At 38.3% G+C, this 72089-nt stretch overlaps 1 protein-coding gene across 1 annotated transcript; it reads left to right on the top strand.

The window, feature by feature from the left end:
- The first annotated feature begins 21534 nt into the window (after positions 1-21534).
- LOC141637055 (uncharacterized) lies at positions 21535-29691 on the top strand. Its single transcript, XM_074446764.1, has 9 exons — positions 21535-22756; positions 22937-23291; positions 23706-24154; positions 24636-24863; positions 25050-25230; positions 26818-26976; positions 27683-27815; positions 29343-29393; positions 29683-29691. Exons 1-9 carry the CDS (start codon positions 21535-21537, stop codon positions 29689-29691), a joined length of 2787 nt encoding a protein of 928 aa, XP_074302865.1.
- Positions 29692-72089: the final 42398 nt, after the last annotated feature.

The following is a 72089-nucleotide window of genomic DNA, read 5'->3' as shown; positions in this document are numbered from 1 at the left end:
ATCTTTCGATCTAGGTCGGGTTAACTAAATTTATGGTCTCCTCGCATGCATTCATTCGACCGGGATAACGCTTAAATTGCCTAATACAATTCCTATCGCAAGGCTAATCTATTTAATACAATTAAAGCATGCTACCACGGCTTCCCTAATCCTAACATACTAAGGGGAATTAGCTATGCATAATTAAAGGGGAAGCAAGAAATAAAAGAAGAACAATAATAAACATTAAATTAAAAGGAGAGAAAAGGGAAGAAAGGATTACTGAATTAAATGATCCGGAAATGAAAGAACAAAAGTAACAGTAGAAAGAGTAGCAGTGTATTCGAACCAGTGAGAAAAGGGAGAGTATAGAGTGTGTGAGAGAGTTTACATCGACATACTGACTCCTTATTTATAAGAAAATAAGGTTTATTAAACCTAATGACGGAATTAAACCTAAAAAGCCCAAATTTCAGTAGCAAAATCCACTCGATCGAGCACTTAAGGCTCTCGATCGAGTGATATTCCTTAGCATTCCTCTCGATCCAGAACTTCTTTCCCTTTAATCACTCGATCGAGTAGAAGTAGCTCTCGATCGAGCAAATGGGCTCTCGATCGAACAGAAGTAGTCCTCGATCGAGCACTTCTCAGCGCGTAATTCCTGCTTCGCGCACCAAACTTCAAACGGCTGCCATTTCTTCGTTACTTAGACAAACAGGGCGTGGTTGGTGGTGTTGGAAAGCTAAAAAGACAAAATTTCATCTCCAATTGGAATCACCTGAATATATATTGTAGAACTCGAGATATGACTCTTACAAGCAGGAACTAGCAAATTGAAGCACTCTCTTGGCTCGCCTAACTTCCTTACTCCAATGCGCATCTCAAAATAGCTTCATTCCCGCTCCAAATTCACTCTTCCTCCAAATGCATGCTAAAAGGATGGTAAAAGGCTTGATTTCACTACTTTTGGGTTCATTCCTGCAAATAAGACAAAACAACCCAAAGTAGCATATTCGGGGCATTTCGTAGCATAAAACCACGATAAAAGCATATAAATACGTGCATAAAATAGACCAATAAGACTATATAAAATGCACGTATCAGGCAAAGTAAGACGAATAAGGAAGCACATGATCTTGAATTGGATTTGATCAAAGATGGTGGAGACTAGAACAAGAAATAGGCGGCTAAATTTTTGGCCAAAAAGCAACTAGTGCTTTTGGTATAATGAATATGACGATGATGATGGTAAAATATATGTGTAGGTTTAGGTTTTAGTCTTAATTCTATTAGGCTAAAGAAATTATGGGTCTAATAAATATAGCGGACAAAAAGAAGGATCTCGCGTAAGATAGGAGACTAGAAATTTTACCATAAAAATCATTAGTATAATAATTAAAAACTTTAGAAAGAATAGAAATATGAATAGATTATATTTAAAATATTTGGAGTATTATAGTCCAAGGGGGGACCAATTGTCATACCAAAGGCGGATGGTGGAGCCATCGCCTATGGACTAAGTGAGGGAGGGTTGGAGGAAGGACCAACCATTAACAACTGCACCTCCACTAATAAATCTTGGATTACTCTTTTCTCCTTTCTCACTTGGCGCCTCTGGCTCAGACGCAACGACTTTGTCTTCTCTGGTGCTAACCCTCCCTTTGACACTAATTGGATCAACCACTCTTCTTTCCTTGCCTCCCAATGGACCGCTGCCCAAACCATCAGCACCTGTACACCCTCCTTCGTCCCCCACAACACGCCAAACCTGACCCCGCCACCTGCCAGCCCCTTGTCCCCTTGCCCTGCTCCTGTCACCCCTTTTTACCCAAACCGTTGGGCCTCTCCCCCGCCTTGTTGGTCTAAGATCAACGTCGATGCGGCTTTCTGTCCTTCCTCCCCCCTTGCCGGTCTTGCGTGTGTTTCTCGTTCCTCTTTAGGTGTTTGGATTTATGGTTGGTCCTCTAGAATTTTATCCCCTAACCCCTTCGTCTCCGAGCTCATTGCGATAAGGAATGGTATTATTTTTGCTGCTTCTAATGTTGGGAATTTCATTATAAGTTCTGATTGTACTCTTGCGGTGAATGCGATCTTGGGTAATTCGGCTCCATGTGGACCTTTTACTAATATCATTTTGGAGTGCAGGGAACTTTTAAAAGTCTCACCTTCAACGACCATTATCTATGAGAAGCGATCAACGAATCATGTGGCGGATGGCATTTCTAAGTTCGCCTTGCATGACTCAAGCTCCAGTGGCGGTACTTTTAGCTGGGATGTTGTCCCCCCTTTTATTTTATCCTTGTATAATTTGGATCTTGCAAACATTTGTACCCCTTTATCCCCGGACCCTCCCCCTTAATTTGTATTGAACTCTCCTGTCTTTGTTTAATATAATTGTCCTCATTTTCCAAAAAAAAAAAAATAACCGCAAGTGTACGGTGTCGTTGTAGCACTTAGGGGTCGAATAACGAGGAGTGAATATGCACTCCTAGCCTATTCTAGTTTAAGAGTTTAGCTAAGCCGGCAATCAATATTTTTATTTATAACTAATCAACTGAACTAATTAAAATAAAGTGCCACTAGACTAGATGTTCAATATGAGCAAGTAATTGTAAAAGAAATAATTCAATAATAAGGAGGGCCTATGACCCGACTTCTCCACCGACAATTGCTCATAACAGTTTAGTTTCCCGTTAAGTGGTCGTTTAGATAGTGATAAGGAGAAAGACAGCTCTTGTAATACCCCGGTATTTTGGTTAATATTTAGTGGTTAGCGGATGTAGCGGTGAAACGAAAAACGATCGCGCTTTTTATTAAGATAATGACGGGTTATAATAGCAATAATTATATTATTATATATCGTTATTATATTAATAGTAGGACTACATTATGTATTATTGTAAATATTATTAATTTAATATGTTTTCATAATTTATTTGCTTGCTTGTTGTGATCTAAACTTATGCACATGTTATGTTTGATGAAATGCGAGGTACTGATTTTCGCAGTACACATTTTACTCATCGCAGTACACAGTTGACAATTATACCCCTACCATTTTTCATCCCATTTTCCCTCCCTAACTTCTCTCTAATTTCACAACATTTTCCCCTAATTCCGTATCACCTTATTTCCGTCTCATGTCGTCGTCGTTGAGGGATGGTGGTCGCCGGTAGGAAGAGACTTTCCTGGCCGTCAAGTCCGCCGGAGTGGGGGTGGTTGGTCAGTCAGAGCCGGTGCGTACAGTGTACTATGTGAATTGTGAAAGTTGAAACCATTACGTACAATACATTGAAAATTTAAGAAAACAAAAAGTCAAACTACATGTCAATGGCGACATCCTATTACACGGCTACACCAATATCCCACCATCTAATAACAATTAACAACAATTAATTTCAGCATAAACCCTAATTAAAAATTTACAAAATTATAAAGGAGTCAATTCGATTAATTGTAATAGATTAGCAAACTAATATATATATATATATAGAAGGGTTCTTCTAAGGCCACTACATCTAATAAGTCCCTAAGTCTTTATAAGGACCTTAGGATGGAAGGGATGGAGGGATGAGATTACATCTCAATGGAGGGCTACAAATCTCCCTCCCTAATCTCCTTCCCTAATTGTGTATAACTCTACCTAATTGTGTACAACTCTTCCACCATTCTAATCTCCCAACTCACTTCCTCATTCACTCATCCTCTCTCATTTCTCACATTCACTCTTTCTCTCTCATTTTCTCCCACCCTCTCTAAACAAAAAAAAAAACCAAGTTCATAAAAAAAAAACCCAAACTAAAACAAAACCAAAAAAAACCACTCCACCTCCACCTCCACCTCCACCTCCACCTCCATCACCCTCACCACCCGACCTCCCTTCTCCCCGGCCCACCACCACCCGACCTCCCTCCCTTCTTCCCGGCCCACCACCACCCGACCTCCCTCCCTTCTTCCCAGCCCCCCCATCCGACCTCCTTTCTTCCCAGCCCCCTCCCCCCTCCCTTCTCGCCAACAACCAGCAACAACAACACCACCACCGACATCAACAACCAGCAACAACAACACCCCCACCAACAATCCTCCTTACCGCCGACATCACCCGACGCCACCACTACCCATGCACAACCCGACAACACACCACCACACGCATCTCCCTCCCTACCACACGCACGCATCACGAGTCCCGCCACCACCTCTTCAGATCTGCCACCACTGACCCTTTACTCCGCCGTCCTTCCTCCTCCGCCGTCCCGCCGTCCTTCCTTCCTCCCCTTTTCCTCTTCCTTTCTCTTTTTTTTTCAGTCATTGTTTTCTTGATTTTCGATTTTGTTTATATTTTGTTGGTTTGTTTTTTTCGGTTTCTCAGATCTCTTCCATTTTGTTGTTGTTTTTTTGTTTTTTTTTTTTTTTTTTTTTCGTGTTTATTGTCAGTGATCTGTTTTTGTATGGGTTTTTGTTGGTTTGTTTATTGTACATTTTTTAAATTTTTCAGATTTACTATATTTGGTTCTTTGGTTTTTGTTATTTTGTTTTTTTTGTTGGTTATTAATATTTTGTTGGTTATTGATGGTTGTTATTTTTTTTTTTTCAGATTTAATATTTGTTATTGTTATTTGATTTTTTGGTCTAAAGTTATACATCTTGTCTATTAAAGTTATACACTGCGTGCATTAGAGTTATACACACGATATTTAAATTTGGTGTTGTTATTTGGTTTTTTTTTTTATTTTAGATTTGGTTTTTTGTGATTGTTATTTGGTTTTTATTATTGTTATTCAAGTTTTTTTATTTGTTTGATTTTATGATTTGTGTTATGTTTTGATTTTATTTTTTTTATTGTTTGATTTTTTTACTATTTACGACTAAAGTTATACATTTTATGACTAAAGTTATACATTTTATGACCAAAGTTATACAAAAAAAGACTAAAGTTATAAAAAAATTGGACTAAAGTTATACAAAAAATTGGACTAAAATTATACAAAAATGAACCAAAGTTATACAAAAATGGACCAGAGTTATACAAAAAATTGGACTAAAGATATACAAAAATGAACCAAAGTTATACAAAAATGAACCAAAGTTATTCAAAAATCGACCAGAGTTATACAAAAATGCACCAAAGTTATACAAAAATTGGACTAAAGTCATACAACAATGGACTAAAGTTATACAAAAATTGGACTAAAGTTATACAAAAATGAACCAAAGTTATACAAAAATGAACCAAAGTTATACAAAAATGGACCAGAGTTATACAAAAATGCACCAGAGTTATACAAAAAATTGGACTAAAGTTATACAAAAAATGAACCAAAGTTATACAAAAATGAACCAAAGTTATACAAAAATGGACCGAGTTATTATACAAAAATGCACAAGAGTTATACAAAAATGCACCAGAGTTATACAAGATTTAGTCCATTTTTGTATAACTTTAGTCCATTTTTGTATAACTTTGGTGCATTTTTGTATAACTCTGGTCCATTTTTGTATAACTTTAGTCCAATTTTTGTATAACTTTAGTCCATTGTTGTATGACTTTAGTCCAATTTTTGTATAACTTTGGTGCATTTTTGTATAACTCTGGTCGATTTTTGAATAACTTTGGTTCATTTTTGTATAACTTTGGTTCATTTTTGTATATCTTTAGTCCAATTTTTTGTATAACTCTGGTCCATTTTTGTATAACTTTGGTCTATTTTTGTATAACTTTAGTCCATATTTGTATAACTTTAGTCCATTTTTGTATAACTTTGGTCCATTCTTGTATAACTTTGGTTCATTTTTGTATAACTTTGGTTCATTTTTGTATAACTCTGGTTCATTTTTGTATAACTTTAGTCCAATTTTTTGTGTAACTTTAGTCCAATTTTTGTATAACTTTAGTCTTTTTTCGTATAACTTTGGTCATAAAATGTATAACTTTAGTCGTAAATAGTAAAAAAATCAAACAATAAATATAAAAAAATATGAAAAAAAAAATAATAACAAAACCAAAAAAACTCATAATAACAAAAACAAAAAACCAAATAACAATAATAAAACCAAAAAACCAACAAACCAACCAAACCCGAAATCTAAAATAAACCAAATAACAAGATTTAAAACCCGAAATCTTAAAAAAAAAGTATAACAAGAAGAGATTTGAGAAAATGAATAAAAAAGGAGAAGTAACAAAATAAAAGAAAATAAAAGACAACAACAAAAAATGAATTGAAAAAACAACTCAAAACATGAAAATAAAGACCAAACGAAAAAAAAAAAAAAAAAAAAAAAAAGTTGGGAGCCGTGCGGTGGCGGCGGTGTGGTGGCGGCGGTGGTGGGCGGTGAGTTGGTGTCGGGTGGGATAGTGGTGGGTGGTGGTGAATGAGGAAGAGAAGAATGAATGATTTATTTGGGTTTTTTGATTTAATTGGATTTTTTGGGTTTTTTGATTTAATTGGATTTTTTGGGTTTTATTTATTTATTTGGGTTTTGGGTTTTTTATTTATTTGGATTTTTTGGGTTTTTATTTTTTGGGGTTTTAGAGAGAAGATGAGTTGTGTGATATATGAGAGAAGTGGATAAGAGGAAAAGAAGTTATAGTGAATTAGTGATTAATTAGAAGGATAAGTGAATGAGGAGAGAATGAGTGATATTAGTACATAAACACACTTTTGGAGGTTGATCTTGGCCATCCATTTCCCTCCATCCAATGGCTCACAATAGGACTTATGAACTTATTATATCTATGGACCTTAGTTGATCCTTCCTCTATATATATATATATATATATATATATATATATATTGTTCTGGGTGTAAATCCAGAGCAGATGTTTGATACCACTCGTAGCTAGTAGAATGATGTCCTTGCTAGAATCCTTCCTGCGGTCTCCTGAAACGATGAACAAACTGAGGGCTCGGCTTTGGCCGAGCGTACTCACTCCGACGCTCAAGTCAGTAAACTTAGAGAGGTAAGTCGTTGTTACTTGGCTAAGAGTGTATCGTAGAGAGATAAGGAAGATATTACCAGATGAATAGTGGTTATTAGGTCAATTTGTGGATCCTTTCCTCAATGAAGGTTGAGGAGTATTTATAGGCATTCACCTTTTGTCACGTAGTGGCCAAGTGGCCAAGTGGCTCATTAGGTGGAAAGACCGTTTTACCCTCGGCCGATGGACCTGAGGAGGCTAGCCGAGGGTCTTGGATATGAGTACGCGGATATGCGTCCCGGCTGGCTAGTTGTCTGGCCGAGACCCAGGTGACAGGCCGATGGATTGTGTCGGCTAGGCTGTCTAAGTCGTTGGCTTTGCTATGGATACCCTTGACCTTGCTCGATATGTTGACTTGGTCAGCGGTGCAGAATATGCCCCATCAATTTGCCCCCAGCGTAGTCTATGCCGTGGCATGGGCTCCGATGTATGTTGAGCGTATATTCTGCGCAAGTATTTTGCAAAAATTTTTGCGTCGGCTTCTTCTGATGCATCGGCTTGATCATTCGTAGGCCTACTATATCCCCCCTCCATATGGATGCGTAAAGGGTATCCGATGTGGGAAAGAATGATGATGCCGTCTGTGGGGAAGTAGACACTAAAAGCTAGTCACATTCATTCCCAAAACAACAAAAACAAAAACACAAGAAAAACCCACCCCAAAAGCTAAGATGTCAAAGCAACAAGTAGTCGTGACCGACGAAACCGAGCTACACCAAGATGATACATTTCACCATTCTGAGTAGTGCAAACCTCCACCGGCGAATAATCCAACCGAATTCGAATGCCGACATTACCGGACACACCGCCGCCCATCAACCAGGTCACCATCATGGGACAGTGGTTGACATAGCGAAATCAAGACACTCCTAGACCTGATTGGGAGTACACCACTCACACAGTACGCCAACACAAGCGCGGCGGCCGTCCCAGAGAACAGGCCCCGAACGTGACTCCAAGAAACTTGAACGGAGCACTGGGAGAAGCAGACCATATCAAGACGCCGGAGGAGCCCAAGGTGGTCGTGGTAAACATAAGTCCATCTCGCACACGGGAGGGGACAGCGTCGCCGCAACACCGACGAGGCACACCCCGGGGGAACCAGCGAAGTCCGACTCATGAGAGTCGGAGAGGAAGTCCAAATCAAAGAAGGAGTCCTTCTCGCTACGAGGAGAGGAGCCGGACGAGAAATGCGAGGAGTCGGTCGCCGCGTGTCATCCGACACGTGGTCAAGCAGCCCCTAAGCGACTATGTCCTAGACATCGCCGTGCCACCCAAGCTGAAGTTGCCGGCGCTCACATACAAAGGAGATAGTGACCCAACCGACCACGCCGAGGCCTTTGAGTCTCACATGTCGGTATGGGAGCAGCCCGATGAAGTCTGGTGCCGGGTCTTCCCAACGACTCTGCATGGGATGGCTCAGAGTTGGTACAAGGGGCTTCCTAACGGCTCGATATATTGCTTCGCCGACCTAAAGGACGCTTTCTTGGCCCAGTACTCTTGTAACAAAAGGAGGGCCGTGGAAACATCGGACCTCCTGACTATCAAACAGGAGGAGGGCGAGTCTCTGCGTGCCTATGTGAAGAGGTTCGACGGCAAAGTCCAAAGAGATTCGGAGATCAACCCCGAATCAAGGCGGCGTTCGCACTAATGAAGGGCCTCCCAAAGGGAAGCTTAAAGGACGAGCTCATCAAGCACGGGGGCCTGGGCCTGGACGCTGCAAGGAAGATGGCCGATCAGGCCATCAAGGTGGAAGATTACCACAAGACCTGGGTAGGCCCCAGCGAGGCCAAGCCCTCAGAGAGGAAAAGCCGCCGGGATGACAGTCCGGATGAGAGACGCCGCGACACTAACAGGTCGCGATCTGATGAGAAACGCCGTGACAAGAACAGGTCACGGCCCGATAGATCTGCCAAGAAGCAGGACTCGACGGGCGCCGGGGAGTTCGGGATGTTTTACCAAAGGCATTACCATGACAAAACCCCTCTCGTCGCATCGGCCGCCCGTGTCTTCGCCCGAGCGGCGAGGGCCGGGTGGAACGGCCTCCCAAGCCAAAAGGAGATGGTGACGCGAACCGATCTGCGAGTACCACGGTTGTGCCGCCACCTCATCGACAACTCGCCGGCACCAAGAATGCCATTGAAGAGCTAATCCGAAAGGGGTGCCTCGACAAGTATGTGGCCAAAGGCCGAAGACCGACGCCCGGCGGCCGGATAAGAAATCCGTTTTTCAACGGATAGGAGTTATCCACGTAGTCATCGGAGGTAACGAGAACGGCGGGTCGGCTCATGGGCACAAAAGGCACTCCGAACGAGCCGTATCGGCCATCAACTTTGTGCCCAACACAATGACCCCCGCCTCCGGATTCCCGATATGACTATTGGAGGGAAGGACTACGAGGGAGTCATCGCCCCTCACAGCGACCCGCTCGTAGTCAACTTGGACATTTCCAACCACCTGGTAAAGAGGTGTCTGATTGACACAGGCGCCTACACGAACATCATGTTTAGGGAGTGCTTTAACAGCCTCGGCCTTAGACTCAAGGATTTGAGCCCCTGCACCCATCCACTGTACAGCTTCTCCGGGGCTGGCCTGGTACCCCTGGGTTCAATCAGACTCCCGGTGATGTTCGGCGAGGGGAATGCGGCCAAGAATGTCTTAGCCGAGTTCGTCGTCATCGACGGCTCATCCGCCTACAACGCCCTGATAGGCCGTGTTACTCTGAGCGATGCCGACGCAGTGATGTCCATCCGGGCCCTGACACTAATGTATGTCTCGGACCGGGGGGAAGCACATAAGCTCGTCTCCAAAGACGAGAAGGACGAGGTGGTCAACATCCAGATATCTGCCAGAGGATGCAACATGCAATCCCTCAAAGTGGCGAAGCAGTCGGAGAAAGGGAAAGGCATCCCCACAGACGGCGCCAATTGTTCCGGGTGTAAATCCAGAGCAGATGTTTGATACCACTCGTAGCTAGTAGAATGATGTCCTTGCTAGAATCCTTCCTGCGGTCTCCTGAAACGATGAACAAACTGAGGGCTCGGCTTTGGCCGAGCGTACTCACTCCGACGCTCAAGTCAGTAAACTTAGAGAGGTAAGTCGTTGTTACTTGGCTAAGAGTGTATCGTAGAGAGATAAGGAAGATATTACCAGATGAATAGTGGTTATTAGGTCAATTTGTGGATCCTTTCCTCAATGAAGGTTGAGGAGTATTTATAGGCATTCACCTTTTGTCACGTAGTGGCCAAGTGGCCAAGTGGCTCATTATGTGGAAAGACCGTTTTACCCTCGGCCGATGGACCTGAGGAGGCTAGCCGAGGGTCTTGGATATGAGTACGCGGATATGCGTCCCGGGCTGCTAGTTGTCCGGCCGAGACCCAGTGACAGCCGATGGATTGTGTCGGCTAGGCTAGGGCTCTAAGTCGTTGGCTTTGCTATGGATACCCTTGACCTTGCTCGATATGTTGACTTGGTCGGCGGTGCGAGAATATGCCCCATCATATATATATATATATATATATATATATATATATATATATATATATATATATATATATATATATATATATATATATATATGTTCTATAATTGAATAATTAATCATAATTGGATAATTGAAGGAGGTTGAACTGTTGAACGAAGGTAAGGATGGAAGCCATGGAACAATAGAGAGAAAAAGAGGGAATGAAGTTTGCTATTTTTTTTGTAAGGGTAATAAATGGAAAGTTTGGTGTAAAAAGTACTGCAATAAGTAAAATTTGTACTGCGAAAATAAATTACGTATTATTATAGTAAGTTACTTAACCCATGTAACCATGTAATCTCCACTTTCCGTCTTTTACCTAAACCATATTAGCCTACCTTCCTCCATCATTGTCAGCCATCCAAGGGAATAGTAATAAAAAAAAAAGAAAAGAGAGCGAGAGATAAAGAAACCACGTAGGTTACAAGATAGCGGCGAGATCGATCTAGCACCTCCACGACGGCCTCAACACAAACTTAGCCGTCTTATTTCCGTCATCATTGTTCTTAACTAATTAAGGTAATTATCCAAGTTGTTTCTTTTAGTTTAGTTTTGGATTTCGAGTCTATTGGAATCGGAATAAGAGTAGTGTTACCGTTTGATCTAGTGATTAATATAGGGCAAACTTAGGTCCGTCTTAGATTACACCAATGGCGTTTTAAGGAGGTTTTTGAGTCGTGTTTCCCTGCTGACTGTACTGCTCTGTTCAGGTGCGGGTTCGACAGTGACTCGTTGAGAACGTACCTCTTTTATCGCCGGAATTAAGGTGTGAAACGAATGCAATGGATTGGGTTGTTGTCTGGTCACCTAGTTATAGCATTTTCTGATCAATTGGTTATCGTTGCGGTGACGACGAATGGATTCCCCTGGTCTGGCCGAGAGTTTGTTGTTGTGAAGGGTTGTTGGTATTGACTGTGAGTAGTCGGGTAAGTGCGGGAAGCGTGGGGGCTGCTGTGTGGGTGGTGTTTAGTGAGGATGTAGGTACGGTATGGCGTTATCGGGTGAGGATGATAAGCATGACGATAGGTTACGAAAGGCTTAACTTCATTGTTGAGGTGAATACGTACGTAGTCATATGACTAGTATGATAGGAATTCTTATATGATTGATAATGGTTTTCATGATTAGTAGTAAGTGGAGAGTTTGATTTTTATTAGTGATTAGTGATGACTTATTAACTTGGGTAATAAGATAGTTAATAATGAGGGATTAATTTATATAGTTATTGAAATTATTAATTAACTATTTTGATTAGGGTAATTGTGTTAAGTAATGAAATAGTTAATTTAGTTATTAATTAATATATGTTATAGTTGTAGGATCCGACTTTGTAGAAGATCGTTACTATTTGGCTTGTGTGTGCGCAGAGTTGTTAAAAGGTAGGGATTCCCTACTCAATCTTGTGTTTAATTGATAATTGTGTTATTGAAAGTTGGGAATCCGCATGGTTATTATTCTATGCGGTTGTGATTAGTATTGCTATTGTTATTGATGTGGGAAAGAGATAAGCAATATTGGCCTTTGGGCTCCGTGAATAATATAAGAGTAATTGCCATTAAGTTAGTCCGAGTATGCCATTAAGCTGGTCCGAGTATGCCATTAAATTGGTCCGTGATTGCCATTAAATTGGTCCGTGATTGCCATTAAGTTGGTTCGTGATTGCCGTTCATCGGTCTGTGTGGTAATGTCGTTAATTAACGGTGCAGATTATAATACTTCTAGACAATTTAAGTTTATTAATTGTGTTTTCTTACTGTTTTGTCTATCCCTACTCAACCATTGGTTGACGGTGTTTTACGTGTCTTGTCAAAAATAAAATGATGCCTGCTTTAATTGATGGCGTCTTGTAATGAACCAATTAATATTTCCGGTTATTTGGGGAGTAGATTATATAGCAGGTTAGATTTGAGAAGTTGTCTTGGATGCTCGAGATAGGATTAGCGCGAGATCACACTATCTTTGAAGTTTAGATTGCCACATTTACATATTGTTACTAATATGAGGCGTATTACTACTATTTTTGTGTTTTTCAGTATTATTTTTTGAATTATTAGAAGATATTAACCTAATTAATCTACTAGATTTAAGATCGTTCCTCCGTTTCCTCTCCATTGCAAGCTTAACGAAGAAGAAACCCTAAATCGCACTCTCTAAATTTAATCGCATTGTCTCTCTTTTGTTCACCGAGTAATGATTCTCTCCCCAATATTTGGTTCATCACAGGTGTTTACGAATACACAGTCAACCACGAGGTTGAGTAGGATAATCAACAATAATAATACGATAACCTGCAATAAAATATAACTAAGAACTCAAGCCAAAGAACGTCACACACGGTACCACCGTATGCCTCAACCACACGCCACAACCAATACAAACAACACAGTCACAATACGAATATTGCTCAGGTCCACGGCCAACCCCACGCCATCGTGCATGGCCGACCAAAACCGCGCAGGTCCACAGCACCCTACGTCACCGTGCCTGGCCGACCAAATAATCTCAATTGTAATGCCCATCCTATTTCAAGATATCAACCAACATCATAGAACTAATAATAATAATAATAATAATAATAATAATAATAATAATAATAATAATAATAATAATAATAATAATAATAATAATAATAATAATAATAATAATAATAATAATAATAATAATAATAATAATAATAATAATAATAATAATAATAATAATAATAATAATAATAATAATAATAAAAATAAAAATAATAATAATAATAATAATAATAATAATAATAATAATAATAATAATAATAATAATAATAATAATAATAATAATAATAATAATAATAATAATAATAATAATAATAATGCTCTATGGAGGATCTTCACCATGTTTTCTTCAATTGCTCTTATTCTCGGCAAGTTTGGGCTGCCGTAGCTCAATGGGTGCATCTCCCCCTGTTTTTCTCCTTGGATACTATTGTTCAAGCTTTTCTTTCTGCGTCCAGGAATGGCAAGCAAAAGGCGTGCTTGATGGCTTCTTTTCACTTCATCTGGAAGGAAAGGAATTCTAGGATTTTTAAGGGGACTAAGTCCTCGTCTGATTCTCTTTGTATGTTATTAAACATGCTGTCTCATTGCGTCTGTATGGCTCTTTTGCCTAGGTTTTTTGTTGGTTATTTTCTTTTTTAAGGGGCCTCCTTGGTCTCCTTTGTAGGAAAGGGTGGCAAAGATCTTGTATGCAACGCTTATTTTGTTGAAATAAAAAGATCTAAAACTTTTCTGCAAAAAAAAAAAATAATAATAATAATAATAATAATAACAATAACAATAACAATAACAATAATAATAATTATGAATTACTAAGTCAATTTTGTATCTGACGTATTTTTATTAATGCATTGATTTTTAATATGTTAAAAAATACATAACAATTTTACATGACATGTGATCTGACATGTGACAAATTGACAAACTGACAAAGATAAAATGGAATCCATTTTACCTTAATATGGACCGAAATTAGTGGGAGTATTAGGAAAATATTATGTTAATTAACTTAGCGGTAAACATAATCATTTTTTGCCTAAACCTAGCCATGCAAACCTAGTGCCTCTTGTGAAGAGCACCTTGCTCATGCATACAAGATCTTTAACAAATCTACCTTTCCTACAAAGTTAACCTTTCCGACCAAAACCGCGCAGGTCCACAGCACCCTACGTCACCGTGCCTGGCGGACCAAATAATCTCAATTGTAATGCCCATCCTATTTCAAGATATCAACCAACAACATAGAACCAACCAATAATAATAATAATAATAATAATAATAATAATAATAATAATAATAATAATAATAATAATAATAATAATAATAATAATAATATGATTATAAGATGCTCAAGACAACAATTGTAATAATATGCTCAAGATGATATAATTATCATATGACAATGCAACCAACAACTTATCTCATGTCAACAATACAATAATAATCCGTCTTATAAACAATACATTAATTACCAATTAAACATAGTTGAGTAGTTAACCTACCCTTAACAAATCTTCTCAGTTCAAGAAATAAATTTAGAAAGCCTCTTCCACAAATCCACCACCTAATCAATCAATTAAATTATATATGATTATAAACTAATCTTATTAATGAATTTAAGATATAAACTACACAAAATAATCCCGAAAACCGTCACAAACACACCCCTATACCACGGCTGACCCGACGGTGGTCAACCCATCGGTCAACGGCTTCCCCCACGGTCATGGTCCAGTCAATGGGTGGTCAAGGTGCGGGTCAAAGGTCAAACATAAATAATTGATGTGAGGCGTTAAAACAACTTACCACAATTAATTAGCGCGAGGTGAAAACTGCGTCTTAAGGTTGTCTCACAAAATTGCTCTCCTCACAAATTATATACTGAGTTTTTGATGTGGAATAAATATGATGGTGAGGCATGAGTTAGGTATATATAGGAATTGATAGGTGGATGCCGAAAGTTCTAGGAAGTAGCATATATTATTAAACTAAAGAAAATATCTAAGTAGCATAGATAACACTCAAACCACATACCACCTCCCACCTTACTCGGTCCAATCCGTGACTACACACGGTCTAACCGTGGTCCTTGCACCCGGTTCTTATTTTTTTTTTTTTCCCTTTTCTTTTTACAACAACAATTATTATTTATTTACATCTTATAAATTATTAATTAAAAACGCAGAGTATTACAATGATTATCATTGTGATTGAGATTATTCTAGTTGATTGATTACTATTGTGGGACCATGTTTGGGAGATGGTTCCAACCCCATGTTCGCCTCTTGTGGCTCCCGTCACAAGGGGGATGTGCACATTAATGATTTGGGTTCGCTCGTTGCAATGAATGGGGATTTGTTGGGAAAGGCTACGGTCCCTCACTGGCGCTGTGGGTTACCTTTTGCGATGGATAACCTGGCAGGGCTACACACTTTGGGGTGTAGTCGGTTACAGATTACTATTGGAGTTTGGAGGATGGTTACTATATTTTTGGTTGGATTGTGTATATGTGATTTCTTATTTTGGTTATGCAGTTGACTAACCCCGTTTATTGTTTTCAAAACTGTGGTGATCCATTCAGAGATGGTGAGCAGTTGGTTTAGCAGGTGATAGGTGTGGATGTAGATCGCGGGTTACGAATGGGATCGAGTCATCATCGTTCTTTTAGATAGCTTCCACTGTCGCTTAAACATTAGTGTCTTTTGGTTGTTTTTTGAGTTGTAACAGTTTTGTTTTAGACATCAGTTTGTATTTTAATTAAACAGTTTTGTACTTTTAATAAATGTTTTTTGATGGTCTATTTGGTATACTTTACCTCGGGCAATCGAGATGGTAGCACCTTGATATATACTACGGTGATCCTTGGTAAGGCATCTTGGTGTATGGAGTTGTTAAACACACCGCCATTGAGAGACCGCAGCCTTGCCACCTAAGCCTCCTCATCGTAACGAACGCACCCAGATCATTAATGTACACATCCCCTAGTGACGGGAGCCATAAGGGGCGAACATGGGGGTGAAGACCAACTTCCCATAATGGCTCCACAATCAATACCAATAATACCAAGTCACCACCATACTATCACATTAAGAAATCACAAGGTAACACATCATCTGTAATCAATCATACAAAAGATTGAGTAGGGAAACCCAACCTTAATTGCAAATTCTACAAGACAACAATCAAGCAAGCTAGAACTGCTCCTCTATGATATTGTCACCTAACAAAGGTAACCCAACAATACTAACCACAAGCATCACTAATTAACCATTTTCCAAAGACCTACTCAATCTAGAGTTTGCAATAAAATTGACTTAAAAAAACGTAGAAATCAAGGACTTACAAATTGATAGAGGTGCGAACTACAAAATCTGAACACCGAAATGATAGATCCTCGCTTGATTGTTGATTAGGGTGAGTAAGGAGTTAATTAGGTTGTAAAAATGATTATGAAATGTTAATGACGTTGGAAACGTTTAATATATACTCCTTAATCATTCTAATCAAAACCACGGAAAATAACCCGTCCGACCGGGTACTTGGTCGAGTACCTGACATACTTGACCGAGTACGTCCCACTCGACCGAGTTCCTCAAGTACTCGGCTGAGTGCACCCAAGTTAGTAGCCTCGCTAAAAACACCCAACGACCCACTCGGTCGAGTACAGCCTATTCGACCGAGTTCACTATGCCCAAAAATTTGTGGTATTACAAGAAGACCTATGTAGGGACCTTTTGATATGCAATTCTATTTCCCAAGAATAGGGAACCATTTTAAACCAGATATTTTCTTCCTACTTTGATTTGCCCTACTTGGAATAGCTTCTGTTCTTGTTTAAAACCAGGATCCTAACACTCATTGCTCCATGAAGCTTAGAATGGTAAACTCTTGGACAATGCACCTACAACAACATTGTCTTTCCCTGATGCATCGAACGAAGCTTGAGAAGGGCAGTGGTGGATGGAGTAACTGGGCTCATAGTTTCAGGCAGGTATCAAGCCATGGTGGTCGAATCATGGTGTGAATTGGTGAGTTGCGGTGGTGGAATCATGGTGGCCGAATAGTGGAAGAAAGAAGATGGAGTGCTGGTGGCATATTTGGGTTCGCGAAACGGAGCAGGGGAAGTTGTGTATGCATGGTGGAATTAATGGTGACCGAGTTCGAGAACCGAAATGGCGGTTGAAGCTTTGATAAATGGTGAGATATCTTGTGATGGAGATGGTTATATATTATGAGGTTTGAATGTTTGGTTATGGAGGAGGATAATTGTGGATAATGATGGTAAATAAGGATGATTTTGGGCATTTGATTGAGAATTTGCCAATTTTCGACATGAACAAGGTGTGCATGTTCAAAATTTTGTTTTGAAAATTTTATAATTTTTATGGTTTAATTTGGAAATCGTAAAAGTTACACAATTATCGATTAAATTGCAAAAATGATAGAAATCGATTTTAATTTATGGGCAAAATTTTCGACATGCACATCTTCTTGGTAAGGTGACAGAATGTACAAAATTCACGGGTTCCAATTTTCCATAAGGGTTATGATTAAATTGATTTTATTTCATAAAATGTATGATTTTAAAGATAATTTTAGCTATAAAGATCAATTTGACCTAATAAATTACCAAATAATTAGTGAGGACTAATTTTTTAGGTTGGACCATATTAGACTAATTGGTTAATCATGAAGATTGTTTTAAGAATGGATTATGGATTTTTAATGGTTAAAAATGGACAATTCCTTAAAACCGAGCTTTGGTAAGCTAGGATAATTTGGCATAACATTCTGATATTTAATTCATTTATTTTATTATTCGTGTTTATGAATGAGTTTTTTTATTTATAGTAATCATGTAATTTTAGCCAGTATGGCCATAGTTAGAAATTGGTATTACCGTTAATGAAAAGGAATATCGATTTGGTTTGTAATTTAATTGCTGATCTCGTATCGCCTGTTATTAATTAATATATCTAATTTTATTTTAAATTAATATAATAGGAATATATATAATTTAATTAAAGTAGTTATTTATTTTTCCCGGCGTTTTTCCTTGAGATGAAGTTTCAACGAGACAGTGAAACTTCGGAAAGGAGTTCCGAAATCCAAAAAATGGAGGCACCTTGGAGGGCGTTCCTATGAAGACTCAAGGGACAACGAGTTGGTTTCCAAAGTGTAATAGTCTAGTTAATTTGATTAGCTAGGTTTATAGGTAGCCGTATTAAGATTTTACAAGGTTTGTTACCCAGCTACGCCCGGGCTACCTTTATTTACCATTTAAATTTTATTTTCTATGAAATCTGTTTCGCTAAATTTGCATTGATTAACACATAAATTTACAATTTATATCTTGAAATTATGATGATATGTAAAATTAATCAACAAATTACGTGACACGTTCACCACTCCCGCTGTCAATATTATTCCTTTCACTACATCCCCGGTTAATACTATTACTTCACTACTTCTTCGGTTACTGTTGTTTGTTTAATTACTCATGCTATTTTTACGGTTAACACGTTAGTTTTGTCAAACTCATATATTTAAATAAATTAATATTTTCTCAAAATCGAATTGTTAATTCATTTTTCATACTCTCTCCGTTGTTCCTAATGGTACTTTCATTCCATGTTTTGTGACTACACTATAATAATATTACTTTCACTTCTCCCGTCGTCATAATTTTTTCTTTTACTATTCCCTTATTTATTATTGTTAATTTCACTACTTTCATTGCTGCTAGTATGACTTTCATTATTCTGGTTGCTATTATTGTTGTTTTTACTACTCACATCATGGGTGGTTACTATCATATCATAGTAGTTGATTATCATCTAGTTGTATTAGAGTTATATATTTAAATAAATCTGAAATATTATATTAGAATATTATTTAAGAGCAATTATTATTATTATTTATTTATTAAATTACTAATCTAATGAATTATGGAATATTATATTTTTTGGAAATCTAGATTGATTTATTTAGATTTTAATAGTTTTCAATATATAAAATACTTATATTATATTATAGTATATTATATTATATTATATTATATTATATTATATTATATTATATTATATTATATTGTATTGTATTCGTGTATGTTAAATAATTAACATTTTTATATTAATTAAGTGGAGCATGTTATTTTAAGAAAAGGCATCATATTATAGCGTTCTCTAAATTTATACTTCAACTAAAACTACATAATATTTACATTGAAGTCCCTTGGCCGGGTTCATCACACAGTGCCATAATTAAAAATTATATAGTATAATTAATTTTTATAGATTTATTTAATTACATTGAAGTCCTTTGGTTTCTGAAATTAATATATAGTATTGATTATCTTAGATGTTTTAAATTTTATGCATTCTTGCCAAATCGTCACAACATATATTTTTATCATTTTATACGAATGTTATCATTCATAGTTGCTACTAATTGTTAAGGCTAATCTCAATTTTAATTAAGGTGAGAGATCTTGTCAAAACATCATCTTTTTATAGTTCACTCAAAAGATTAAAGAACAAATCTCTTTCCGTCAAAATTGAGAAATTAAACAAGGAACTTGTTAAGCCAAAACATTAGTTACATATGGATACCGATAGTAAAATAACATGGTTCATTAATCTTTTTAAAACTTGGAATTGGTACATTTGATACACTCATACCTTATAAACCACATTATTTACATATGATTACCGATAGTAAAATAACATGGTTATGATGCGAAGATTGTTCCAACTAATTATTATTGTTCATTAAAATTATTACCACATCACCAATTCCACTAATCACCACATGCATCACCAGGCTACCTCAAGTCTTCAACCACACCAAGTCGTCTATGGTTAGGAAGTGGCAGACCGATTTACGGGCTTCATCCCGAGAAACCTCAGGACAAAACCATTCGCATTCCAAAAGCTCGTGTCCATGTGACATATTGTCACAGCATCGATGTGGGCGTGGTCATCCAAACTCAAGAGCGGCACAATCTGGATTAGCCTATCGGGTACGTAATGGCAGCTATACACAAAATAGCTTGTGCTAGAAGCCTGCTTGTGGCAAGCGATGGCATATCTTGTAATTAGCTTTGGTTCCCCAGTTACTTCATACATCCCAAGTTTACCGGGTGGAGTTGTTATATGAGTCTTAGAGCCTCGGTTTTCATAGTGGTGGAGACAAACCTAATCATCAATTCTTTTGAATTGACACATTTGCGAAGTTCTCCCTTGATGCCAGAGGTGGTTTGATCACAAATAGGATCACGTTTCCACGATTTTATAGTTTCATGATTTTTCTCCTTCACTTCAAGAATGGACTCATTTTAGTTTTCAAAAAGCAACAACATTGTATTACCTTTCTAAAGGTCATTATTGCCAACATTATAAAATCTGTAGCGAGGAGTACTCAACCAATACCTAAACCAGGGTAAACGCATGGCTTTAAAAGCGTTGCACTTGAAATCGCGGAACAAAACAGTCTTTGAAGGTATGATATGTGTTGTGGGGGAATCAATGACCGAAGACCGACAAGGAATTCAAATCGAAAGATATTCTCTTGTTGAAAGTAAGTTGTTGCCTCATTTCACTAATACGTCAATTCAAGTCGAAAGACATTGAACGTTTAAGTATGCAGTCCTTCCTTACCCAGAAATTTTTCTTTAGCTTTTCCTTATCATCAGTGGGGGATTGTTGGTGTGATGCAAAGTAAAACGAAGAAATTTGGTTTTTGGTTCTTACTCTCTCCTACATAAGTGGGGAGAGTTGTGTACATTGTGTTTATATTACCCTTGGTCCAATGATGGGTAAGAGATTGGACCAAGGAAGCTTTTGTGGTGATTGTTGGGCATGTGGGTTTGGGTCCAAACACACACACGCGCGCCGGCCCGGCCCGGCTCGAGCTCGGGCTCGGGTTTGGGTTTGGGTAGAGCACCTGCGGTGCGGGCCTTGGCCCACTTTTACCTTATCTTTTTGGGCCTGGCTTGTGTGTGTTTTTGGAGTCCTGTAACGGATCTCAGTCAAATAAGATCTCCGTGATTAAGGAGATTTATTTTCCTTTAATCCGTTTGACTAGCAGTCATTAAGGAGATTGATTATCTCCTTTAATTACGTTTTGACCCTACGTTTTTGCCTGTAACAGCTCTATTATCAACTATAAATAGAGCTGTTCTCTCATCAGTTTATACACACAATTTTCACACTCTCTTATCTCTCTCTCAAATGATATTCTGCTTCTGCTTCTGAATTTTTCTGGGTTCGTTTCTGTTTGTTCCAAGGCTCTCATACACGAGTGGTTGTGTACGGGTGTCGCAATGTTAACCTTGGGGAACTACCGGCATGAGACGATTACCACCACGGTCGTGCCGATATAGTTTTCAAGTCAGTGGCCTCCATACCATGGCGCTGCAATTCCGTTTCGATAAGTATATTTCTGTCTCTTGTTTCGTTAAAGTTTCTGTCTGTTTTTCCATTGTTACGAATTATCATTCCAACAATTTGAAAACGATATTCTGATTCGTAAGAATGGCTGTCGTCTCAAACAAAATCCTGTCTGAATTGTTGAAATTGGAACCCTTAGACGGTATGAACTACAAAAGATGGTCTCAGAAATTGCTTATGTATTTTGAACAATTAGAAATCGACTATGTCTTATTTTCTGACCCTCCTGCTGCTGTAACCACTTCTAGTGTAGAGACTACCCCACCTTCGTCTGTTGCTGTCAAATCGAATGAGGAGTCTATTAAGAAACATGATCAGGATAACAAAACTGCTAAGTTTCATCTCCTTACTCATATGTCGAATACCCTCTTTGACTTATTTTCGGTTCATAAATCTTCTAGAACCATATGGGAGTTGTTAAAGAAAAAATATGGGGCTGACGATGCGGGTAAGAAAAAATATGTTGTCGGGCAGTTGCTTGGGTTTCAAATGGTAGATGACAAACCAATTATGGAGCAAGTTCATGTTTATGAGAACTGGTGTGCTGATGTCACTAATGAGGGAATGAAACTAGATGAAATATTTTTGTCTAATGTTTTGCTAGAAAAGTTTCCCCCTTCCTGGAATGAGTATAGGAACCATTTGAAACATAAGAAAAAAGATTTGTCCCTTCAAGAGCTGATAGGCCATATGAGGACTGAAGAAGCCAATTGTCTGAAAGATAAGTTAGTCCAATTGTCTCTTACCACTACCAAAGCCAATCTTGTTGAAACTGGTGGGTCTTCAAGAGATGATAAGTACAAGGGTAAGGGAAAGGCTAAAGCTGGTCAGGGTCAATCCAAGGGTCAGAATGCTAAGAAGTCTGGTCAAGGGAAGTTCACCAAACCTGCCTCCAAGATCCAAAAGTCAAGTCAGAATCTGGTGTGCTATGTTTGTGGGAAAACAGGTCACAAAGCTTACCAGTGTCCTCAAAAGAAAGTTGCTGCTGAAGCTAATGTTGCTGAAAAGGATGATATTATTGCTGCTGTAGTGGTTGAGGCTAATCTGGTTGCAAATGCTAGTGATTGGATTCTGGATACAGGGGCTTCAAGGCATCTTTGTGCTAATAAGGATCTCTTTGCTGAATTCGAAGATGTTGCTGATGGTGAATGTGTCTACATGGGTAACTCTTCCTCTGCTGTGATCACGAGCAAAGGCAATATCTTTCTCAAACTGACCTCAGGGAAAACTCTTGCTCTTAATAATGTTTTATATGTTCCTACTTTGCGTCGAAACCTCGTGTCTAGTGTCTTACTTAACAAAGCTGGTGTGAAACTTGTTTTTGAGGCTGACAAGGTTGTAATGTCGCGCAATGGGGATTTTGTGGGCAAGGGTTATCTCTTTGGGGGTTTATTTGTTTTGAATGTTGATTCTCCTATCATTAATAATAATGCTTCTACTTCTGCTTATATCGTTGAGTCTATTGATGTTTGGCATGGTAGACTAGGTCATGTGAATGTTGATTCGATTAAAAAACTTAGATCTATGTCGCTTATTCCATCGTTAACTACAGAAGTATTTGATAAATGTCCGAGTTGTGTCGAGGCTAAATTTTCTAAAAAACCAAGTAGACCTATTACAACTAGACAAACAAATCTTCTGGAGTTAATTCACACCGACCTAGCCGATTTTAAAAATTCTATGAGCAGAGGTGGAAAACATTATTATGTCACTTTTATTGATGATTTTTCTAGATACACTAAGGTGTACTTACTTAGAAATAAAAGTGAAGCTGAGGACATGTTTTTAAAGTTTAAAACTGAGGTAGAAAATCAGCTTGATAGGAAGATTAAAAGAGTCAGGTCAGATCGAGGTGGTGAGTATGGCTCAAATTATTTAGAAGACCTTTGTGCGAAAAATGGTTTAATTCATGAAAATAGTCCACCTTATTTACCTCAATCAAATGGAGTAGCTGAACGTAAAAACAGAACTTTGAAAGAAATGATGAATCCTATGCTTTTAAGTTCTGGCCTTTCTGATGATATGTGGGGGGAAGCGGTGCTTTCAGCTTGTCACATTCTTAACAGGGTACCTCATAAGAAATTAGACAAGACACCCTACGAGTTATGGAAAGGTTATGCTCCCAACTTAAGTTACCTTAAAGTGTGGGGGTGTTTGGCTAAAGTAGGCTTACCTAGCTTTAGGAGGCCAACCATTGGACCTAAGACTTATGACTGCGTTTTCATTGGTTATGCTCAAAACAGTTCTATTTATAGGTTCATGTCTTTAAGTGACAGGTCTATATCTGAGGCTAGAGATGCTGAGTTTTTTGAGCAGGTATTTCCTTTGAAGAAGAAGACTGTATCTGATGTTCCTGTTGTTCCTGTTGTGCCTGTTAACCCTGTTGACAGTTCTATGCATGCGAGTACTAGTACTTCTGTTGATCATACAGTTGAACCAAGAAGGAGCAAAAGGCCCAGAGTTGAAAAGAACTACGGGAGTGATTTCATCAGAACTGATGCTATCAGACTTCACTTATCTGAAATCGCAGGTGATATTTGTGCTTTTGATGAGCTTGTTTCTGCCTTTTTAATAGAAGATGATCCAAAAACATATGATGAGGCTATGAGATCTATAGATATTGTTTTTTGGAAAGAAGCTATTAAAAATGAACTAGATTCTATTGTTTCTAATCAGACTTGGGAGTTAACTGATTTGCCTAAAGGTAGTGGTGAGGAGGTTTACAGAAAATAAAGATATCGACTATTTTGATACTTACTCACCTGTGACTAAAATTTCCACCATTAGAACTCTTATTGCTTTGGCTGCTATTCATGATCTTGTGGTACATCAGATGGATGTAAAAACTGCTTTTTTGAATGGTGACCTAATTGAAGAGATCTATATGTTGCAACCCGAGGGGTTTGTGGTAAAGGGTCAAGGAAGTAAAGTGTGTAAACTGAGAAAATCACTATATGGTCTTAAACAAGCACCTAAACAATGGTATGAGAAATTTCACAACACTTTGATTGATGATGGCTATATAACTAACAACTCTGATTCGTGTGTTTATTCTAAAATGTTTGGATCAGATTGTGTGATTATATGCTTATATGTTGATGACATGTTAATTCTTGGTAATAATTTATTTGTTGTAAATAAAACCAAACAATTTTTGTCATCACGTTTTGAGATTAAAGACTTAGGAGAAGCTGATGTTATCCTTGGAGTTAGAGCTTTGAAAACCCCAAATGGAATATCCCTTAGTCAATCACATTATGTTGAAAAAGTGTTGAAGAAATTTAACAGTTTTGATGTTACACCTGCTAGAACTCCTTATGATGCTAGTGTATCTTTGTGTAAGAACTTGGGTGATAGTGTCTCACAAGAAGAATATGCTAGAATTATAGGAAGTGTGATGTTCCTCATGAACTGTACTCGACCAGACATTGCTTATGCTGTTAGTAGACTGAGTCGATATACACATAACCCCAGTGCTGAGCATTGAAATGCACTTCGTCGTTTACTTAAATACCTGAAAGGAACAGTTGATTTGTGTTTGCATTATGATAAATTTCCTGCTGTGTTAGAAGGATATTGTGATGCAAATTGGGTTGCAGGTAATGATGAAATTCATTCCACTAGTGGTTATGTGTTCACCTTGGGTGGAGGAGCTATATCGTGGAAGTCTGCAAAACAGACTTGTATAGCTAGCTCTACCATGGAATCTGAGTTCATTGCTCTTGAGTTGGCAGGTCAAGAAGCAGATTGGTTGAGGAACTTACTAGCAGACGTGTCTATGTGGGGGGGGGGGGGGACAGGTTGCGCCAGTCTCCCTACTCTGTGATAGTAAAGCAGCTATCGGTGTTGCTAAGAATAATGTCTACAATGGTAAGAGACGACATATTCGAATCAGGCACGGTGTGGTAAAACAACTTCTGAAAAATGGAGTAATTGCTTTGGACTATGTGAACTCCAAACGTAATCTTGCTGACCCCCTTACTAAGGGGTTAACAAGGAGAGTAGTCCTTGATATGCCGAGGGGAATGGGGCTTAAGTCCTTAAATCAAGTTTGAGTGTGATACTTGATGGACTCTATAGCTCATTCCTATGGCATTTGATATCCATAACCAATTTTGGTGGTGCTTTTGAGACGCACTTGATGGATTGCGTTTTCACGAGGTTGGACTTTTGCCTTAATAGCTCTTATGAGAAGTGCTACTGAGAAGCACTTGAGCTACCTTTGGGGGTGTGATGGTTCAATCACCATCTATGTAAGAATATAAAAAATTCTCACTAGAGCACTCACCTAAACCAGGGTAAACGCATGGCTTTAAAAGCGTTGCACTTGAAATCGCGGAACAAAACAGTCTTTGAAGGTATGATATGTGTTGTGGGGGAATCAATGACCGAAGACCGACAAGGAATTCAAATCGAAAGATATTCTCTTGTTGAAAGTAAGATATTCAAGCCCCATTTCACTAATACGTCAACTCAAGTCGAAAGACATTGAACGTTTAAGTATGCAGTCCTTCCTTACCCAGAAATTTCTCTTTAGCTTTTCCTTATCATCAGTGGGGGATTGTTGGTGTGATGCCAAGTAAAACCAAGAAATTTGGTTTTTGGTTCTTACTCTCTCCCACATCGGTGGGGAGAGTTGTGTACATTGTGTTTATATTACCCTTGGTCCAATGGTGGGTAAGAGATTGGACCAAGGAGGCTTTTGTGGTGATTGTTGGGCCTGTGAGTTTGGGTCCAAACACACACACGCGCGCCGGCCCGACCCGGCTCGAGCTCGGGCTCGGGTTTGGGTTTGGGTAGAGCACCTGCGGTGCGGGCCTTGGCCCACTTTTACCTTATCTTTTTGGGCCTGGCTTGTGTGTGTTTTTGGAGTCCTGTAACGGATCTCAGTCAAATAAGATCTCCGTGATTAAGGAGATTTATTTTCCTTTAATCCGTTTGACTGGCAGTCATTAAGGAGATTCATTATCTCCTTTAATTACGTTTTGACCCTACGTTTTTGCCTGTAACAGCTCTATTATCAACTATAAATAGAGCTGTTCTCTCATCAGTTTATACACACAATTTTGACACTCTCTTATCTCTCTCTCAAATGATAATCTACTTCTGCTTCTGAGTTTTTCTGGGTTCGTTTCTGTTTGTTCCAAGGCTCTCATACACGAGTGGTTGTGTACGGGTGTCGCAGTGTTAACCTTGGTGAACTACCGGCGTGAGACGATTACAACCACGGTCGTGCCGATATAGTTGTCAAGTCAGTGGCCTCCATACCACGACGCTGCAATTCCGTTTCGATAAGTATATTTCTGTCTCTTGTTTCGTTAAAGTTTCTATCTGTTTTTCCATTGTTACGAATTATCATTCCAACAGTTTTATGCCATATTACGAGGTAATACAGTTTTATGCAAAAGTTGATGGAAGCCATACGATATCATTGTATAAAAGTTGTATGTTGCAACCAGTAGTTATTCAAGCAGCCAATAATTCAATTCCTAATTCACCCGGTTTTGGTCCTTCTGTTGATACGAGGTACAAGCCCTCACCAAGCCACTAAGTCATCTAACCAAGGCTTAATCTTAGTATTTTGGGGTCTTTAGATCGAGCAACTTTGTCTAGGGTTTTTAGAGCCAAATCCGAAATATTAAAAAGTTAGCTTAAGGGACAAAATTGTTGCTCAGAAAAGGATGCCCGATTAGAGAGCCTTAGTAATTGTTTTCATCTTTCGTCTTTTGGCCAAGCAAGCTCAAGGAGACTTACTAGAAACCTTTTTAATATATTTATACTTTTGTGGGACTCGGGATATGGCAGATAATAAGTCCAACCTTTCTTAAATAATCCTAGAGCTAGCAAACAAGGAAGGATGTATGTTTTATGTTTTACTCTTTTTCAGTTTGTGTAAGATTCTTGCTATTTTATTTGTACTCTTTTATAAGACAATTTGAATGAAACGCTAAAACCTAATTTCTATATCTCTTGGCTGTATGTTTGAGAAACCCCTCTTTGCTTAATAATGGAGGTCCAAGTACATGTCTTTTGTTGTGTGCTGGGATAGCCTTAAATCTTAAGTTATTGGTTGTGTGCTTTGGTTAAGATATATCATGATTACTTGGTTAGTTCTTACTATCATTTTTACAACAATTAAGTGTATTATTGTTCTGTTATTGTCAGCTAAATCTCAAGTTTTGTGTTTTAGTTCAAATTGGTTATCAGATCTTTAGTTAATGTTCATTGTCAGCTCATTATTTCTGAACTGCAACAAAAACACAAAAAATAACCAAATGAGTAAAGAGAGGCTAGCTGAAATGGAGTACAATATTGAGGACCTGGCTGGAGTGGTTAATGTGATGGTCAGAGCCATCAATGAGTTCGTATGTAGGGCCAAACTCAGTATGATTTGTTCAAGGTAGAGGCAGAGGGAGAGGCAGACCACCACCACCTGGAGGGGAGAACCAACTCAGACACAGATACCATAGCAGAAAGGTTATGTTCAACACAGAGCATGACAAAGATGTAAAGGTAGAGATTTCTGAATTTTATTGTAGCTTAAATCCTAAGGATTTGTTAGATTGGTTTAGGTCCGTTGAGAGAGTCTTTGAGTACAAAGGATACACTAATAAAAAGGATTTTTATATTGCAATTATGAAATTGAAAGGTTATGCTTCACTTTGGTATGAAAACATGAAAAATTAGAGGATTAGAGATGGTAACGAACCTATAAAATCTTGGATTAAACTAAAAAAAAAATAACTTAGGGAGAAGCTTTTGTCTAAGGATTACATACAACACATGTTTATTAAGCTCACTCAACTTAGATAGGAACTAACTGTTGGAGTAAGTGTCCTCCACAATAGTGCGTCTACTTAATAAATCTCATGAGAGGAATATATTTGGGATATATTTAATATTTTATAATCCGTGATCAGCTGATCCCTTAAGGTCACACCTATAACAAAGGAGCGGACCCAGAATTTAACGTATGGGGTAGGAAAAAATAGTTTAGAAATGCTTGTAAAGGGATTCGAACTCGAGGATAGGTGGAAAATCAAAGCCTTTACCATTGAACTACCAAATATTTATTATACATTTTGTGGAATAATATTTACTTATCTACTGTTCAGCAATAATTGGGATAACAAAAATCCGTCTTTTAAACTTGTTTTTTTATGTTTGGGGTAGCGGATGACACATCTTGCTACTAGGTGGGTCCGTGCCTGCCTATAGGATGATGCCCCAATGAAAAAACTAATTATTTGTATATGATACAAATAATTAATACCCTAAATAATATGACTAATGGCTAGTTAAGTGAGTTTTATAAAGGCCAAGTATATTTTTTAGAGTTCTTCGAGAATCAACCTCATCTTTCAAAATTGTTCGAAAAATTTTGTGCGTCTGTTGTTTCGTTTATTGAATTGTACTTCGTATTAGACACTGACAACACATGAATTACTTGAACAAGATTTTTAAAGAGTAGGGGCCCCATTTTATAATTTTGCCAAGGATCTCAAAATGTATAGGATTGGCCCTATAGTCGTTTCTTTGCTTAAGACGAATTATCCTGTCTTAAAGTATTTGTGTTTAGTAATTTGGAAAGTGGCTTCTCCTTCCATAATTCCGAATTCCGAATAAAGATATATGGCTAGTAGAATATATTTCTTTATTGAGCAACTCCAGTGGTTAGATTTAAGGACCTGCTTGCAAATATTGTAAATTGTCAAGCGGTATGCTTATCATTGGAGTACAAAAAATTCGTCCTCCTTACGAGCGGGTGTAGCTTTGTCAAGCTACGTAGGTTGACCTTTAAAATAATAAAATAAATAATTAATAAACAATAAAATGATTTATATTATAATATTTATTTGTTAGTGGGACATTTTAAACTACATTTATTGTAGCTTGCTATTGAAGAGTATTGTAGCTTGAAAGTTTTGTTGCTTAAATATAGGGTAAGACAAGCTACAAGGTCTTGTAGCTTGCCATTGAAGTTGCTCGTTAGTAGCTTATATGGAGTATTATACTATATAGACTAGGAGACCTAATATGATGAACTATCATATAAACACTATTTAGCAAATAATAATCTTCCAAAAACGATAAAAGAAATCTTAAGCACGTTTAATTTGACATCAATGGTGAATGATGAAAGCTGCCAAAGAACAGTAGGAGGAAAGGCTACTACAACAAAACATCAATTGAACGTCTGAACGATAACCTTTTGTTTGAGATCTTATGCAGGGTACCTGATAGTGTCAAATTGTGACGAGTCAATAGGTTAATGTTATCACAATAAACATGCTTGATACCGTGTTTTAGTTGGACTTGTTGTAATTGTAATGCCCCGTAATTTCGGACCGTTAATATATTTCGAAAATAATTAATTAATCAAGTAAAATCTGATATTTAATGTATTTAAAGTAAAAAAAAAAATAATTCAAAGAAATATAATTTTATTATATTTTGAAGAAAAGTATTTATTTTGATAGTTTCGAGATGTTTAAAAATAGTTTAAACCGTGTAAAACTTTTTATTTCGAAATAAGGGCGTATCGGGGGGAAAATGACAATTCTTTTTAACATTGGGTAAACGAATTTGGAAATGGGATGTATGAGTATTCAATTTTCTTGTAATCTCGTGTTTAAAAACTTTGGTCTTGTCGGAATTTGCATTTGACCTACGGTTTTAATTATTATCGAAACGAGTCAAAACCGACTCGTAAAATCCCGACTAAAAACCCGACTCCCTCCTTTCCTTTCTCCCTTTCCCGCGGGACCAACCCCCCCCTCCCCCCCCCCCCCCCCTTCCCCTTTCTTTTTCTGATTTTTGTTGTTCTTTGGTTCATCTTCTTCTTCCTTCTCTAATATTCCATCATCAAACACCATTTTATCATAAAATCTAAGCTAAAATCACCATATCTTTCGCGTTTCTTATCGGTTTTTCGCATAATTTATATTTCCGGAATCCACTCGACGAGATCTACAACCTGGTATAATTTAATTTCAGTTTTCTTGAAGTTGTTTTAAGACGAATTTTCGGAAATTTCGGTGTTCATGCTTATTTATTGTGTTTTTATTGTTTATTTAGGTGAAGAATTGGAAGACGAGTTTGGGGACTCGTATATTGTCGAGGATAGCGGCTAGTGCTTGTTAGGGTTTGGTTTTAAGGTGCTAATTGCTCATTTTCTAGCTTAAGGTAACATATTTCGAGTTACTCGACGAATAATCGTCACAATCTTTGATTTTTGTATGTTTTTGGTGATTTTTAATTGAGTAGAAATTTTCACATGTTTAAATTTGATGCATTCATGTTTAATCCATGTATTTTTGTTGGTTTTAGTTAACATATTAGTATTGGGAACGATTAATTATGTTTCAGACGGTCTTATACTAAACAAAAATGGAAAAATTGTGGTGTAGGGGTGACGGCCAGCAGCCGGCAGGCCCACGGCAGGCCACGACAGGCCTTGGGGTTGGCCCGGGCTGGTCCGTTGCTTGTTTCGCGGTTTTTCGTACAATATTGGTCATTTCGGGTTAATTAATGTTAAAGTTGTATAAGTCACATATGAGTACACTTTTAAATTGAATCATACTAGTAGTAGAAATTATTCTTATATTGGTAGTTAGCATATGTTAGTATAGGTTATAAAATGAAATGGTAATAAAAAGGCTTAAAATGAATAATGTTAGTAGTAAAGATAATGAGGTTGGTAAAATTAAGCTTATATTGATAGTTATCACATGTTAGGATAGTTTATAAGATGAAATTGTAATGATTAGGCTCAAGGTAAATTTTATAGCAATAATTGCCATGTTTTGATGATTGTGCTTGAAAACCGAGCCTTAGTCCCTTTGACGATGCGATGTCGATTAATTGAGTGATTGGTCACCGCAATTTAACCCGCACTGTCGCAGGTGGGGTTGCGGGTAAAAATTCGGTTGAATGAATTAGATAATCGGCCTTTTTCTTGCTTTAGGCCATTTATTATATCTCTATTTCACATGTGTAGTTAGTTGAATTTAAGTAGTTTCTTATATTGTAAAAACGGCCCTAGATTCCCCGAAGCCTTTAATATGGTTAATATTGTTAGAATTGGAAATTGGTATTGAGGATTCTGTTGGTTTATCTGCTGAATAGACATTTATATAGCCTTTCACATGATAGAATGTTAGCATTTAGGTTGGTAAGTTGGACTTTTTGTCCTCTTATGGTTAAGTGGGTGTCTTACTTGTCTTGTGTGGTGTGGGCTAAAGTATTCAAGCTGGGACTAGCTGGGACTAGGTCCTAGGTGAGTATTTCGGCCTTCATCATAGATAGGTCTTTATAGTCTTTGACGAGTATATGTTCACCGCTTGACACCTTTGTGTTCCCGACTAGTGGATTTATATCCAAGTTGGGGCATGACCTCGTTACTTATTTTGATAGTAAGTGGTCAACTTAAGTACTAGCCAACCCTTTGGTGGACTCCTTAGGGTACTCACTTTGTTTTAGAAAAATTGTGGGTCTTGGGTGCGGTGGTGTGTATCCGCATGTCTAGGTCTCAAGCAGATTTTAGGCTAGGGTTGTGTTGTGTCTTGGCCATGTTTTATTAATATTAACCGCTGAGCCAAGATACCGGTTCGATTACCTTCCCTACCTCGTGGTATAGACTCGAGTTACAAAGTGACTATTGACCGTACTAAGAACTTATGCCTGTCTTTGATATATTGCCCTTTCTTGTATGGTGATTTTATGAATTGTAATAGGTGAGATGTAAGCCGGTTACAATTGATAAAGTTTGGATTACTATTTGTTATATGATTCACATGATAGTTTAGTTTGGTCAGTTTAGGGGTCATAGGTTAGATTACATGATAATTACCGTTAGATTACATGATAATTACATTGTTTATCATATTGTTTACATGTTTTACTACATGTTACATTAATTTTGACGATTCGTGGCTGGGAGGACTCGAAGTTACTCCCCACTGAATTGTGGCTTTCGTGTTTGTATAAAATGCGATTGACAGGTTGTTGATGCTTTGTTGGGGTCACGGGGCGAGCTAGTGAGCATAAGAGAACCTCGGACCTAGTTTGGTTATTCATATAGTAAACCTTTTAACTTTGGTTTTGTATATAATTTGAAGGGACATATGTCTCCCTTTTCTATTTTGGCTTGTATCACTTTATTCTCGCGTCTTTAGTTATGTATGTAAATTAGTTCGTTAGCATTGCAGGTTTTGGCACCCGCCTCATGGGAATGTTGGAAATGTTGTGATTGGTTTAGAAATTTTTTTGAAATTACAGGTTTTTATATAGTTGGACCAATTACAAACATATCCTACCAGTTTTTCCGTAGAATTTACGCCTTTATTTATCGTTAATTTTAAGGGTGTCACAGTTGGTATCAGAGCATATTTGCTCCCGACGCACGTTTGTGCACCCCAATATAAATAACTTGACCTTAAAATAGTAAACTTGAGAGATGGGTAAGATGGGTAGATTTAGGATCTTAAGTTGTAGTCTCTTTGTGATTGCTATTTGTTAGGTGCTAACCAATGTTCTCTTTTGCAAGATGGCCCTCCAAGAAACGTAGATAATGCAATCCTACAAGCTAGGTTTGTTAATTGTTAGTTATTAATTTTCGTGCCGTTGAAGTTATGACGTGATCTTACTCGTTGGTGACCAAGATTGAGTGGCCGTTGGCGAATGTTGAAGATTGGTTATGCCAAATGAAGGATGCTTCCACTTTCTCGATATTTCTTTTCATATTCAGTGTACCTTGCCTTAATATTTCAATCTCGTTGTCTATTCGTCTTTCTAACTCCTCTTCTCTCGCCTAGGTAACTATTCTTCTATTCTTTCTCCCGATTCATCCTTGGTTCATTTTCTTCTTATAATAAGAGTCCTTGAGGACACCTTCCTTTTATTCCGCGGGATAGTGCCCTTGTTCAAGAGAACCCGGTTTTGAGAGAATGTTTTTAACTGAGCCTCGTACGTTGGGGTGAGTGAATGTATCATTAGAGGGCGTGGACGAGTTGAGAAATTGATTGTTTAAGGTTTGAGTTGTATATGAGAAGATAACTTGGGACCCTTTGGTTAGTCTTGTTAGTTGTGCTTGATGTGAGAGTCTAGTGAGTTGAGAAACACCTTGGGATTTATGTCTTTTGAGAGCTTGTTTGTTACAGGTGATTGAGCGTGGGTACTACCTTAGCATATAAGTTGAAATGAACCTAAGCTACTTTATTTGAGAGTCTCGATGTTTCTTGTGGAGAATTAAAGGAATGATAGTTAGCCCCAATCTTTGTAGGCCTTGAAAGGAATACAATAGGACATGGACGTTGCTTAATGGATTGGTATCGTACTTTGGAATTAGTTAGTTTGTTAAACCTTTTGAGTTGACCAAATCTAGTATAGAGTAGCCCTTGTTGACCTTATTAATCATATCTGAATTTGGGAATTTTGGTGGAAAGTTGTTCGATGTAGTTCGTGAGTTCAAAGATGCGATTCTAATTTATGGTAACGGAGACTAAAAGTACGAAGTGGTGAGATGATAGTGTAAACAAGCCATGGTACTTGGGGATGACATAGCAAGTGAAGTTCGATGACGAGAATTGTAAAGGAGATACTTTGGGACTTGGATGGTAACAAATGAATTTGTGTGGTGAATTGATTTTGGCTCTTGGAACCAATTGATTTGAGGAAAACCTACCATTGTGAGTCCTTGTTAGTCCTATGATATGGTAGACTTTTGAGTCTTTGTTGAGCACCTTAGTGATGTAACTTTATCATAGCAATCATAAGCTTTGAGGAGTGTTTGGTTAAGCGGTAACCCTTTCATTATGCCGATGCTGTTCTCCTCTCCTTCTCTTTAGCGTTCGTTGAACCCTGTTTTTATGCCCAAGTTTACGTATCTTCTTCTTGCCCGAGATATCTTCTTAACTCGAGTACCTCTTATTTCTGTCAACCGTTATCTTTACGGTTGTAGATACCTCGTTTCTGCACCTCCCGCAAACCACCCGGTGATGATTGGGCCGCATGTTTGATTCGCGGAACGATTTGTGACAGTTCGTAAGATTATCGTCAAGTGATTGCTCAAATATTAATGTGGACCTCATAGTTGTCATCTACGTACCGATACGGTCGTTTTGGCAGTAATTAGAGTACATTCGGAGTCCGGGTCAAAAACCGTCTCCATTTTCTGATAACTGTTAAATCCCGAGTCGGAATGTTCTGGAATGTTCCGGATATTTCTATTCCATATTTCACAAGTTTTATCTTTTGGCAAATAATATCCCGTAATATTCATATTAAATATTAAGGAAAATCGGATTATTTCCGTCCTACCATAACTCAAACGCGAAATCTTTCTTCAAAGGAGGAAACCTCCCGGGAATAGACGCAAGCGGTCTGCGCCTCTTCCAAGAGACGCAGTGGGCTGCTGCGCCTCTTCCCGGCCCTTCTCTCGCATGTTCCACGTATCTTTTTCATATCTTTCCGAGATTCACTTCCAAAGAGTCTCCGAAACCCTAAATCCTTCACGTGATTAGTATAAATAGGAGCCTTCGCTCCTCATATTTCTCACGCGAGTGTCCGCCCTTCTCTTCTCCCTTTGCATTCTAGACTTTGTTCTTACTAATTGGCGCCTACGTGCTTGAACATTCGACCAAGTAAGCTCGGATCCTTCCGGGTACCAGCCTCTCCGTTGCATGACCGACCAATTTGACCAACTACACAATAATCAATCTAATTAATCAATTTGTTTCAATCGTTTTCCTCTTACGAGGGCACTTTCTTTACATTCGCGTCGAGCATCACTAATCGATATCTTAGTTCTTCTCGTTTTGTCAACATGTAAGTCTGAGGGTGTAGAATCCTTATTTATTTATTGTATTTTACTTTTCGTATCATCAATTGTAAGGTTTATGTCGAAAATACCATTAAAACCGATTTCTAAAACCCTTTGTTAAAACCAGTTTTTGCGGATTTCCAGTAAATAACCGTCGAGAAAGGACGCAGCAACTGCTGCGCCTCTTCGAAGGAGCGCAGTTCCTGCTGCGCCTCTTCGTGAGGCTGCCGCAGTTCCTGCTTCCTTTCTTCTTCGTTTGTCCTCTGTAATTCGTGTTCAAACTCTTTCTTTTGCTTGCTTCGTCTGTTAATTCTTCGTCTTCATATCACAATAATTCACATGTATGTAATTCATCATTCATTAGCATGTTTAAATCGTTATAAATCCGACTTAAATCCCGTATAATCTCATATTTGCGGGTTTTCGTCATTAAATTCAATCCGGGTTGTAGAAATTCGATTTGTTCATATTGAGTTTCTGTAATTCGATCCCTTTGATATATTTTCATCTGTTTATTGTCATATTCATCGCATGTTCACCATATGTTCATTAATCCATCGTATACAACCTAATTAATTGATTAATTTGTTTAGTTTGTTAATAATCCTTATTCCATCATAATTAATTCATCTCATATCCGTCTCATCCATATTTTGCTGTTTTTATGACCCATTCACATGTTAAATAACATGTTAATCACTTTCATCCGAGTAATTATTTTAATCCATCATTAAATTTATCAATCGACATTAACGGTTTGCAAATACGGCTTCACAGCCAGAACTGAACCAAGGAACAGACGCAGCGTCTGCTGCGCCTATTCCAAAGGACGCAGCTCTGCTGCGCCTGTTCCTGGCTGAGCTCTGTCCCTGAACTCCGTTTCGGCCTTGACATAGTTTAATTAGTTTACGTATTAACTAACTACTAATCGTATTATCACCTTCTGTTTAACTCGTTAATTTTATTCTTTTATTTCTTTTTTCTCAAATTATCCGTTTTAAAGGTATTTTCGACATAAATCGCCTATTCCAATGTAATTAATGTAATTTCCATTATTGTAATTTATCGTTATTATATTGCTTTTATTGCTTGAATGTTTTCACATGTAAATCACTATTAAATCCTACTTCGACCCAATTGTATGCTAACTAATTGTCAACCGACTTAGCCTAATTCTCACATGCTAGGATTAAAACTTGGATGTTGCATTGCATGCATATAACCGACGATATATCAAGTACGAATAACTTCCCTAATCATTAGTAGAGGCCGCTATCGAGGCGGGCGGGATTAGGTGTTCGATCAAAAGAGCTTCCTAATACGTACCCTCACCCCTTACTCCAGATCTCCGTGACCACCCGTGTTCATTGGCATCCACGAGAGTCATTCTAGACATAGAATGCTAAGGGTAACGATTGCTTAGTGTTCATGTCACTACTTTATGTCTTGACATGACATGAGGTACTCGAACGGTTCCAATTTCCCATAAAAATTGGTGGCGACTCCATACAAAATGCAAACGCTTGTTTCTCTTTTCCATCCCAAGCGCCCCCGTGGACGGCCCGCTGTCCACAGTTTGGCGACTCCGCTGGGGATCATACACTTACGTGTAGCTAGGGTGAAACTCGAACAAGGTTAGGGAATAGTTTGTACAAGACAATTGTCGGTTTTCATAACTCGGTCTTCCTAGATCGTTTAATTCGGCCTTCCTAGGCCCAACCTAACCCATTCGACCAATCGTCCCGTCTAAACGGTCCTAATTCTTATTTGGGCCTAAAGATGAATAGCGATTGACGTCATCCATACCATGATACTTACTCTTGTTTGTGTCAAGGGCCTTCACTACTTGAGGAAATGGACTAGGAATCGGCCTTACTCTTGTTTGGCACGAGCCTCTCCACAGGCTTCGAGTTTGATGGTTCGGTATGGCAACCTACCCCTTAAAACCAAAACCCTTCTAAATGCACTCAGCATCCCGTTATAATGTTTGTATAAATGTGTAAACCTTACGTGATCACCACTTCTAAACAAAACCATGACGAATTTTCAAAAAAATCAAAATCCTTTTTCAAACAAGAATTTCGAAATAGGCCTTTAATTAGCGCAAAATCCGGTCAAAACTCCGTCCGTTTGTCGCGTCAAAATTCGGGCCACAAGCCCATTTCAAAAACTCACTTCGAGTCCACTCCTACAACTACACTACAGTTGACTAGGACTAGAGGTGGCAATTATTAACACGACCCGAAAACACGACACGAACCCGACACGAAGTTAGCGGGTTAGGGTTAAGACGTTGTGACCCATTTAAGTAATTGGTTGACACGGACACGACACGAAACTTAAATGGGTCAGGTTAGGGTTGAGATCTTTGACACGAACCCGACACGAATAACCCGCTTATTTAAAAGTATTATGATATATTTGGGTTGAATCAATAATCCACCCAAACAACTTAAAAATAAGTATTTTCATTCCTCATTTGTGGGATAATAGGCTTATAAAGCTTACTTTATTTTATTAGTTTATTGGGTTAGACGGGTTAAGTGGGTTAAAAATGACCCACTAAAAGATAATTGGGTTAAACACGACCTGCTAAAAGATAAATGGGTTAAACAAGTCGGGTTGGGTTATAGAAAAATTAAATGGGTTGGGTTAGGGTTGAGACAAATGACCCGTTTATATAATTGGGTCGGGTTAGGGTTGGGGTAGTGATGACCCGTTTAAAGTTGACACGAACACGAACACGACACGACCTGATCTGTTTGCCAGGTCTAACTAGGACACACATTTTCAAAGACCTTGTCTTTCTTCAAAACTCACTCAACACAAGTGGCACACACCCACTTCACGAGTCAAAACTTTTCTTCTTTTAGCAAGTGTGATAGAATGGTCGATCGTGTTTTGATTCGTCGCCGATCTCTTATCCAGTTTCCAAGATGCCCGGATCAAGTGATGAAACAAACCTCCAGCAAATTCAAGATAGTAATGATCGAATCCTAGCCGCGCTAGCCCAAATGTAAATTACTCAAGAACAAACCTATGACCGCCTTGAACTTATCGAAGGCCGTATCTTTGATGTAGAGGGAAGGTTGCCTCCCCTTAAAGGTGAAGTACTACATTTTTCCGATGACGAGTCTAAAGATGAGAATCCTATCATAGGGACAACTACAGCTGAGAAAAGACTCCAATACCTAGAGGAGCAATTGATGTACCTTAAGGGGGATGACATTTATAGGGAAAACAATCGCAAGTATGAAGCCGTCAATTCCAAATTGCCAACTAACTTTAGCATGACGGATATCCCTAAGTTCAAAGGACATGAGAACCCTTTGAACCACATCCGCGCCTTCAAGGATTACATGTCTATCAAAGGCATCAAACCCGAGATGTTCTTAAGGATCTTTCCTTCATCTCTTGACAGCATCCCGAAGCAATGGTTCTACACTTTAGATCACAAGAAGGTCGCTACTTGGGAAGACGCCGCAATCGAGTTCTCTAAACAATATGCGGATAATGCCGAGATCCAAGTCAACATGCGTACTCTAGAGGTTCTTACCCAAAATGACAAAGAAGGATTCACCGACTTTCTAAGTAGGTGGAGGAAGACTAGCACCCAACTAGTTAAACGCCCGGATGAGGCCACTCTTGTGGAAAAGTTTGTGGATAATCTCAAGCCCATATATGCCAACCATTTGAGATATCAAAACATCAAGACTTTCAAGGACTTAACCGTATTAGGGACACGAATTGAAGATGACATCCGTAAAGGACTCTTGTCCAAAACGGTAGGTAGAGGATATCAAGGGTCCACAAGTCGTTCATACGGCTCTACTAGCAAGACCGATGAGGTTAACCTTCTCGAGCCATCCAAGAAAACTACCCCACCAAGGAAGTTCACAAACCTTGGGGATACTTACTCCAACGCTCTAAAGAGGCTAATGAAGCAAGGTAAACTCCAACCCATTGGACCTACTCCCGAACCCGAAAGGAAATCCAAGTTCTGGGATGAAAATTCCTACTGTGAATACCATAGGGGCAAAGGGCACGACACAGAAAAATGTTACAAGTTGAAACACGTGCTTCAAGATATGATTGAAGATGGTCGACTCCCAATACCACCAGGAGGTAAACCCAACAACACTCAGAATCCTCTTGGAGTTCTAGTGATTACAAGTGATGAATCTACCTTAGATTGCTCACACCTCATTTCTCCCATCGAAAATGTAATCCATGCAATCGAGAATGAGGGGAACTACTCCACCATGAATCTGTTGTTTGGAGAAGACCGATTCATTAGGGCCGCGCAGGATGAGATCATTACCATGATACTTCAGGACGATCGCTTCAACCCCACCGCGTTGATCACAGAAACCGACACAAAGCGGCGAGAAAGGATGGAGAAAATCAATCAAGTGGACCAACAACCAAGGAAGACTCTTCAAGCTCACCACTGGAGAAGGAGAGATGTTCAAAGGAGAACCAGAAGACGATGAGTTCGAGTCGGAGTCGGAGTCAGAGTCGGAGTCTAGAGAAGTCATTAGAGAGTCTACTCCTGTTGTCATCCCCACTCCCTTCGTTTCTCCTAGCTTAGCCTCGAGTAGTCACAGTAGTTCGGGAAATGCCCCAACCACTGTCCCTTTGCCGCCACTGACCATGGATCAGTTGGCTTCTTTGTTTCAACTTTACTTAAATCTTAATATGAATAAATCAGGTTCTGCTTACTCTCTGTGTTCTTTCGAGTGCAATTCTGTTTATGATGATACTGAGGACGACCAAGACCCAGACTTAACCGAAATACCTCCCTACGTAGCCTAAGAAATATTACAGGAAGGGGAAGGGGGACCAGTAATAGAGGACACCGAACCCATTAACGTAGGAACCGAACTAGAACCCCAAGAACTTAGGATAGGGACTACCTTGAGCTCTACCGAAAGGGCCGATTTCATAGACCTCCTAAATGAATTCAAAGACGTTTTCGCTTGGTCCTACAAAGACATGCCAGGGATCGACAGGGATATTGCCGAACATAGGATTCCGATTAAGCCAGGTTTCAAACCCGGTGAAACGAAGCTTCGACGAATGAGAACAGAATGGGCTCTAAAGATTAAGGAAGAAGTTGATAAGCAATTCAAAGCCGGGTTCATCAAAGTTTCAGAGTATTCTGACTGGGTAGCTAACATAGTACCCGTACCCAAAAAGGATGGGAGAATCCGTGTTTGTGTTTACTTTAGGGACTTGAACAAAGCGAGTCCAAAAGATGACTTTCCTCTACCTCACATCGACATATTAGTGGACAATACTGCAGACCACGCATTACTATCCTTCATGGATGGATATGCGGGTTATAATCAAATCAAGATGGCCATGGAAGATATGCATAAGACCGCATTCGTCACCCAATGGGGAACCTACTGCTATACAGTAATGCCGTTTGGATTGATCAACGCCGGAGCTACATACCAACGCACCGCAACTACACTCTTACGTGACATGATGCACAAAGAAGTTGAGGTATACGTAGATGACATGATCGTCAAATCCAAAGAAAGAGAGGGACATATTGCGAACCTTCGCAAATTCTTCGCAAGGCTACGAAAGTACAACATGAGGCTCAATCCTCAGAAATGCACGTTTGGGGTAACATCTGGCAAACTCCTGGGATACGTGGTTAGTCAAAGAGGAATAGAAATAGATCCTTCCAAAATCAAAGCTCTGATCGAAATGCCACAACCCCAAACAAAAAAAAAGAAGTCGAGGATTCCTGGGAAAGGTACAATACATAAGTCGATTCATATCGAAACTTACGATGATTTGTGAACCTATCTTCAAGAAACTCAAGAAAACAGACCACACCATGTGGGATGATGATTGTCAAAAGGCGTTTGACTGAATCAAGGAGATATTGGCTAAACCACCAGTGCTCATGCCGCCACAACGAGATCAACCTCTTGGTTTATATCTCACAGTAACTGAAACCGCCATGGGTGCTATGCTGGCTCAAACTGTAGAAAGTGAAGAAAGAGCTATTTACTATCTAAGTAAGAAGTTCTTGGAATATGAGTGCAAATACTCACAACTCGAAAAGACATGCCTCGCTCTTGTAAGGGCAACGAAGAAGCTACGTCACTACATGCTTAGCTACTCCGTCAAGATATACTCCAAAATGGATCCAGTCAAATACCTCTTCGAGAAACCCGTCCTCAACGGACGTCTGGCAAGATGGACTCTGATGCTCTCAGAATTCGACCTTAAATATGTGCCACTGAAAGTCATAAAAGGTCGCGCCGTCGCCGAATTCTTCGCAGAAAATCCTATCAACGACGCACAAACCATAGATACTTGGTCATTTCCCGACGAGGATATACTTCAAACAGATGTAGACTCCTGGGATCTGTACTTTGATGGAGAATCAAACTTAAGAAGATTCGGAATAGGAGTTTTGCTCATTTCTCCTGAAGGTGAGCATACACCGATTGCTGTCAAACTCGAGTTCGAGGTGACAAACAACGCCGCAGAATATGAAGCTTGTCTCATCGGACTACAGGCTGCAGTAAGCTTAGGAATCAAAAACCTCCGAGTACATGGGGATTCATCACTGATCATCAACCAAATTACAGGATCTTGGAAAATCCGAAGTGAAAGCCTCGCACCCTATCAGGCTAGGATAGACCAAGTCGCTCAATTCTTTGATCACGTAACCTACTTACACCTACCTCGAGAGGAAAATCAATTTGCAGACGCTCTTGCGAAACTTGCATCTTTGATAAATATGCCAGATCACATGATGGACATGCCTTTGTGCATCGAACGACGGTCAGAGCCGGCTTATGTCCACCAAATCACCGACAAAGAGGAAATCACGCAGGAACCCTGGTTCCAAGCAATCTTGAATTTTAAGCTCAATGGTACCTATCCACCGGATATGGACAAGAGGGGACAACGTGCTATACGCCTATTAGCTTCCCAATACATTCTGATGCAAGGAGAATTATACAAAAGAACACCTCTTGGTGTAGTCCTACGTTGCCTTGATCATTCACAGGCACGAAAGGTGATGGAAGAAGTCCATGATGGAGAATGCGGTCCCCACATGAGTGGGCCTATGATGGCAAAGAAAATCACACGTTTGGGATATTATTGGACCACAATGGAATCTGATTGCATCAAGTATGTAAGACATTGCCATAACTGCCAAATCTTCGGGAATGTGCAACATGTCCCTCCTTCATTTCTCTATACAATGACATCTCCTTGGCCATTTTCTGCATGGGGAATTGACATAATCGGAAAGATAACCCCAGCCGGAACAGGAGGTCACTGTTTCATTCTAGTAGCAATTGATTACTTCACCAAATGGGTAGAAGCGGCTTCCTACACTGGTCTTACGGCTACAAATGTGGCCAAGTTCATACAAAACAACATTATCTGTCGATATGGTTGCCCACATGAGATCATTAGCGATAATGGATCACACTTCCAAGCTGAAACCGAGCAATTGCTAGCCAAATATAAGATTAAGCATCACCACTCTTCGCCCTATAGACCACAGACTAACGGCGCGGTAGAGGCGGCGAACAAGAATGTTGTCACAATTCTCAAGAAAATGATTGACAACTATAGAGATTGGCCAAGCAAGATACCCTTTGCTTTATGGGGGTATCGTACATCAGTTAGGACGCCCACTAAGGCTACTCCTTTCTATTTGACCTACGGCATGGAAGCGGTACAACCAGTCAAACTAGAAATACCATCCTTGCGTATTCTACTAGAAAGCCAAATCCCGGAGGCCGATTGGAAGAAGGATAGATATGAAGAACTCATCCTCCTGGATGAACGTCGGCTGCGCGCTTTGCATAATGTCCAAACATATCAAGCACGTATCAAACGAGCTTTCAACAAAAGGGTTAGGCCAAGAAACATCAAAGAAGGAGGCTTAGTACTCAAATCGGTTAGAGCTCTTTTACCTGTCGACCCAAGGGGAAAATTCAAACCTAATTGGGCCGGACCATTTCTAGTCAAATCCATACTCCCAGGGGGTGCGGTTAGAATCACAGACCTAGATGGGAACGAGTTTTCAAACCCCACAAACCTTGACCAACCGAAACGATACTATGCCTAGAATAGGACCAAACACGCGCCTCGCGTAAACCCATGTGTCGCTCTTGTGGCACCAAATAAACGGCCCCTGGCCAAGCTGAAATAAGCTAAGTGTTACTATGCTCTTGCATTTTGACAAATTTGTCGTCCTCATATCATCAAATAAACTAAATTCGCACCTTGAGAACAAGCAAAAGCTCATGCTTATTTTCTATGTTCATTACAAGCTCTTGCTTCGAACAATTATTCTTTTACATTTACTCGAACTACGCGCAAGGGTTTGATTTCGCTTTTTTAAAGTGAATACGTAGGCAATCCTTCACAGGATTCAACCCATTATATCTAAAATGTAAATAGAAGGACATTTGCATTGCATTTGAAATTCGACAAGAATAATAAGTAGAAAATCTCAACGGTTTCATAACCATTTGACCTTTTATTCATTTCCAAAATAATAGTAGTACGTTACATAATAATAACCGAATAGGCTAGGATTCTAAAAATCCCTCCTTTTTATTACAACAACAATAATAATAATAATCAAATAATAAATAAAGACTCAGGCTATTCTTCCATCTTCCCTTTGCCCTTGTCATTCTTGTCATACTTCTTGTCACGACCTCGAGCTGGGCGCTCTTGCACCACTTCAGACCTAATCACCAACGGTCTTTCTCGAGGCCTGACTCTTCCATTCGTGCCAACCACCATCTCTACAACAGGAGTAGTCTTTGATTTCTTTGAAGGACGAATGACCTGAAGCCCGGCTTCTTCTTCTCTCTCTGTCAGATGCTTCTCCTTCTCTTTCTCTCCCTCGCGCACCTTGTAGTCAACAGGTTCGCGTTTCCTCAGTCTCTCGCGCTCTTCCGGAGTTGCAGCCTTTCTCCACCTCAGATAGGAATCCGACACCCATAAAGCGTTGGGGGAGAAGTTCAAGAACCACATGTTTCTTTGGGCCCATTTAATAGCCCACTCTCTTCGGCTCTCGGTAGTAAGCACCACAGCAGTCTGCGGGACGGTGTCAAGCCTCGGGATCGTCTGCTTCAGCCCAACTTGCCTCATCAATCTTTCCGAAAAGATGCATACCATGAACTCCAATCCCGGAATGCGCACGGACCTAGTGGGATCCAAAGAAGATACTCCAGTGATAGACTTGAGGTGCCACCACGGTACGACCCACCTAATCAACGGGCCATCATCACTTTTCAGCTTGTTCTTCCAATAATCGCAGACCCGGGTGAAGTCCACCATGTACAACCGCGTCCTCATCGCAATCATACGGGAATGATAGGAAAGTGCATGAACTGGGGGCTCGATCAATCGGAGCCGTTCCATAAGCCAAACCTACCAAAAGCAGGTATTAGACACACAAAAAAAAGAAAGAAAAAAAAAGAGAAAAGAAAAGAAAAAAAAACGAAAACAAAAAAAAACGAACGAAAAAAAGAGAAAAAAAGAAAAGGTGTCTTTTACCTGTAGGATGACGGGACTCCCCAAATACGGCAAATCACGGTTGGATTTCCTATTATCCAAGCCCAAAATAATCTCCCCTAAGCATAAGCAAGCTGGGCTCCTGCGCAGCTCCATTTGCTCGATAAGGCACAAAAGACGAGGATCACCTCTCAAGTCTTCATCAACATGCCCTTGGAAGACATACACATGCAACAAACAAAAGCCAAATGCTCTCCTCCTAGCAACATGAGAGACAGTAGGGTCGGGCCTGTTGATGAATCGATCAATAAAGTCCAACATTCTCACGCCTTTCGGGGTAACTAGATGATCCACCTCAAGTCTGGTCAATCCAAGCAAGTCTCTGAATTTGCTCTTATACCCTTGTGAAGTGGAAGGAATGGCGGGTAAATGTTCAGGATCCCATCCACCAATAGCAGCTATTTCTTCAGGAAATGGGCAAATGTCACCTCCTGGGAACGCGAAAACATGATAATTCGGGTCCCAATAGTCAAGGCAAGCGTCCAAGAATGGTTTTACAATCTTAATGAGTTTCAAACTCAATAAAGACCCAAGGTTATAAGCACCCATGTCATGCTTCTCCATATTCGAAAATTCATTGGTCCATTCCTTCAAGCGGATCTCCAAAGTATTCATGATGATAAATTTCTTTTGAAGATTTGTCTTGGGAGTTTTATGTGAATAGACGAAGAAAAGACGGAAGATTTATGTGAATTAAAACTCCATCGACGCTTCTATTTATACTAATTACTGTTTCCAAAAATCTGCCAGAACGGACCAGCTTGGGAACAGGCGCAGCACCTGCTGCGCCTCTTCAAAGGGACGCAGCTCATGCTGCGCCTCTTCCCCAGTCTCACTTCTGTGATTTCCGCGTTGGATCTTTCCTAATTCTATAACGCGTGATTTCCTATCCCGCGAGGTTTTATTTTGGTAAATACGGGAAGATTACCATGTTTCGAGTTTCCTAAATTCGCGGGCACGCATCTCGAGGCAACATCGACACCTTCGCCATTTCATCACACTAAAATTCCTTTTCCTTTTTAGGAAATAAATTTCATTTTCTTTTGGGAAATAGTCTTCTTTTGTTTTCATTTTTAACGAATTTCAACATTTCATTTTTACACTTATAGATTTCTCATTTTTCTTTTTTTTTTTTAGGGGGTAACCCTCCCTATCGTCCGGTCATTTCCGGCAAAATTTTTGCATTTTTGTGTTCTTTTGAGTCTTTTTTGCGCTAATTAAGGCCATATGTATAAAATGTATGTTTTGCGTGATTTCCATGTAAATTTCGGCAGCATGACGGCGTAAACCGCTATCTACCAAACCTGTTCAAGAACTAACCTGCAGATACAAGCAACACAACCCAGCAGTAAAGGCACTCAGGCCGTCGTATATACACCAAATAGAGCAAATGTGCAAACAAACTGGGGGCTTGCGCCCCAAACAAAGTCCAAAAATGTTCAAAATCAGATGTCCAAACGTACAAGTCTACAAAACTACACAAAACTACCGCTGGGCGCCCTCCAACTCGGCAACTCTCGCCACCAGAACGGCGATCGCATCCCGAACCTCGAGCTCCCTCAACAAGCGAGCTGTCTCCTCCCGAGACTGGGTCAACTCTCGCTCCAGCTCTCGGTCACCCTGTAAACAGCAGTAAATTGGCTCATGTCAATCAATTCAAGCAAAATTGGAAATCAAAAATCAAAAGAAATCAAATGAGGTTCATACCTGACGACCTCGACCACCGACGAATGCCTCGATGGCGGTAGCTCGTAGCCGGTTGGTCACCCTCCATAGTGCCACGAACCGAGACGGCGCGACCTGCATTTCAAAAAAAATTCTCCGCAAATTGAACAAGTTTAATCAAATGTGTTCTTACACGAAAGATATATAAGCTGGAGGCTCACCCTCCGAATCAGATGCTGCCAGTCGTCTAGGCCAGCATCCCTCACAGCTACGTCAAAGTCACGCAGCTCGGAGATCGTCGTCCTCTCGGTCGCATCAGTATACTCAAGGGTCTCGGGGTACACTGGGGCTCGATGCCCGCCACCTCGACCTCCTGCAAAGACAAATAACTCTCATTAATCGATGATCTTTCGTCGTAATTCTCAAAATCAAATCAAGGAAAAGTAAAAATACTCACCACTACCGGCCAGTACGCCAACCTCCCATAAAGGAACGCCGAGTAATCCTCGCCAAGGAGAAGAAGGTCGTCGCCACTGGCACCAGCCAGGTCCGCCTCCCTCTCAGCATCAGAAGGATCTCTAAACATTATTCTGGGAGGATCAACGGGAACCGTCAACGCGTCCCGAGAGCACTGACGAGCCAAACGCTCGCCCAGATACCACACAGGACCCATCGACGTCCACAACAGCAGCCGACTCGAGCTCCTAGGTCGAAGGACCTCAGCGACAAAAGGAGGCGCTCCAGCGTACTCCGCCCAAGGTCTGGGCACCCACTGCGACAAGATAAGGCGAAGATCATTCCTATGATCAAGTAAAGGCAAAGGATAAGAAATATAAATGAATACGAGTGGGATACTCACGCTGCTCAGCTGAAGGGCGTTCACGTCCCGCCGGTAGACATTGTGAGAAGAACGCTTGCTCTTCGTCCGGCACATCACCCAATCCCTCACCACGGGATAGGCCTTCTCCAGCGGCTCCGTCCTCTTCGGCGCGAGACTCGGGAAGTAGGAGTACACCCACGCCTGTAAAACAGAATAATCAGCAACGATCTTTCGTAATTCAATAAAGGAAGGAATTTACTATTGGTCTAAAGGAAGGTTCATACCTCCAACAGTAGTCCAGGTCCGACGGCACCTGGAGAAGTCCCCTTCTCCATCAGCTCTGGACGAACCATGGCCCTCATGAAGCGGATGAGGACTGCAAAACCAGCAGTGACCCAGTCCCAGCGCCCTAGGGAACTCAGGTCAGAAAGAAAGGGAAGAAGCTTCGTCGACAGCCTCTCGCCCTTGTCTCCGAGGTAAATCGAAGACGAAAACCACCACGCCCACAAGCGAGCCCTGCTCTCGGTCACCAAGCAAGGAGGAGGAGCCGTCTCCCTCCCCTTGATCGTCACCAGCGCCGGGGTCTTCCCCGCAAAGTAGTCTCGAACGTAAGTACTGGGTACCAAACCCGGCACTGCAACAGCCTTCGGCGACAAGTTCCAGCCGATCAATCTCCTCGCCTCGGCCGAGTCCGCCCTCATGGCAGTCTCCGGCCACACCATCTCCTCGGTCCCACACGGCAGACCAGAGATCATGCCGTAATCCTCCAGAGTAACTCCCACCTCACCGAAAGGCAGGTGAAACGTGGAAGTCGTATCCCAGAATCGGTCCAAGAAAGCACGGACCAGGCTAAGGTTAGCCCGCAACTTCCTCTTCACGATATCCCTCCAGACCTGAACCAGAGGACCGAACGCTCCACGCTCGATCATGGCCCTCTCCTCCGCCGACAGCCGCTCGTAGTGCTCCATCGCTGTCGTGTAACCCGAGAACGACCTGATGTTCCCGGCCTCCTATAATGATTTGAAACAAAGCTATCTTTAGTTTTGACTGAAATTTGAAAGAAATTTAGACAAAAAGAATGAAAGAGGATAGGTAGTGAGTAGTAAATTCCTATTTACCAGGCTCTTCACCGTCCTGTAGGACAGGTGACCCTCTGCAGCCCACACGAGGTGACTACTCTCCCAGGTCTCGGCCCACGCAGGAGCTCCCCTCAGCTGACGACCCCCTCGCCCGACGTTGGCTCGTCTCGGGATCTCCTCCTCCTCGACGGCCTCCTCCTCGTGAAACTCAGCAGCCATCACCGCATCGGTGAAGGCCTGCTCTAAAGCCTCCTCAACGAGAGTGGCGTCTATCTCCATGGGAGTCCTCCCAGAAGTAGAAGCATCATCACCTGCAACGTTAAAGTAAATTCAGGCCGCGTCACATGACGACAAGCCTTTGTTAAGGAGTTTTCGAGCCTTCAAAGCCCTGAAAACACCCCTTCCATGCCATCTTTGGCCATATTCCCGCCAACCCAATCACTCATGTGATAAATTGGGTCAAGTCAAATCCAAGCCGAAGCCTAGTCCCGGGTTCGAGTCGAAAATTCGGCAGCATTCCGCTATAACGGCGATTATGCCCTAGAAAGGTGTCCCAAAAAAGTTGTCACAAACCAAAATTCCGAGATGGTAGAAAGTTTACCCATCATCCAAGGATCCCAAATATCAAATTTCATCGCAAATGGGCATTCCTAAGGCTATTTTCGAAGCAATTTACGGTTTAGCTGTAAAACCGTCTCAAATTTCACTCAAGAGCTCAAAACTCGACAAAAATTCGAAGCAAACGCATAGTTATGTTCCTAACATCGCCTACTATCCGTTTATAACATCAATTTGGCATGGCAAATCCATTTGGGGGAAAAGCCCCAAATTTTCGATCAAAAGGGTCGAAAACCCTAAATCTCGCGGCTCAAAATTCAACAAATGTAGATGATTAATGCAAGATTGGAACACATACCTCGATTAGTCATGTTTAGTGCAAGATTTTGGATCAAACCTCAACGGAAATGGTGAAGATTTGAGAGAGAAATTGCAAGAATTGTGTTTCGAAATAATGAACACAATCCCTTCTGATTTCGCGTTTTTACGCAGGAAAGCCAATTTGGGGAAAAGACGCAGCAGGCGCTGCGCCTCTTCCAAGAGACGCAGCTCTTGCTCCGCCTCTTCCTTGTGTTCCCTCCATACGGATTTTCAAAAATTCGTTATGAGTTCGTTATTTGTGGGCCCATCTTTGGTGCGCCTCTTCCTTGACGCTATTATATTCCTTTGGTCCGTTTCGATGATTTTCTTTCGTTCCGGCCCGCATTTCATCAGCCAGCAGCGGACCGTTGCGTATTATTATCCAGCGCAGCAGTATTTTGCAGTATTGCTCAAGATCTTTATACCCAAAGACAAAGATATTTTGCGATTGCTCAAATCCATTTTATCCAAATAAGCATATTTTGCAAAGATTGCTCAAAATTCCTTTTATCCAGCGCAGTAGTATTTTGCAGTACTACTCACTCAAGATTTCTCTCATGATGATCAAGATGTTCCTAGTCGTCAAAATATTCCCCAGCAAGAGTTTTCTTGAGACCGAACGCAAGCAGATTCAACCTCAAGTTTTGCCACAGTTCGCTTGAGACCGACGCAAGCGGATTCCCCAGCAGTTTCTACCGACAACCTGCTGCTTTTCAATATTTCTTGTTTCCCCGCAGAGTTCGACCAGGGTGTCGTTCCCCAGAAATTCCCAAATCAAAGCCTTCAGAGATAGCCTTCAGAAAGTGTTAAGAGATTCCTTCAGGTTCCCTGTGACCCCTAATGCCTTCAGGCACCAAGTTATCTTCAGACCAAAGAGTTTTGCCGAAGCGTCTTCAGTCCCGTTTCACCCAGGGGTATCTCAGGTATTGTTTCTTCTTATGGCTGGCGAGCTTCCTTACGTAGTCTAATGGACTTTAAACGACCCTCCCGATAGTCGACGGACTCTAAAATGTTCCCGACGACAGTCCTTGGTTCGAGACCCCTTGAACCGCCTCGCGTCGCCATAGTCGTCGAGTTGTAATCTTTGATTGACTGATGGCTATACTTTGACTTTCGCCTTGTCCAAGCCTCAGTCAAAGTGGGGGCTCTGTAGATACCTCGTTTCTGCACCTCCCGCAAACCACCCGGTGATGATTGGGCCGCATGTTTGATTCGCGGAACGATTTGTGACAGTTCATAAGATTATCGTCAAGTGATTGCTCAAATATTAATGTCGACCTCATAGTTGTCATCTACGTACCGATACGGTCGTTTTGGCGATAATTAGAGTACATTCGAGTCCGGGTCAAAAACCGTCTCCATTTTCGATCGATAATGTTAAATCCCGAGTCGGAATGTTCTGGAATGTTCCGGATATTTCTATTCCATATTTCACAAGTTTTATCTTTTGGCAAATAATATCCCGTAATATTCATATTAAATATTAAGGAAAATCGGATTATTTCCGTCCTACCATAACTCAAACGCGGAAATCTTTCTTCAGCAGGAGGAAACCTCCTGGGAATAGACGCAGCAGGTGATGCGCCTCTTCCAAGAGACGCAGTGGCTGCTGCGCCTCTTCCCAGGCCCTTCTCTGCATGTTCCACGTATCTTTTTCATATCTTTCCGAGATTCACTTCCAAAGAGTCTCCGAAACCCTAAATCCTTCACGTGATTAGTATAAATAGGAGCCTTCGCTCCTCATATTTCTCACGCGAGTGTCCGCCCTTCTCTTCTCCCTTTGCATTCTAGACTTTGTTCTTACTAATTGGCGCCTACGTGCTTGAACATTCGACCACGTAAGCTCGGATCCTTCCGGGTACCAGCCTCTCCGTTGCATGACCGACCAATTTGACCAACTACACAATAATCAATCTAATTAATCAATTTGTTTCAATCGTTTTCCTCTTACGAGGGCACTTTCTTTACATTCGCGTCGAGCATCACTAATCGATATCTTAGTTCTTCTCGTTTCGTCAACATGTAAGTCTGAGGGTGTAGAATCCTTATTTATTTATTGTATTTTACTTTTCGTATCATCAATTGTAAGGTTTATGTCGAAAATACCATTAAAACCGATTTCTAAAACACTTTCTTAAAACCTGTTTTTGCGGATTTCCAGTAAATAACCGTCGAGAAAGGACGCAAAGAATCGCTGCGCCTCTTGAAGGAGCGCAGCCTCTGCTGCGCCTCTTCGTGAGGCCGCCAGCCTCTGCTTCCTTTCTTCTTCGTTTGTCCTCTGTAATTCGTGTTCAAATTCTTTCTTTTGCTTGCTTCTTCTGTTAATTCTTCGTCTTCATATCACAATAATTCACATGTATGTAATTCATCATTCATTAGCATGTTTAAATCGTTATAAATCCGACTTAAATCCCTTATAATCTCATATTTGCGGGTTTTCGTCATTAAATTCAATCCGGGTTGTAGAAATTCGATTTGTTCATATTGAGTTTCTGTAATTCGATCCCTTTGATATATTTTCATCTGTTTATTGTCATATTCATCGCATGTTCACCATATGTTCATTAATCCATCGTATACAACCTAATTAATTGATTAATTTGTTTAGTTTGTTAATAATCCTTATTCCATCATAATTAATTCATCTCATATCCGTCTCATCCATATTTTGTTTGTTTTTATGACCCATTCACATGTTAAATAACATGTTAATCACTTTCATCCGAGTAATTATTTTAATCCATCATTAAATTTATCAATCGACAAAGAACGGTTTGCAAATACGGCTTCACGACCCAGAATCAACCAAGGAACAGACGCGGCGTCTCTGCACGCGCTATTCCAAAGGACGCAGCTCTGCTGCGCCTGTTCCTGGCTGAGCTCTGTCCCTGAACTCCGTTTCGGCCTTGACATAGTTTAATTAGTTTACGTATTAACTAACTACTAATCGTATTATCACCTTCTGTTTAACTCGTTAATTTTATTCTTTTATTTCTTTTTTCTCAAATTATCCGTTTTAAAGGTATTTTCGACATAAATCACCTATTCCAATGTAATTAATGTAATTTCCATTATTGTAATTTATCGTTATTATATTGCTTTTATTGCTTGAATGTTTTCACATGTAAATCACTATTAAATCCTACTTCGACCCAATTGTATGCTAACTAATTGTCAACCGACTTAGCCTAATTCTCACATGCTAGGATTAAAACTTGGATGTTGCATTGCATGCATATAACCGACGATATATCAAGTACGAATAACTTCCCTAATCATTAGTAGAGGCCGCTATCGAGGCGGGCGGGATTAGGTGTTCGATCAAAAGAGCTTCCTAATACGTACCCTCACCCCTTACTCCAGATCTCCGTGACCACCCGTGTTCATTGGCATCCACGAGAGTCATTCTAGACATAGAATGCTAAGGGTAACGATTGCTTAGTGTTCATGTCACTACTTTATGTCTTGACATGACATGAGGTACTCGAACGGTTCCAATTTCCCATAAAAATTGGTGGCGAATCCATACAAAATGCAAACGCTTGTTTCTCTTTTCCATCCCAAGCGCCCCCGTGGGCGGCCCGCTGTCCACAACGGTCCGACTCCTTAGTTTCCTAACTTGTCATGCTCATGCACCCTTCGAAAATATTTTACCGTTTCTCTATCCCGTTATAACTCCTTATCTACTTAGTATAGTTGGTACCTTTTTGACCATGTTTACAGAGTTAGTGGGATGTGATTTGAGGATTTTTGTATTTTGATTTTTGTCGGGAATTAGTGTAGGAGTTTGTGTCTGTATTTGACCATGTGATATGAGAGCTAGATTTTTGATGGAATTCTTATGATGGCAATGTTGTAGTCTCCTTGCTAGTTAAGGCTCGCGTGTTTTGGTGGTATAAGACTCACTTTGGTTTCGATTTGATGATGAGACTAATGGGATTAGTTTACCTTGGTGGAGTATTTCTATGGTTGTTTTGGATTTGTTTTGGGCATTGTTCGTTCGGGGATTGTTCGGTTGTCATTTGATCCTTACTTTACAGTATTGGGGATTGATAGCTAAGTCTGTGGAATGTTATTGTAAATTTGGACCTTATATTTAATCCTTTGAGGAATCTTTCTATTGGAATTGGAATATTGTTGGGAAGTAGGATAGTGAATCTTGAGTAAACCGATCAGATGATTTATGTGATGAACCCATTTATCTTATAGTTAGTGCAAATTATGGATTGGATAGTGCAACTTGTTGCTTGTGGGTTGGTTTCAAGCATGAATGCGTTTTGGGAATATTGAATCTTGGTAAGGGTATAATATTGTTACTAGTTTCGACTTTGGATTTTGATTTTGTTCGGTGGAGGATATTGGTGGAAACATTTTGATTGGGAAATGGTTAAGTTATAATTGTAGAGGATAGGATTGTCTCAAGGATTAGCTTATGCGTAGACTTGTCGATGAGTGGTTCAGATGGCTCTTTGGATTAGTGAGGCCTCTGGTTGTTGCCCTGTTGATGTTCGGAGGACCTAGTAGGATGACTCTGTGGTTGGAAAATTGAGTGAACCTTTCTCGATGTACCGATCTTCCTAATTCCGATCTCCGACAATTGTCATTCTTGCTATTCTGGCTTGTTCCGTTGTGTTCGCCTTTATGGAACTCATTTGACCTCTTGAGTAAAGCGTCTTGTTCGTTGACATCTTTATTGACTTCATCCAAAAATTCCACCTTTAAGAGTTCAATTCCTTCTTGTCTGTTGGGTGTGAGTTCCCTATCGCGACTTGCACTTCTCGTTCCCGAGTTGTTTTCCATCTTGCATAGATTCTATATAGTTTGAGTAAACTTTTGGTTCATTTTTTTTTAATTTGGAGTTAAATCTACAAATTGACCTCTTTCTATAACATTTGAAAATGATTTCTCACTCTCTTTCAACCTTAGTGTTCGATTGGATACCTAAGCTATTTCTCGTTTTGTGTAATGATTCCTTTTTCTTACTCTTCTTCCGAGTTACTAAGCCGTGTTTAATCATAATTAGTAAAGATATTATTCTTACTATAGAACTTTTAACTAAAAGTTTGAAAATGCTTTTATGATTTGCAATGATTTTAACATTAGTAAATGTTAAATCTCGTTGTTGGTGACGTCCCAATAATGGGTTTTCTCATTTATTGGTGTAGAAATATTTTTATATCTTGATATGAATGTGGATGTTCTTGTCTGATCAACGAGAGTATCACCGTTTCATTGAAAAGATACTTGTATTTTCTTATAACTATATTATTAAGATGTTGTATACTATGATTTCTCCTTCTAAGTTTCGAGGGCGAAACTTTTTAAAAGGAGGGGTGATTGTAACGCCCCGTAATTTTGGACCGTTAATATATTTCGAAAATAATTAATTAATCAAGTAAAATCTGATATTTAATGTATTTAAAGTAAAAATAAAATAATTCAAAGAAATATAATTTTATTATATTTTGAAGAAAAGTATTTATTTTGATAGTTTCGAGATGTTTAAAAATAGTTTAAACCGTGTAAAACTTTTTATTTCGAAATAAGGGCGTATCGGGGGGAAAATGACAATTCTTTTGAACATTGGGTAAACGAATTTGGAAATGGGTCGTATGAGTATTCAATTTTCTTGTAATCTCGTGTTTAAAAACTTTGGTCTTGTCGGAATTTGCATTTGACCTACGGTTTTAATTATTATCGAAACGAGTCAAAACCGACTCGTAAAATCCCGACTAAAAACCCGACTCCCTCCTTTCCTTTCTCCCTTTCCCGCAGACCAACCCCCCCCCCCCCCCCCTTTCTTTTTCTGATTTTTGTTGTTCTTTGGTTCATCTTCTTCTTCCTTCTCTAATATTCCATCATCAAACACCATTTTATCATAAAATCTAAGCTAAAATCACCATATCTTTCGCGTTTCTTATCGGTTTTTCGCATAATTTATATTTCCGGAATCCCCTCGACGAGATCTACAACCTGGTATAATTTAATTTCAGTTTTCTTGAAGTTGTTTTAAGACGAATTTTCGGAAATTTCGGTGTTCATGCTTATTTATTGTGTTTTTATTGTTTATTTAGGTGAAGAATTGGAGGACGAGTTTGGGGACTCGTATATTGTCGAGGATAGCGGCTAGTGCTTGTTAGGGTTTGGTTTTAAGGTGCTAATTGCTCATTTTCTAGCTTAAGGTAACATATTTCGAGTTACTCGACGAATAATCGTCACAATCTTTGATTTTTGTATGTTTTTGGTGATTTTTAATTGAGTAGAAATTTTCACATGTTTAAATTTGATGCATGCATGTTTAATCCATGTATTTTTGTTGGTTTTAGTTAACATATTAGTATTGGGAACGATTAATTATGTTTCAGACGGTCTTATACTAAACAAAAATGGAAAAATGGTGGTGTAGGGGTGACGGCCAGCAGCCGACAGGCCCACGGCAGGCCACGGCAGGCCTTGGGGTTGGCCCGGGTTGGTCCGTTGCTTGTTTCGCGGTTTTTCGTACAATATTGGTCATTTCGGGTTAATTAATGTTAAAGTTGTATAAGTCACATATGAGTACACTTTTAAATTGAATCATACTAGTAGTAGAAATTATTCTTATATTGGTAGTTAGCATATGTTAGTATAGGTTATAAAATGAAATGGTAATAAAAAGGCTTAAAATGAATAATGTTAGTAGTAAAGATAATGAGGTTGGTAAAATTAAGCTTATATTGATAGTTATCACATGTTAGGATAGTTTATAAGATGAAATTGTAATGATTAGGCTCAAGGTAAATTTTATAGCAATAATTGCCATGTTTTGATGATTGTGCTTGAAAACGAGCCTTAGTCCCTTTGATGATGCGATGTCAGTTAATTGAGTGATTGGTCAGCCGCAATTTAACCCGTACCTGTCGCAGGGCTGGGATTGCGGGTAAAAATTCGGTTGAATGAATTAGATAATCGGTCTTTTTCTTGCTTTAGGCCATTTATTATATCTCTATTTCACATGTGTAGTTAGTTGAATTTAAGTAGTTTCTTATATTGTAAAAACGGCCCTAGATTCCCCGAAGCCTTTAATATGGTTAATATTGTTAGAATTGGAAATTGGTATTGAGGATTCTGTTGGTTTATCTGCTGAATAGACATTTATATAGCCTTTCACATGATAGAATGTTAGCATTTAGGTTGGTAAGTCGGACTTTTTGTCCTCTTATGGTTAAGTGGGTGTTTTACTTGTCTTGTGTGGTGTGGGCTAAAGTATTCAAGCTGGGACTAGGTCCTAGGTGAGTATTTCGGCCTTCATCATAGATAGGTCTTTATAGTCTTTGACGAGTATATGTTCACTGCTTGATAGCCTTTGTGTTCCTGACTAGTGGATTTATATCCAAGTTGGGGATGACCTCGTTACTTATTTTGATAGTAAGTGGTCAGCTTAAGTACTAGCCAACCCTTTGGTGGACTCCTTAGGGTATTCACTTTGTTTTAGAAAAATTGTGGGTCTTGGGTGCGGTGGTTTGTATCCGCATGTCTAGGTCTGCGCAGATTTTAGGCTAGGGTTGTGTTGTGTCTTGGCCATGTTTTATTAATATTAACCGCTGAGCCAAGATACCGGTTCGATTACCTTCCCTACCTCGTGGTATAGACTCGAGTTACAAAGTGACTATTGACCGTACTAAGAACTTATGCCTGTCTTTGATATTGCCCTTTCTTGTATGGTGATTTTATGAATTGTAATAGGTGAGATGTAAGCCGGTTACAATTGATAAAGTTTGGATTACTATTTGTTATATGATTCACATGATAGTTTAGTTTGGTCAGTTTAGGGGTCATAGGTTAGATTACATGATAATTACCGTTAGATTACATGATAATTACATTGTTTATCATATTGTTTACATGTTTTACTACATGTTACATTAATTTTGACGATTCGTGGCTGGGAGGACTCGAAGTTACTCCCCACTGAATTGTGGCTTTCGTGTTTGTATAAAATGCGATTGACAGGTTGTTGATGCTTTGTTGGGGTCACAGACGAGCTAGTGAGCATAAGAGAACCTCGGACCTAGTTTGGTTATTCATATAGTAAACCTTTTAACTTTGGTTTTGTATATAATTTGAAGGGACATATGTCTCCCTTTTCTATTTTGGCTTGTATCACTTTATTCTCGCGTCTTTAGTTATGTATGTAAATTAGTTCGTCAGCATTGCAGGTTTTGGCACCCGCCTCATGGGAATGTTGGAAATGTTGTGATTGGTTTAGAAAAATTTTTGAAATTACAGGTTTTTATATAGTTGGACCAATTACAAACATATCCTACCAGTTTTTCCGTAGAATTTACGCCTTTATTTATCGTAAATTTTAAGGGTGTCACAGTAATATACCGGTTTGCACTTTTGGTTGAAATTTTAGAGTCTTAGCTTATAACTTACCAAGGTGAAGGAGGAGACACAGAGATAAGCCAATGGAATAAGTGCAAAGTCAAGAAAAGTAAGCTAATGGATGATTTGATGCCTTGGCATAGACAAACAAGAGCCAATATGAAGAATTGAAAACTCGGTTTCACAAGGGTCAACTTCAAATGGATATATCTCGGGTTATAGATCTCGTATCTATGCAAGGACAAGTTGAGGTGAAAGCTTGTGATCTTAGCTTTCCAACGGTATATCACACGCCTTATTTGTCCAAGAAACGAGGGAGATATGGCTCTCGCAAAAACGCGCTGCAAGGCTGAAATGCGCAGGCTGCGCTTTGTCTCGTGATTCACTTATTTGAAGACCCAATTTTGCCTTAACCTAATGCCAAGAGCCAAGGGTATAAATACCCACATTATGAGATCTTAGAGAGGGACTCCTACTCACATCATACAACCTCCTTACCATTAAGATCTCATGCTTGGCTTTAATCTTGTAATAATTAAAACTTAATCTTTCCTTAATTCATGTTAATCTTTCTTCATTTTATGGGTTGTAAGCAAACTATGGAAGGCTAATATTTCTTTACTTGGTGTAATTTGATCAAAGTATCCAACTTTGATGTTGTAAGACTCCTAAATCTCTCTCAATTTATCTATTGTTCTTTCCTTTGTTCTTAAATTCTTATGTTGAGTAGATGAATGTATGAATTGATCACTCTTGCATCTTATTTACCCAACTATTGCAAATTCTAGAGAAATGTTTTAATCTATCTAGAATTGTTTGGAGCAAACTTGTTGTATGTTGATTTGGTTTAAAGGATTCATATTTCAAGTAGGAAATTACATGTCTTTTCTTGCTAGCATGGTTTAATCTAGTAGGATTTGATTCTAGCTTACATCTCTTGGCAAAAGCTTCATGCTCAATTCTTGTTTTCATTCATGGTTTAATGAGTTGTGGTTGGAATTGAAGGACTCACATATATGGTTTAATTGTGTGTGTCAATTTCTTGAGATGATAGTATTGGATAGATAACAATTCAATAGAGAGAAAAGAGTCAAACTTTGTCATTGTTGGATTACTAAGAGAGAATTACACCAAGTCTTTCCCATATTTGATTGTTGCATATCTAGTGTTTGTTGTTTTGCTTCTATGATAAAAATTGCATCTTTACTTTTCCTTATGCTACTTCAAAACCAAACTTTCTCCATTTATGTCATACTACATGTTAACCATTGTTCATAATCATTGTTTGTTGATAAACATAATTAGTAGGTCTTGATTGTGGTTAGTGTCTTGATTCGTCCATAGAGTCCTAATTAGTAGTCAATAGTTTACAATTCAAGTCTTTAGCTTAAAATTCCTTCTCTTGGGATCGACCCTTACTTGCACTATATTGCTTTATCTATTAGAGTAATCTAGAGTATAGTTTGGCTTATAAATTGTTAACTAGTTTTGTGACCCGTGAAAATCACGGGTTTGACTTTTTTTGTTGTTTTGTTTTTGTTGTATTGTTCGTGAAAGTGTTTTTCGCCTTTTTTTCTGTACTTTCTTTTTTACTTGGAGATATATTATAGCTAGGGTATTTTGAAATTTTGTGATCATATTAGTCAAAACTATGTAATGAGGAAAGACACCAAAACCCTTGAATCGATATGATGGTTTGAGTTGTCTTAATGACAACCCCTAAGTTAGTATTCCATTTTAATATTCGAGGATTGTAACCACTAAATCAAACTTACTTAAGGGAAATAAAAATACTTGGTAGATAGATGTGAAAAAAAAAAAGTATAAAGAGTGAAATATTAATTGTTTATACCTCGACAGTTTACGTTTAGATCCTTGGTAAGTGCACTCTGAAAATAACAAAAATAAATTAGAATACAATTGAATAGAGTGTAAAAGACTAAACAAAAGTATGCAATAAAAAAATTATAGGTGAATGGAAGTCCCGCTGCCTTTTTGTGGTCTTATTTATAATCTTGGATTATACAGTGTGGTTTTTAATTGATATGTCTCTTGAGTTCTCGGTTATAATTGATCTCAATAAACCCTTCTAGTGCTAATGATAAATGAGTGTTATTTAAATTAGACTTTAATGAATTGTAAGGAGTTATAAGATGTAAACATCATTTTAGTGACTCAATTTAACCAATTTTTATTTTTTGTCTTTTTAGTTACCAAGATCATTAACGATGGAGTAATAAAAAAGTATTCATGAATATTTTCTTAAAGAGTTTGTGAAGGTTCTTACATGATCACTTAGCCATTTATTTAACCAATTTTTATTCTTTGTCTTTATAGTTACCAAGATCATTACTCATGAAGTTATGAAAAATTTAGTGCATATGTATCTTTCTTTGTCTTTTTAGTTACCAACATCATTATTCATGGGGTTATAAAAAATTTAGTGCATATTCATGTTAGAAAATTTATAAGGGTTCTTAAATGATCACTTAGCTAGAGTAAGATGATGATGTCACTTGACATTTAAAGAATTGCTCAAAATATCATATTTATGTTATTGTATAGATAATGATGATAATAAAATAATAATAATTTATGAATAAATGGATTATAAAAAGGTCATGTGAAATAAAATAAAATGATTTAGGTAGCCTTTTGATTGTATATATAATAATGATATTATCGTACGAAGTAATGAATTATAAAATGTCATTTGAAATAAAATTAAATGATTTAGGTAGCCTTTGTTTAACTAATATTGTTCAAAAAAATTTAAATGTCATATAATCTGAAATAAGAAAAGTCGACATTTTTCCCTTGGACTCAAACGCTCTCTAATTTGCTTTATTGCAATATAGTCCATGTTTCACTAAGAAGACCAATCTATAGATACCAAAAGCAATTATATTGTAAAACCATCATCTTTTTCATCATTGCACAGAAAGACGTAATATTCATAGCTAATATACAATATTGAATAAAAGAACTAAACTTGTATCCCGACTCAGCAAGCTAAGTGTGACAGATCAGTCATAAATATATATGCATCGCTTACATGTTTTTCAATCCAAAAGAATACAATAATTACTGTATGATTGTGTAAACACATAACTCATTAACTCGTTTATTAGCAACAAATGAATAACTTTATTTACAAAATGGACCGTCTCACGTGTGACACCGTCTTATTCTATAATTTGTGAAAAAAAATAAGAAAATTCAATCATTAAAAGTCTAATACATGTACCCAAAAATCACTAAAAGACCGTGAAAAGGAAAATTGAAGAATAAAATGACACGTTCCCCTTACAAAAAATAAAATAAAATGGTACTCATGTTATATAACAATGTGGCCTTGATCAACAAATCACTTGCTTGATCTCCATCCACCACAGCATTCCTCTCATTGTCAAGCTATTAAGAAAATAACAACAATATTAACAACAAACTAAGAAAATTAATCATATACAATAATAAGTACGATAATAAGCATCAAATAAAAATAAAGTTCAATAGAGTGATATGTATATGAGAGATAACGCTAGGTGGTGATTGTTCAGACCCATGAGAGATTGAGTATGAAGATAAAAATGAATCAATGTTGCTATTTATAACGGACAAACAAACAACTAAATTATTGTTATTAGGTCAAGTGAGGAAGGGAAAACAAACAGTTAACAAACGGTTGAAAGAATTTATAAAAGTAATGACCCATGTCTCTCTTAAATATTATAATTATTATAACAATTAAATTGTAGAGATAAATTACACATTTACCTTCTTTTTTTGACTACTTTTGTTGTTTACGATAGTTTACTACACATCATTTTAAACAGATTAGAGGCTGTCACATGGCAAATAGAGATTACTCATGTTAGCCTTTTTATAATATTGTATAGATAATAATATAATATTTTATATATTAATGGATTAAAAAAATGTCATGTGGATTAAAATTAAATGTTAGAAATGCCATGTGAAATAAAATTAAATGGGTTTATGTAGTCTTTTAAGTAAATTGCATAGATAGATAGATCATAGATAGATAATAGTAAGGGAGTGAAGTTAGTATTTTGGTGTCGGTGGAATTGGATGAGGTTGGGTGAAATGTGAATAATAAACTACTCTTTTTTTTTTGTCATTTTTTACTTTTCCATTTCTTTGCTACTCCTTTTTGTGCTTTTCTTTTTGACTTGGTAATTAATAAAATAAATTAAATAAATAATTAAAATGTATATAAAACAAATTGATTGCTAATCCTATGTGAAATTAAATTAATTGCTAGTGACATATGGAATAATATTAATTGCTTTTGCCTAACCTTTTATCTTCTCAATCTTTTAATTCTCATAAATCATATTTTCTAACAGTAGCATAATTATGAAGTTTAATAAATGATAATCTTAATATATTGTTTATATCAATTTATCAAAAATCCTAAATTTAAAATTTTTGCATAAAAGATAAAATGAGTTAAATGGCAGCCTACTACAAATCTCATTGCAATCTCATTTGTGTTATAAGACATACACACAAGATAATATGACATGTACGCATAAGTATTAGACAATAATTTACATTTAGCTATTATCAATACCAAAAGAGATTTTTTTGTCCAACTTGTTAATAAGATTGTGATCCTCGCAACTCCAATTTCATTCTATGAGAGCTATTTTTCAAAGACAAAATGATGAATAAAAAAATCACACATACCCAAATAAAACATATAGTTGAAAGTTTCTGAAATAATAAAAAAGAAATTATGAACCTAGAAACAATTACTCATTCACATTCATGTTGTCAATCTTGCAGTTAGTTTATAACATAGTATTGAGTGTAATGGGGGGGAGTATTTGTTTAAGCAATTATAGTATTTTTCTTCTTCATATAGTCTTCTTTCTCCAATTAACTATCCATACAAAAAAAAATCCACTGAGTGATTAATAACAAACAAAATGGTGGAATTTGATTTATGTAATATTAATCTTATCGTTATTAATTTATGTTTTCTCTTAAATAAGGTAAGAAATAGGCATTGAATTATAAAGATATAAGTATATTTACCTTTGAATAGTTCAACTCCACAAATCTTGATAGTCTCTAAATGAAAACAAAATTACATATATATTAGGGTTAAAAATGTGAAGATTACTTCAAACCAATCGAACTTAAAAATAAATAAATAAATTATTAATTTAAAAACCTTAATACACTTACCTTGATGTTGATACAATGATAAGAAAGATTATTGACACATACATACAATTCTTTTGGCAATAGGGGTAAAAACAATTTTGGCTTGAATTTTGGCTCACAAATGTTGCCTACCATAAAATATTTATATAGCCAAATGAGAATGCATTTTATGACTGTTAGATGTTTATTATTATTATTATTATCAAAGTTAATATACATAAATATGTAGAAAGGTTTCATGACTTTTGAGTATTCGTTTTCATTATTAGCATATTTATTATAGACATAAATATAGAGTAAATAGAAAGAAATGTAAAAGGTTTTTTTTTTTTTTTTTTTTTTTTTTACAAAATTCACATTACATGAAAATTGTTTATCGAGTTATCTTACGAAACTAAAAGAGGTGCATATTTTGCCTTGCCTTTTATTTATAAATTATATTTATAGATTTATTTATTTACCAAATTTAACAAAATTGAGCAAGTTTATTTCAATAAGATTTAAGAGGGAGTTGCACATATAAACAGTTTAAAATTAGAGTGGTGTCAATTTTTAATTTTTCGTTTAACCTATTCTAGGTTTAAAAATTTAAATATTAATGTTTAATGTTAAGTATGTTATTATTTGCTCTTAATATTTACAAATTATTTATTATTGTATAAATGGTGTATAATTATGTGATATTTATTTGTTGCATAAAATATTCTAACAATAAACGTAAAAATTTTAAATTTAGTATGAATTTATTTTAGTGGTTGTTTAATTTATCTAAAAATTAAAAAAGCCAAAGTTAATGTTTGTTATGCTATTTACATGGTTCAATTTTTTTTCTTTTTAAATAAGAAATAATGACATGGCTTTCTATAATTGGTGACGTGGAATTTTGGTTATACAAGGTGGCATTTAGTAATGCTAGGTGGCATTGTCTACGTGGCTTTTAAGGTTTACCCTTTTAATAGTATTTATAGATTTGGTAGGTTAATTCTAGCATTTAACGACCTAGTCTTAATTCTCTATCAAATTTTGGCGTCGTTGCCGGGGAAGGTAACACAGCTAAAGCTTGTTTTTGAACTATTGGTCTTTAATTAGTGTAGTTAGTCTTTTTAAATATTAGGACTCATTTTTTTTTAGCCATGATCTAATTACTTGTTTGATTAAATGGCTCATATCTACTTCCCACAAGATGAGGGTGAATTGTTTTGCAATTACTTTGATAGAGTTGAGCAATATGTCTTGCAATGCAATTATTCTTATGAATTATGGGAGCTTGTCCATTTGGTCTATTATGGTTTAAATGAGGAGTGTAAGTTTCATGTGCATTGCTTTAGTAATGGAAAATTCCGTGAAGGGAATTATGAGGATCAATGGGAACTTTTTCAATATCTTGCCCAGGACACTAGAGAACGGGAGTTGCAAAACTCTTCAATAGAAATCCAAGAATTGCTTCAAGTTCTTATCAAGGGTCAAAAGGAAATGAATCAAAATTTTGATAGACAAATAGAGCCCAACACGTTGGAAATGGACATCTTCAATAACCAAATGAACCAAATTCGTGGTGATATTGATGGAAATAAAATCGATGAAGAGGTTCTTCACACTTTAGACAATGAGTGTTTTGATGATAGTTCATTTGACAAAGGGAATGATCTTGAGGTTGAAAACCCTCCTCCCCTTAATCTTGATACGAGCTACTCTTATAAAGAGTATTGTTTTTGGGATGATGAGAAGGATGCTTATGTTTTCACCACACTTCCATGCCACTCCTCCGTTGTGGTATCTACCGACACCTTGTACACTTGTGATGATGGTTCCTCGAGTAATAGTCATGTGGGTGAGGACGATTCCTCGGTCCTTAGTGGCCTTGATAAGGAGTCATTGGGTCAAATTGTTGAAAACGATGAACATGAGGGAAGTAAGGTTGAGGAAGAGGTTGTTTGCACCTTTGACAACTCTTATTTTGAGGATTTATTTGATGAGGAAGATGATATGTGTGACTTGAAACCTTCTTTGGCCTTGCCATCCATTGAGATCCCTATCCACATTCCTTGTACCGAAGTTGACGCCTCACACCTTGGAAACAACTCTTTGGTTCGTAGTAACTCTTACCCGGAATTGACCTTTAAAGAATCGGGGAGTGAGGTGTTTGAGAAGAATGTCCAAGAAGCAATGATTTTTGAGGTGGTTGGGATAGAAAAAGAGAAGGTGGAGGCTCTTGAAGACATGATTTGGGAACCTCCAAAGCCTATGAAACTTGTAAGTGTGGGGGTCAAGGAAGATGCTAAAGAAGAAATGGAAAATGAGTTTGTAGAGGTATACCCCCTCAAGGAGGAACCACCTCAAATTTGTTTTGAAAAGCCATCATACTTATCACCCAAAGAAGCTCATGAATCTCATCATTCTTACTTGGTTTTTACCAAGTCCATCCCATCATTCAAAGAACCTTATCGTGACAAGAAACCGTTCCTTAGGCATGCAAAGTTGAAATATGTGTCTTGTGCACACTCGGTCCTTACTTATGCTTGCTATGTGGGTGATCTATACTATGGTCATGCTTCTTGTTTATGGGCTAGTGTGTATGACAAGTTACTAAGGGTGTTGCGTTGTTCCACTCTCGATTCTTGAAGAAGAAAAATGTTGAAAAGGCGTCGAGCAAACGACGAAAACCAAAAGCGCTTTACGGGAGGCAACCCGTACTCCTTTCACATTTCTTTACTCTCCTTTGCTTTTCTAGTACTCTCCTCCACATTGAGGACAATGTGGAAACTAAGTGTGGGGGAGGAGTTTGGTTGAACATATGTAAGCTTTATTTCATGTTTTGATGCATCTTTTTGAAAAAAAAAGAAAAAAAAAATTGAAAATTCCGGCTAGGTGAAAACCCACAAGGGTGGGCACCTAGGCAAGATTGGAAAAGGCGGCCGAGGACGGAATGAAAACCCGAAAGGGCATTCCGGGCAAAATGAAAAATAGAGAAGCGAGCCACCATGAGAGGAAAGGAAAAGTTAAGGTGAAAACCCGAAAGGGCACCTTAGGCAAAATGAGGGATTTTCATCAAAAAAATTGAAAAATTGAAAAATGCACCACCAAAAAGATTGAGGGATAAGAAGGGAGCAATAAGGAGGATTTAGGAAGGAGGCTAGATTTAGGATTTAATTTCTTTTTGAGTCAAAGAAAATTGCTTCAAATTGGTGGTTTTTCATGTTAGCTACTAGGTTGTTGATCTTTATTGGTGTTTGGCCAACTTAGTAGCATAACTTGCATTGCTTGGAGTGATAAGGGAGTTATATAAGGGGAGTATGAATGATTTGAAGGATTGTGTAGGTCAATTTGCTATTGCCTAGGGATAAGGCAAGAGTGACTATCTTTGCTTTGGAGTGATAAGTAGGGTGGTTGTGAAGTTGATGAGTCGGAGTTGGAGGTGTGTTGTATCTTGTTTAGAGGGATGATATATGGAGGGCGTGTGAGAGAAGAGAGTGTGTCAACTTTGAGTCTATATTTTTCTTTTTATCGGTGGTTGTCAATGAGGAAGTTATAAGAAGGTTGTAGTGAGGGAAGAGTGATCGGATTCTCCTACACTCACTTGATGGACTTGTGTACCTTCCTACTTAGTCTTGAGTTTTACTCGGGACGAGTAAAGTCCAAGTGTGGGGGAATTTGATAGTGTCAAATTGTGACGAGTAAATAGGTTAATGTTATCACAATAAACATGCTTGATACCGTGTTTTAGTTGGACTTGTTGTAATATACCAGTTTGCACTTTTGGTTGTAATTTTAGAGTCTTAGCTTATAACTTACCAAGGTGAAGGAGGAGACGCAAAGTTAAGCCAATGGAATAAGTGCAAAGTCAAGAAAAGTAAGCTAATGGAAGATTTGATGCCTTGGCATAGACAAACAAGAGCCAAAATGATGAATTGAAAACTCGGTTTCACAAGGGTCAACTTCAAATGGATATATCTCGGGTTCTAGATCTCTTATCGATACAAGGCTAAGTTGAGGTGAAAGCTTGTGATCTTAGCTTTCCAACGGTATATTACACGCCTTATTTGTCCAAGAAACGAGGGAGATATGGCTCTCGCAAAAATGCGCTGCAAGGCTGAAATGCGCAGGCTGCGCTTTGTCTCGTGATTCACTTATTTGAAGACCCAATTTTGCCTTAACCTAATGCCAAGAGCCAAGGGGATAAATACCCACATTATGAGATCTTAGAGAGGGACTCCTACTCACATCATACAACCTCCTTACCATTAAGATCTCATGCTTGGCTTTAATCTTGTAATAATTAAAACTTAATCTTTCCTTAATTCATGTTAATCTTTCTTCATTTTATGGGTTGTAAGCAAACTATGGAAGGCTAATCTTTCTTTACTTGGTGTAATTTGATCAAAGTATCCAACTTTGATGTTGTAAGACTCCTAAATCTCTCTCAATTTATCTATTGTTCTTTCCTTTGTTCTTAAATTCTTATGTTGAGTAGATGAATGTATGAATTGATCACTCTTGCATCTTATTTACCCAACTATTGCAAATTCTAGAGAAATGGTTTAATCTATCTAGAATTGTTTGGAGCAAACTTGTTGTATGTTGATTTGGTTTAAAGGATTCATATTTCAAGTAGGAAATTACATGTCTTTTCTTGCTAGCATGGTTTAATCTAGTAGGATTTGATTCTAGCTTACATCTCTTGGCAAAAGCTTCATGCTCAATTCTAGTTTTCATTCATGGTTTAATGAGTTGTGGTTGGAATTGAAGGACTCACATATATGGTTTAATTGTGTGTGTCAATTTCTTGAGATGATAGTATTGGATAGATAACAATAGAGAGAAAAGAGTCAAACTTTGTCATTGTTGGATTACTAAGAGAGAATTACACCAAGTCTTTCCCATATTTGATTGTTGCATATCTAGTGTTAGTTGTTTTGCTTCTATGATAAAAATTACATTTTTAATTTTCCTTATGCTACTTCAAAACCAAACTTTCTCCATTTATGTCATACTACATGTTAACCATTGTTCATAATCATTGTTTGTTGATAAACATAATTAGTAGGTCTTGATTGTGGTTAGTGTCTTGATTAGTCCATAGAGTCCTAATTAGTAGTCAATAGTTTACAATTCAAGTCTTTAGCTTAAAAGTCCTTCTCTTGGGATCGACCCTTACTTGCACTATATTGCTTTATCCATTAGAGTAATCTAGCACTACTACAAATCCAGGCAACTACAACGCCTCATTAACAACGAGTATTCACGAAAATCACAATAGACGTTGTAGAATGTATGGCGCGAATTTTACTAAAATGAATTACAACGGGTATGGTTATAAAAACCGTTGTTATTAGTGTTAACAACGGGTTACACATGCACAACCGTTGTTAATAATATGGCGCAAAATTGACGCAAAGTTAGTGAAAAGTAATCACAACGGTTGATTTTGGAACCCGTTGTTAAAACTTATTTGACAACGGTTGTTGATTTACAACCGTTGTTAAAACTTATTTGACAACGGTTGTTGTTTAATAACCGTTGTCAATACCTTCCATACTATAAACCACACAAACACAAGTCTGCTGCAGCCACAAAACATAAACCTTAATACACAAACACAGCTGACAAACACAAACACAAAACACACACTTTCTCATCGTCTTTTTCTCTCTTTCTCATCGTCGGTTTATCTTCTCGCCGTCACTGTTGATTTCATCGTCTCTTACGTTCTGTAATTATCAGGTAAATCTCGCCGTCACTGTTAGTTTCATCGTCATTATTTCCTTTTTCTAATTATTTCATTTGCATGTATGTGTTTTTATCGACCATTATGTTATTTGTTTAAGTATTGTTCGCATAATTAGCTAGTAAAACAAAGAAGAAGCAAGATGAAGAAGCAAGATAAACATAATTAATATATATATATATATTTATAAATACATAAATTAAAAAAAAATTACATTAATAAAAATGCAATTCTCATATTTTCATAGAGGATCTTATTCTCCTCTATCATATCCGTCCTCTCCTCCTTGGCTATTTGGAGGTTCCGTTCAGCAGTTGCTATATCGTCATATAGCCGCAATCGCTCTTTGCTCCGTCAAGCCATCTTCTTTGGCGTCCTTCAGTACGGATCGAGCATCCGCAAGGTAGCTCCTGAAACTTTCCTCAATATGGAGCAACCGGCGGATGAAACTGTTGTTGTTCTCGATCATAGTAAGAGTCTTAAGGATGATATCATTCATTTTGTTGGAGTTTGGAGTTTGTTTTGAAAGATTAAGGAGGGTTAATTTATTTGGAGTTTGTTTTAGCAGTTAGGGTTTAGAGATGTATATATTGAGATAATGGAAATGTTAGTTGAGATAATGCAATGTATTTATACTAAGCAATGTGTGGGTTGAGTTGTTTTTTAATTAATATATATGTTAGGAAGTTGTGCCATAATTATCATCATATCTCTCAATGCTGCTTCAAATCTTATTACTAACCCTTCTCATTCCATATTGTCCGTTCATATGCACAGTGATGGCAGTAATAATGCATGCATCGGAATTATAATGGGCCGTAATTATGCATGCATCTAGTAATATTTAATTTAATTTTTTAAGAACAAACAACAACGGTTATTTATTAAAAAAAACGTTGTCTTTAGTTATAACAACGGTTTTGTATATTACAACCGTTGTTATAACTTTCCCCCCAAAATTGAGTCACACTTTCCACAACGGGTTTTTATACTTAAAACCGTTGTTAATATTTTTAACAACGATTGCCTTAAGAAAACCAACCGTTGTTATAACCTTTTACAACAGACGCTTTAACAACGTCCGCTTTTTTATATAACAACGGTTTTTAACCGTTGTTATAGCCTGTATCTGTAGTAGTGTAGAGTATAGTTTGGCTTATAAATTGTTAATTTGGTAGGTTAATTCTAGCATTTAACGACCTAGTCTTAATTCTCTATCAGTACCTTGTTATCGCAGTGCGATTCTGTGCAAAACCGTTTCAAACCGTTGGTGTTCGATAATCTCTAACCCTTTATTCATGGCTGAAGGATTTTCAGTGCACCGCGAAATCAAAGAAATACCATGGATATTGTTATTAACCGTTGAGCCTTTGGTTACATCTTATATTGAATCCCAAAACTTTCTTCCTTAATAATCCCTTCAAAGTTGTTTCTACATTCAAAGATTTTGTTTTGTGCTTGAGTTTCAACCGTTCGACTCAAGTAGGTGTGTTCATCATTTGCAATCCTCTAACCAAGCAATGGATTGCTCTTCCACAATCACCATGGACAGTCCATCAAAAATCGTATCCATGGATTGGTTTCGCGTGTCAAGAGGGGCGTGGTTTTAGAGTAATTGTGATTCCTCGGGTACCCATTAAATTTGCTAATGGAGAACCTTTTAGAAATATCAATACGCATATTTATCTATCGGAGACAGGTGAATGGAAAAACATAGATGTTGAATTCCCCGCCGGAGGACCTTACCACAATGGATGTGACCAACTATATATGACAGGCGTAGTTTGCCAAGAGAGGGTTTGCATTCGCCTTTCTAATTATTTCGGTGCCTTCAATCCTTTTGATGTTACGATTTTTTGTAGTATTTTGAGATCTATCGGACTGCCAATACCGAGATTTGGGGGGAGGTTACAAGAAAGTTACGGAAAATTGTTACTCATAAATGATTTTCGGCTATTGTTCAACTCTAATGAAAATTCTTCGGCTGAGAGCCTAGGAAGACGGATTTTCTGGAAGCTTGATATAAATTTTGAGAAGGATGAACAACCTCAAAGTTTGGGAACCATTGTCGATACTCTATGATAAAATCAAAGTGATGGGATCAATAGTAACATAATGTAGTACTGGCGAACGCACCTATAGAGTGCTCAAAGTGCATCCAAATAAAGACTACTTGGTATACGGAGTATTTAATAACAAGGTTAGCAAAAGATGAACAACAGTTGGTTTTGTGCAATACTCGATCTAAGATCTTAATGCCATTAACAAGCATTCGTCGTCATCAAATTTTCTCTTCTAAAAAACTCGATCTCCCATGGCCGATACCTATCCCTCAGTATTTGGATAAGAAACATATAGTGTAAACATAAATTTAGAGGATCTTGATTGCAGTGATAATTACAGATGAGTACTTACGTAGAGTAGTCATTAGATCTGATAAGGAGATTCCTTGAAATCAACAAGAAGATAAACTCCAATCTTTTGCCTTCTCCTGCCTTCCTTATTCTCTAATTCTCTTATTGTGTGTTTCTCTTAATGAATATGAATTAGGTTAAAACCACAAACAGGTGTAGCTTTTATTATATAGGTGGCAGGAGGGGCATAATTAGATAAGTGGGCCTAATATGTTAATGGCCTGTAAACATTAACCGTAATCCACTTAGTCTATTACTCCGACTAAAAACCCGAAACATCATATTTAGCTATTATCTATTAGAGTGATCGACGTCGAATTAGGTCCACATAATAGAGAATTAATATGATAATTCTTACATTCTCCCACTTGGACCATATTACTGACCTAAACATAATGTCACGTGCAAACAGAGTCATAAGTCGCGCAGAAAACTAAATGAATACATAATGGGTTTATCTTAATTACCCTGATCATTCCGAACAACTGGTTGAGTCATGGCGGAAACACTACTATACAAGAGAAGTGGTCCTTCCATGTACTACGGACCAATCATTTAGAATAATCAGTCTGTACAAGGAGCAAACATAATCCCCGATAATGTCCTTGAGGAAAAGGACTGATTCTGTTAATCGTGCAATAATAATGTATACAATAACAATAATACGATACATAAAATCGTTCGGAAACCATCATCATAAGAAAACATAAGTTGATTAATCAAAACATAAGTGTCATCATTACAAAACACTAGCATGATCCAAACACAAACGAAAAGCCTTAATGATTATCCTCCAGACCAATATCAGTAGCATGCTTTAAAAATGTCTTTGGAGGTAACCCCTTAGTTAAAGGATCTGCTATATTGGCACTAACCATGATGTGCTCAATTGACACAGTGTTTTTCCGAACTTCCTCCTTAACTGATAAGTATTTCATTTCCATGTGTTTTATACCTTTAGAATACCTATCATTCTTCGAAAAGAAGACAGCTGCGGCATTATCACAGTAAATTTTCAGCGGTCTTGCAACAGAATTCATAATGCTAATCCCTG

This window comes from Silene latifolia, chromosome 2 (genome assembly GCF_048544455.1).
Source record: "Silene latifolia isolate original U9 population chromosome 2, ASM4854445v1, whole genome shotgun sequence".
NCBI lineage: Eukaryota > Viridiplantae > Streptophyta > Magnoliopsida > Caryophyllales > Caryophyllaceae > Silene > Silene latifolia.
Note: the sequence above shows the minus strand (reverse complement) of the source record. Positions and strands in the feature narration are given on the sequence as shown.

Excerpts from the sequence above, each read along its gene's own strand:
- LOC141637055 (XM_074446764.1), top strand. The coding sequence starts at position 21,535 with ATGGCTGTCGTCTCAAACAAAATCCTGTCTGAATTGTTGAAATTGGAA. Across the intron at positions 24,155-24,635 it reads GTTAACTGATTTGCCTAAAG|GAGAAGCTGATGTTATCCTT; the intron begins GTAGTGGTGAGG and ends TTAAAGACTTAG. Across the intron at positions 26,977-27,682 it reads GGTCCTTCTGTTGATACGAG|CTCATTATTTCTGAACTGCA; the intron begins GTACAAGCCCTC and ends GTTCATTGTCAG.